This window comes from Engystomops pustulosus, chromosome 4, assembly GCF_040894005.1.
Source record: "Engystomops pustulosus chromosome 4, aEngPut4.maternal, whole genome shotgun sequence".
NCBI classification, from domain to species: domain Eukaryota; kingdom Metazoa; phylum Chordata; class Amphibia; order Anura; family Leptodactylidae; genus Engystomops; species Engystomops pustulosus.
The window spans coordinates 141,353,768-141,404,495 of record NC_092414.1 but is presented as its reverse complement, the minus strand read 5'-3'; the positions used below and the strand labels follow the sequence as shown (position 1 = coordinate 141,404,495).

At 40.9% G+C, this 50,728-nt stretch overlaps 2 protein-coding genes across 5 annotated transcripts; one reads left to right on the top strand and one right to left on the bottom strand.

The window, feature by feature from the left end:
• The first annotated feature begins 9,934 nt into the window (after window positions 1-9,934).
• Window positions 9,935-20,435, top strand: ADPGK (ADP dependent glucokinase). Of its 2 annotated transcripts, none has more exons than XM_072147811.1 (7): window positions 9,935-10,788; window positions 12,453-12,678; window positions 13,561-13,623; window positions 15,570-15,690; window positions 15,773-15,969; window positions 17,162-17,260; window positions 17,838-20,435. In XM_072147811.1, the coding sequence occupies exons 1-7, from the start codon at window positions 10,562-10,564 to the stop codon at window positions 18,378-18,380; spliced, it is 1,476 nt and encodes a 491-aa protein (XP_072003912.1). In that variant the 5' UTR covers window positions 9,935-10,561; the 3' UTR covers window positions 18,381-20,435. The 2 variants fall into 2 exon arrangements, with proteins under 2 accessions (XP_072003912.1, XP_072003913.1); XM_072147812.1 differs by having other exon boundaries at window positions 9,936-10,788; window positions 17,841-20,435.
• Window positions 20,436-20,702: 267 nt separating this feature from the next.
• BBS4 (Bardet-Biedl syndrome 4) lies at window positions 20,703-44,957 on the bottom strand. 3 transcript variants are annotated; one of them, XM_072147809.1, is made up of 17 exons: window positions 44,829-44,957; window positions 39,995-40,040; window positions 38,659-38,738; window positions 38,393-38,456; window positions 38,181-38,292; window positions 36,863-36,935; window positions 35,692-35,745; window positions 30,369-30,496; window positions 28,754-28,808; window positions 28,175-28,243; window positions 27,830-27,982; window positions 26,843-27,014; window positions 26,674-26,743; window positions 26,434-26,572; window positions 24,579-24,786; window positions 24,418-24,505; window positions 20,703-20,784 (listed from the first exon to the last, which is right to left on the bottom strand). In XM_072147809.1, exons 1-17 carry the CDS (start codon window positions 44,931-44,933, stop codon window positions 20,739-20,741), a joined length of 1,662 nt encoding a protein of 553 aa, XP_072003910.1. In that variant the 5' UTR covers window positions 44,934-44,957; the 3' UTR covers window positions 20,703-20,738. The 3 variants fall into 3 exon arrangements, with proteins under 3 accessions (XP_072003910.1, XP_072003911.1, XP_072003909.1); XM_072147810.1 differs by lacking the exon at window positions 44,829-44,957 and adding an exon at window positions 41,135-41,277; XM_072147808.1 differs by lacking the exon at window positions 44,829-44,957 and adding an exon at window positions 41,011-41,149.
• Between the last annotated feature and the right edge of the window lie 5,771 nt (window positions 44,958-50,728).

Below are 50,728 nucleotides of genomic sequence, written 5' to 3'. Positions count from 1 at the left end.
AATATGGCTGAAAAAGTTTACATGTGTCAGGATGCATTTGGAGAGCCATAGTGGTACCAAAACAGAGGAAAGCCCCAACATGAGACACCATTTTGGAAAGTACACCCCTTGGAGAGTTTAGCAACGTGTAATTTGTGTATTTTCCCCAATAGGTGTTTGATTCAATTAAGCCCCAAAAGGGAAAAAAGGTGAAAATTTTCTCAAAAAAGTCACTTTTACCCCAAATTTTTGTAAGCCACAAGGGATAAAAGATGAAACAACCCCATAAATGTGTAAAACTATTTCTCCTAAGCACAGAACTGCACCACTTTTGCATATAAAGTGTTGTATGGGTGCACAGTAGGGCTCAGAAGGGAAAGTGGGGCTTTGGCCTTTTAGAAGCCAGATTTGACAATCATCCTTTACATGTGTCAGGATGCATTTGGAGAGCCCTAGTGGTACCAAAACAGAGGGGAACCCCAACAAGTGTCACCATTTTGGAAAGTGCACCCTTTGGAGAATTTAGCAAGGTGTAATATGTGTATTTTCCCCTACAGGTGTTTGCTTCAATTAGGTCCCTAAAAGGAAAAAGGTGAACATTTTCCCAAAAAAGTCACTTTTACGGCTAATTTTTGTATCCCATAAGGCATTAAAGATGAAACAACCCCAAAAAATGTGTACTAGCATTTCTCCCGAGTATAAAATTGCCCCACACATGCAAATAAAATGTTGTATGGGTACGCAGTGAAGCTCAGAAGGGAAAGAGGGGCGTTGGCCTTTTAGAAGCCAAATTTGACATACATCCTTTACATGTGTCAGGATGCATTTAGAGAGCCGTAGTGGTACCAAAACAGAGCGGAACCCCAACAAGTATCACCATTTTGGAAAGCACACCCCTTAGAGAATTTAGCAAGGTGTAATATGTGTATTTGTCCGTAAAGGTGTTTGATTTAATTAGGACTTAAATAGATAAAAGGTGAACATTTTCTTATAAAGGTCATTTTACTCCTAATTTTATATAGCCACAAGGGATAAAAAAATGTAATAACCCCTCAAAATGTGTAAACCTATTTCTCTCGAGTGTAGAAGTACCCCACATGTGTATATAAAATGTTGTATGGGCGCACAGTAAAAGGAAAGGGGAATATTTGCCTTTTAGAAGCCAAATTTGACAGAAATGTTTGACATGCATTTGGAGAACCCTAGTGGTATAAAACAGATAAGAATCCGAAAAGTGAATGATCCAATTAGGCCCGAATCATTAAAAAGGTGAAAATTTTCCTATAAATGTCACTTTACCCCTAATTTATGTAAGCCACAAGGGATAATATATTAAATAACCCCAAAAAAGGTGTAAAACTATTTCTCCCGAGTGTAGAAGTACCCCACATGTGCATATAAAATGCTTTATGGGCGCACAGTAGAGGAAAAGAGGGATGTTTGTCTTTTAGAGGCCAAATTTGTAAGAAATCCTTCACATGTGTCAGGATACATTTGGAGAGCCGTAGTGGTACCAAAACAGAGGAAAACCCGAAAAGTGACCGTAATTGTTGAATGTACACCCCTTGGGGAATATAGCAATGTGTAATATGTGGTGTAGTGTAATACACGTGGTGAAATGAGCATTTTGAACATATAGGTGGTTTCCAAATATGATGTGCAATGGAGTCCAAGATGGAAATTGCAATTATTTCTGGAAAGTTCAGTGCCCGTTATGTGGCGCCCCTTATGAAATAATGGAGGGGTATAGGGAGCAACGGGACATAACAGTTGTTACAATTATTCATTTTACCGAAATTAATTCACAATAGGTTGGGCATGAATTGTGAATGTCTAGTGTATAAGGAGGTAGAATATACCAGGGGACCAACTAAACTTTTGTCACTCTGGTGTTGTCGCAGGTCTCTTAGTACATAGTGTCCATCCTAACTTCTCTTTTGGAACAGACTCTTTATTGAGTCCTACCATTAGAAGCAGCAGAATTCACCGGGAAAATGCTGTCCTGGCAAAACACAGGAACATCTAAACCAGAGGTACTGGGGCCCCGTCCTTCTTGTCCCAATATTAGTTTCCTAATATCTTCCTCTTGAAAACGGAGAAATGATACAGCAGGACCTGCACATTGGAACAGCTCGTAAGAGTTGTACACCATAATCTGTACAATGTGCATGGCCAGCACTTTTGTACCAAATCTTCGTTTTAGTAGGGAAATTATCGCCAAGTGTTGCTTTTATTCACCCTAGCGATGCCCATTGTGACGAATATTGCTGCTTTTGGCTGGACCAAATCGACCAGCCAATAGCGGCAAACATGGACAGAGGGGGGCAACAAAACCCCTCTGGACCGCAAGGCAAAATTGGTGGCTGTCAGGAACAGCCGCCACCCTGCCCCGATCACCGTGTCTATAGACATGGTGACCGGTATTACTGACGTCATAAGTAAATTCGCTGCTATCGGCTCGTCTGAATTGATGAGCCAGTAGCAGCGATAATAAACTGGGGGTGTGTGGGGGGGACGTAACCCTTCTGGTCCATGGGGCAGGATGGATGGCTGTCAGGAACAACCACCGTCTTACCCCGATCAGTGAACAGCCGCCGTCTTACCCTGACCGGTGTTGGAAAGTCACTACCCGCCGCACCGTTCTATAACAACGCTCGTTGGGAATAGGCTATACAATCTTTATTTATTTTTTAAACAATTTAGACAAATAAGGGCTTATTTTTTGCGAGACGAGATGCACTGTAAAAAAAACCTTAATTTTAGTGGGTTTTTAGCTTATTGAAGAAATTTTATTAACTTTTTACGTGTGGAGGAAAATAAAATCATCAATTCTTGTTTTGGATTTTTAGCATTTTTTTGGGGGGTTGTTCACTGTAGCATAACAATAATATATTATCTTTATTCTACGGATCACTACGATTACGGTGATACCTCATTTATATAGTTTTATTTATATTTGTCCAATTTTATTGAAGGAAAACTAGAATAGAAAAAATTGCATTTGTTTTATCATTGCAATTTTTATAGCGGCATAACTATAGTATTTTTTGGTTTACGGAGCTGGTTGTAAGCTTATTTTTTGCGTGACAAGTTGCTCTTTTTATTGGTATCATTTTGGTGCTTGTAACTTTTTCGGATCACTTTTTAGAACATTTTTTGTAAAGCAATTTGATAAAAAGTTTTAATTTTTGGCAAGTTTTTGGTTTTTTTTTTTTACCACGTTCACCAAGCAGGTCCAATTATGATTAGGATTTATTGTACAGATTGTTACGGACGCGGCGATACCAAATAAGTGGGGTTTTTTCGTGATTTAGTGTTTTTTATACTTTATTACTTGTGTAAAGGGAAATGTGGTGTTTGGGGGGACTTTCACTTTCTTTTATTATTTATTTTTATTGTAAAAAACCTTTATTTATTTATTTTTACTTTTTTTACATTTACTGACATCTTAGCTTGAACAAGTGATCTTCTGATCACTTGTTCAAGCTTTTTTACAGGTGGGAGGGAGGGACCCGGCACCGAGAGGAGGATCGCGCAGCCCCGGGCACCGGCAGTCCCGGGGCTGCGATCGGAGGAGCGGACCCCCCCGGTAAGCGCCGCGGGGGGGGGTCCGATTCACATTTAAATAACTTTAAATGCCTCTAACACACCGCGGTCAGCGCGACCGCGGCGTGTTAGGGGTTAACACCCGCGATCAGAGAAATCTCCGATCGCGGGTGTTAGAGGCGGGTGTCAGCTATAACATATAGCCGACACCCGCAGCTTCTGGCCCCGGCTCCGTTCAGGAGCCGGGGCCAGAAGCTTGACGTAATAGTACTGCATTTTGCGGGAACGCACCTCCCGCGATGCAGTACTATTACGTCAAATGTCGGGAAGGGGTTAAATGAGGTATCACCGCAATCTTGGTGAACCTGAAAATAAAGATAAAATATTGTTATGTTATGGAGAGACGGAAATAAAAAAGTGCTAAAAATCCAAAATATAAATTGATGATTTTGTTTGTGTCCCCTTTGAAATAGTTTATAAAATCTCCTGAATAACCTATAGACCCCAAAATGAAGTATATATTTGGTATACATTGTATCTTACCCTGCAAATAATAAGCCTTCATATGTTTGCATGACCAAAAAATTAAATTAATAAACATTTACAGCCTGTACAACGTGACAATACAAATCTGCTTCCATTCTATGCTCGGCCTTGCGCCCATATAGCAGTTTACTATAACATATGGGTTATGGGTACACTTGAAAAATTGGGCATCAAACTTTGCAGAGCATTTCATCCAATTTGAATTTATTTTTAAAACGAAACGCTAAATTTCACAACTAAGATGAAGTACAATGTGTCACGAGAAGGCTATCTCAAAACACCTGTATATGTTAAAACGTTCCGAAGTTATAACCAATTATCGTGACACATGTCAGATTCTAAAAATCAAGTCAGGTCATTAACCGGAAAAATGGCTGATATGTCCTGTGACTGTATCCCAGGCCCTCTGCTTTGCAGGCCTTTGCCTGAAGGGCAATGAAATACCTTGTGAAGCCTGAAGGCTCAGTGTGGCCAGATTGCTTTCAGTGCTGTTTTTTCGTCTGTAGCTGCTTTCATGCACCTCGTGGCAATAATGCTCACTATAGCCTGCCTCAGGCACACTTATGTGATGCTTGCGGGTCTTAGTCCTCTGGAGGTTCTGATCACCTCCTCATATCTAGGTTGCATTCCACTCACCAGCTTTGTCACCCTGTTGTCAGTATAATTGATGGTTTGGAGCTGTTTGGTGCAGGTGTAAGGATAAGCACCTACCTGGGCTGTATACCATTGCTCATGCTGGTCCTTGTCCTGGATGAGCCTGTATTGCTGTCTTGTCTTGCAAGGGTTAATAATAATTAATCAGGCACTGTACACATATCAACTCTGCATGTGGAGAAGCATTATACTTTACTAATATTTGGCTACTTATGCAGGTTCTGAGCTATCTGATGATTGTGAGCAGGGCCGGCGCCAGAACTGGGCAAACCTGGTGGGGCCCAATAGCTGCTGGGGGCCCACATAAGGCTTTACATAAGGAATCCATGGAGGTGAAGGGGGTTTATATAAAGTAACAATGAGGGGGCTGTTTGGGGTGATAAATTAGGGAACATTTTAGGTAATAGGAGACTGTTTTAGTTTCTGAATAGTTAATGATGCCTCGTGAGTTCACTGCAAAGGGGTCTATTGAGGCTCTGTCGCCCAGTGGCCTACTGAAACCTGGAGCCAACCCTAATTGTGAGCATCAGGCTGTATGCCATCTGCAGATCTACATTCACCAATTGCAGTGATCATCATTGTGCAACCTCACAACAAGCCTCAGCAGCTTAACAACTTCTGAGACAAGGTAAGCTAAAACCTCAGATGTAACATCTACCTGCTGAATGCTCAGATGTAACATTTACCTCCGCAATGCTTTGATGTTATTTCTACCTGCTGAATGCTCAGATGTAATATCCACCTGCCAAATGCTCAGGTGGTAATATCTGCCTACTGAATGCTCTGATGTAATATCTACCTGGTGAATGCCCAGATTTACATAATTGATGTAAAGCTAGATGACAAGTCAGTAACCTATAAAACACTGCATCTGTGAGGTACATTTACATCAAGTATATGTGTATAATCTACAGGTGGACTGAGCATATGTCTAGTCTATTTTCTGTATTATTATGACTATAAAAATTGTAGGCTCTTCAAAGTACCTTTTGCTTTGATTACTGCTTTTCACACTCTTGGCATTTTCTTGATGAACTTCAAAAGGTAGTTACCTGAAATGGTCTTAAAGGAATTCCCACAGATGCTTAGCACTTGTTGGCCCTTTTGCCTTCATTCTGCGATCCAGCTCACCCCAAACCATTGTGATTAGGTTCAGGTTTGGTGACAGTTGAGGCCAGGTGATCTGGCATAGCATCCCCCCCCCCCCCCACGGGGTGACAAAGTCCTGTTGAACGAAACACGTGTCGGGGAGGTGCTGGGCGGCGTCTCCCTCTATGTGCCTTATTACACCGTACTATTTTGGTATATTCTGTTACTTTACATCCTGTGTGTGCTCTATATGTTTATTTATTTGTTTGTTATTGTGACCGCCTGTGATGTACTGCACTTTTGGCTGTGCACCTATATATAACTACCCTGGTTGTTTTTATGTTCTATTTCTAAAATAACTTCAATAAATGTAGTATTTTTAGTACTATATTGCTCAATTTTTTCTTTATTGGTACTGTAGGCGCTGAAATTGTTGGTTAATATGCATTCAATGTAAGCCACAATATCCTCTCCCAGACGTTTTAAAGCCTAAAAGCTAGCCTGGGTGGTGACAAGTATAGCCCTTAGACAGCAAGGACTATCTTTTGGAGGAAGAGGCAAAAAAAATACACATAAACCCACAAGAGAGAATATAGGCTAGGTCTGGTGTGTTATCTACTTAAAATAGAAAGTATGTCATGTATTCAGAAGATTGTGTCAGAAGGGTCCTCATCATTATTGGATTATAAAGGAAGAAGTCTATTATTCAAATAAGAGAATGTCAAGAAGATGAGGGTTTATTAGGAGGCTCTGATAATCCTTTCATGTCTTACTCCTCAGATGAAGATAATGCAGACAGGCTGGTATTTCTGGCAGTGGACACTGAACAATTACTAAAAATGGTTAAAGCTAATGTTCATTTAGAAGACAGGAAGACACACATCTGTTTGTGGCAGAGAGGACAAAAAATATCTCAGCTCTAATAAAGAATGGAAAAAGACAGAGAAGAAGTGTTTTATTCCTAGTGCAAGTGATGGTGAAGAAACTGAATTCTGGAAAATATCTCCTAAAATAGATATTTCTATCTCCAAGGTGTCCCATAAAAGACAAATAAGCTGATAACTTTTTTTTTAAATCAAGTAATTTTTTTTTTGAAGGTTTTTCCAGTTTACAAACATATAAACATCCAACCCATCAGAAAGCTGATAACGTTGGTCATGGGAATTCTATACTGCAGCATTCAAGCCCAATGTAGAAACTTTTTATGTCACTAAATCACCCCATGTTGGGCTAAAAAGTTGGAGGATAGTATATAGGTGAAGACCCTGGGAGAAGGATTACTATCATCTGTGGTTAAAATGCAAAAATTACATTTTGTCTATAATACTACTGGGGAAGGAAGGTTGTGTATGATACTACTTGGTGAGAGGGTACCTGTGTATAATACTACTGGGGGAGGGGGGCTGTGTATAATACTACTAGGGGAGGGCTGCTGTGTATAATACTACTAGGGGAGGGGGGCTGTGTATAATACTACTAGGGGAGGGGGGCTGTGTATAATACTACTAGGGGAGGGGGGCTGTGTATAATACTACTAGGGGAGGGGGGGCTGTGTATAATACTACTAGGTGGGCTGTGTATAATACTACTGGGGGAGGGGGGCTGTGTATAATACTACTGAAGGAGGGGGGCTGTGTATAATACTACTAGGGGAGGGCTGCTGTGTATAATACTACTAGGGGAGGGGGCTGTGTATAATACTACTAGGTGGGCTGTGTATAATACTACTAGGGGAGGGGGGCTGTGTATAATACTACTAGGGGAGGAGGGCTGTGTATAATACTACTAGGGGAGGGGGGCTGTGTATAATACTACTGGGGGAGGGGGGCTGTGTATAATACTACTGAAGGAGGGGGGCTGTGTATAATACTACTAGGGGAGGGCTGCTGTGTATAATACTACTAGGGGAGGGGGGCTGTGTATAATACTACTAGGGGATGGATGCCGTGTATAATACTACAGGGGGAGATGACAGATGTGTATAATACTATTGGGGGAGGGGAGGATGTGTATACTACTGCTAGGGGAAGGAGGGATGTGCATAATATTACTGGGGGAGGGGGGACATGTGTATAATACTACTGCTGGAGGGGGGGCCTGTGTATAATACTACAGGGGGAGGGGCGCTGTATATACAGTTGTAGGATAGTATATAGGTGAAGACCCTGGGGTAAGGGTTACTATCATCTGTGGTTAAAGTGCAAACATTACATTTTGTGTATGATACTTCTTGGGGAGAGGAGACCTGTGTATAATACTACTGGGGAGGGGGGACCTGTGTATAATACCACTGGAGGAAGAAGGGCTGTGTATAATACTACTGGGGGAGGCTGTATATAATACTACTGAGGGAGGGGGACTGTGTATAATGCTGGAGGAGGGCTTTGTATAATACTACTGAAGGAGGGTCTGTGTATAATACTATTGGGGGAGGGAGAATGTGTACACTACAACTGGGGGAGGGGAGGATGTGTACACTACAACTTAGGGAGCAAAAAAGCCAGAATCGGCTCTGTCTGTACCAATGGGAAATAGAAAGAGCATGCTCTATCTTTTCCCATGTTTACGGCCAGGCACCATTTTTTGCTATGGAGAGGGGAAGGGGAAGCAGTGCTCATCCTTCAACCTCTCGAACCAAACGTGTGCCACGCCAGGAATACCACACGTTTATGTAAAAGTAGCCTTACACAAACTTCACTACTAAGTTCAGTCCGTTTTCTATGGATTTCAATAGGATTGGACCTGACAATAAAACGTCTAGGAATCTTCAGTGCGCAAAATAAACAGGAAGTGGGGAAAAAACACTGGCCCCCATTTATTAAAGTGTTTGTACCAGTTTTCTGGCATAGTTGGCACATGGTATTTATGTAGTGTTTACGCCAGTATTATTTTTGCGAAACAATACTCTGCATCTAGAGGGGCGTTCCAATGCATATTCAAACTGGCCGCCACATTTAAGTTGGCAAGTCCAACAAATTTGTGGCCTATGCCCGTTAAACTGAGTGTACCAGCATGCACGATCGGCAGGTGCAGGATGCGCCAGATTAATAAAGACCGTATGCTGGTGCACCTAGCATTAATCTGGTGCAGCCTGCACATTACTAATAGTAAATCTTGGCCACTGTGAGTTGCGTTCATTAACAACTATCAGGACGTCCTAATAATAAAAGAATTAATGACAGTCCTGAAAAACACATTGGGGCACATTTACTTAGGACCTTGCGCCAATTTTCTAGCAGACTTTGCACATTGTTTTATAAGAAAATTACTTGCACATGTACTTAAGAAGTGTCTGCAACAAATATTTGTTGCACACAACCCTGTTGTGTCGCAGCTGCGCTATTCTTCACACAACACAAATTTTGTCATTGAAATGGGTGTCCCGGTAAAGAGTTGAACCTTGCGAACTAAAGCAGCACTACCCCATTCTTAGCAGTGATAAATCGCTAACTTTTTTTGGGAACCCTCCCATACAGCTAGAAGACCTGCCGTGCAGTACAGTAGGTCCAAGCTCACAGCGGTCCGGCATATTCATGCAGGGGTGGTTTGAGGAGGCGGTGCATGAAGCCTGGCAGTCACCACTGGCCTATGGTGTGGGGATGGGCGGTCCAAGCACCTCGGACCGGCCCCTCATGAATACACTGTAAGGACTCTTTCAAATGGCCATATGGGTGGTGTATATATGTCGGATATACAACCCCTTTAGGCCACCAATGGGCTTGCGGCGTGTGGTCCGGCATTCCTATTGTACTCTGCCGCAATTCCTGCTAACTTTATCAGAGGGTTCTGATAACGCTAGCAGTTAATCACTACTAAACATGGGGTAGCTAGGAGCCTGTTTTATGGGTGACAGGCCCTCCTTAAAGGTTCTGTCAGAGAAGTGCAGGGAGCGCCAGATTCATGAAGAACGTGGCCTGCACACTACGCAGGTAAACTGCACTGTTTTTAATAAATGTGCCCAATCGTGCGCAGGTGACCTAAAGAGATTTTTCCGTTACATCTTCATTATCTTCTTATTCGGGGAAGGCCCCTGGCGGTAACATACAGCAGTGCACCCAGTAAAGGAATGTGGCAGAGCTTCTCGTATAAGAGGCCGCGCTGTGATTTCCGGCTGTCTCAGCCGGCCGCTACCACGTTTCTATTATTGCTGTGGAGTCTCCGGGGAAATGGCGCCTGGCGTCTACACAGCGGCCTAGTGTTCCTCATTCTCCTGGACTAAAAGGTGCTCTGTGATTCGTGTACAGCTGGTGACGTGGACAGAGGAGCTGCGTGTCAGGCCTCGTTTCCATGTGTAATGAAAATCAAACCCCTCAGGTGACCTTCTGGAGTTATTGATTGGAGGACGAGAGCGACCTCTCTCTTTCCGTGGGGTGTACGCACTTCTCTATTCACAGTCACAAGTTACGCAGCTGGCGCAGTTGTGAAGTGTAGAGCAGGACCGGCGGTGGTCGGAAGTAGAATTGTGCCGCCTGTGCAGCCTGGAGGATCCGTCATCTCTTCATTCATTCATTCTGCTTCCCTTCGCTGCCTGTCCCTTGGACTTTGCGGATGGGTTATATTCATATGGGCGCTACAGGGAGATTGTAGTAAGAAAAAGGATGTGCGGTACCGCTCCGTCTGTATGAGGTGCTAAGACTTGATGAGCACAGAGTCATTTGTCAGCCTGTGTCGCTCTCTGCTGCTGTACAGTTACAGGACACCTCCGTCTCATTCATTACATACGGCATTTACTTGATACTGGATCATCATGTGGGCCAGAACCATATGTGTGGGCCTGCTGGCCTTTACTGTGGGACTGATCCATCATCTCCAGCCTGACATCCCTGAGGCTGCCCTGGAATACCTCTCCTCCTCCCTGCAGAGCCTGTCATCCAGGCAGACCACTGCAGGACCATCACTGGAAGAAGCCCTGGCCACTGCATGGGACCAGCTGATCACAGCCCCCAGCAGACACTGGGGGAAGGTGGCAGTAGGGTGAGCATGGAACCTGCACTGACTACTACTCTCTGTATTAGGGAGCCTATCACTAATGCTGTGTAATCTCCAGGCAGAAGGATACGGCTGGGGGCATTTTTCAAACTTTTTTTCTTTCTTTTTTGCGACTTTTGTTGCCGTTTTGCAAAGTTGGCCATGTTTGCTATATAAAATATATTTTTTCTGTATTTTTTAATACAAAAACTCTTTTGCGGTGTCTGTACTGTGCTTTGTGGGGTATGGGGGAGCGCTTAAAATGGGTCTCCTGGTGAAAGGTTCCCTTTAAAAATTTGCACAAAAACACTCCAGCTTACTCCTGGCATCTTACATGGCAAACAATGTAAAGCATCACTTCCAGGGCAGTTTTTTTGGGTTGTAACTAAAAGGTTATTAAAATATTCACTAATAGGCTACTACAAAGCCTTTTTTTGGCTTTCCTAAATAATTTTCTAGTTGCTACTTGGGTGCTAGCACTATCTGATGATTCTTTGCTTGACTCAAGGTTTGTGTATTGAGCCTGTTGTTTTAATTTTCTTGCTCATTGCATTTTGGAGACTTCTTTGCGACATTTTACAGTAGCTTGAGACATTTTTGCGACATTTGACAAAATGATGCAAAAAAAAAAAGGAATAGAATCTAATACCAGATATATGGTTGGGGAAAAACACATGCACAGGTGCAAATAAGCACCCGAAAAAAGTAAACTATAATAAATGTCCCCCATAGTGTTTTTCCTTGAAAAGATACAGCATACCTTTCTTTATACCTCTGCTCTTTCTAGGCTTATAGACAGTTATCATTCATGTGGGAGATCAGTAATGCATATATAAGTATCTATATAATTTCAATCAAAGGCCAAAAAATAACCATAACATATGTATTAATCTGCCCTCCTCCTTACTGCCGATCAGGCAACCTTTACAGCATGGAGCTATATTATGTGAATAAAGTGAGGCTTGAGTGAGAGAACCAATGCATCTAGAAATATGCTGCGGGCAACTGAGCTTTTAAAGGACATCTAACATCCGGCTGAAAGACTGTATTCAAATGAGCCTGAGGATCTCCAGTAACCATTAACACCTATGGAGCTTGGAGCCCCTCAGGCTCAATTGCATACAGTCCTTCATCCTTGTGGTAGATGCCCTTTAAGCTGATGAAGATTGCTATTACCTAGTTACTATAAGTGTGACTTCTGGAGTGCCCTCACTTACACCATAAAGGGAACCTGTCCCAAATCGCCCCATATTATTTTAGTACAAACCTGAAATAAATGGTGATTTTCAACTCCCATTAAAAAAAACTATAACCTTTTCCCTCTCACTGAGAAGAGCCTGTATCCTGCACAACTATGAATAGCCATGGGGCTGTTGGGCCTAGTACAAAATCCAGCACTATGTATTGTTAGTACTTGGCACTGACATGGAATTTAATTACCAAGCCATTGGCAACTTCCTTCTGTTGTGAACACAAAAGGAACAATCTAGAAATATTGTGAAAGTAATGTTGGGGAACTAAGAGGTCAGCACCACAACTGATCTGACCATACCGCTTCCACAACCTCATTTAAACTTGGCACAAAAATAAAGGATAAGGCTGCCAATATCCCCTGTAACTGGTACTGCAAACATTAAATATGGCAATTTCTATATTTTATGTGTATACAGAGTGAATGCATGTGTGGATGTGGTGGTCTCCGGGGTAAGCCTGCTGCAAGCCCTTGGACTGAAGCCCCAATCTGGAGGAGATCACGTGGTACTCTCCTCACAAGAGGAGCTGGCTGCTACGTTCCTGCACTACATGCAGCGAGGAGCAGCAGCAGAGCGTTTCTATAGCGATGCAGAGAGCTTTCAGCACATCTCCAGGACTGCCGCACAGAACCCAGGTGCCAAGGTAAGCCCCATGGACCAGATCTACATGATTCTTGTTAGATGCTTTTTTTGATGGTAGTTTGGGTAAAAATATCCAATAAGGTTGTGGTATACTGAAACTCCTGTATTAAATCACCTTTCCGCACCCCACTCCTGTGCTTAATTCTCAATGATAATGGGGTCAGTTATATCCACAAAATATAGCATAAATACCCCTTTAAAGGACATCTACCACTAGGATCAAGAATTGTAAACCAAGCACACTTACATACTGGTGCATCCTCTGGCAGGAACTTCAATTAGTTAAGCATCTTATTCTGTGGTTTAAAAAAAAAAAAAAAAGGCCTTTCAAGTTGTGCAAATGAGCCTGAGGGGCTCTGGTGTTAATGGAGCCTTGAGCCCCTCAGGCTCATTTGCATCATTTTAAAGCCCTTTTGTTTTCTTAAAAACAAGGGCATAGGAAGCTTAAAGAATAGTGGATCCTGCCAGAAGGGCACATATACAAGTATGTCATTGTGCTTGGTTTACAATCCTTCATCCTGGTGGTAGATTAATACAGTGTATTATATTTGTGTAGGGCTGCACCTGGTGTAAATACATGGCACTGGAATTTTTCTATTAGCTTCACCCTTTTCACTAACAATCAGTGGCGTTTATTTTGGCACCCAATGCGTTAAATAGGCCTTCTGCTTGGAGGTTCATGCTGCCAGGATGTCTGTTTCCATCCTGAAACATGGACCTAACTGTAGAGAGATTTCTAAGTATATCGGGTATAATCTGACATACAAAAGACATTAATGATGAACCTTCCTGTTGTCTGTGCAGAAAGTATACATTCCATCATGAAACACATCTGTTTATCTATTACATTCTAAAATGATTAGTCTTTTTGTCTCTTCCTTAGCACTTTGTTGGGGGAAATGCTGCTCTTATGGCACAGAGATTAGCCAGTCACCCAGATATTGAGGTAAGCTATAACTATCTTTACTAATTTGTAGGATTAAGTGTCTTATTTTAAAATACACCTATTGGGGGATATCATGGCATAAAGGGGGGAATAATCATAATTACTGGTAGTTTGTACACCATAAAACTGGAATGCAAACCCTGATAAATTCCCCCATTTTTTATAAATCAATGATCAATGCAAAGATTATAATTCCCTCCAATTGCATATTAAAGGAACCTGTCACCAGTAATGTCGTTTATAGATGGTGACAGGTTCCAATAGCCTATGCACAGGTGCCAGAGGGTCCATCACCCCAGCACAGTGTTTCAAAACAGGACTCAAAACCTCCCCCTGCCGTCCCTGGCCACCCAGGATGTGCTGTGATCAGTGCTGTTTTGAAGCTACACATCCTTAGCAGCCTGGGACTACTGGAGGAGCAAGGAGGTGGAGACAAGGCTACGTTATTATTGGAGCTCCTGCTCTGGGACCCGATGTTCTCCCTGTTCAGGAGACCCTGGAAGGAAGCTACAATGATAATTTGAATGTCTCCTCTTTCTTTCAACTGTATTGGTGTCCTCGGGATACCAATACAATTTAGCCGGTTAAGGACCGGGCCCTTTCCTGTTTTTTCATGTCCATTTTTCACTCCCCACCTTCAAAAATCTATTACTTTTTTATTTTTACACATACAGAGCTGTGTGATGGCTTGTTTTCTGCGTAACAAATTGCAAAAAACGAATTTGCGCCATTTTCTTGTGGGCTTGGATATTACGTCTTTCACTGAGCGCCCCAAATGACATGTCTACTTTATTCCTTGGGTCGGTACGATTAAGGGGATACCAAATTTGTATAGGTTTTATAATGTTTTCATACATTTACAAAAATTAAAACCTCCTGTACAAAAATTATTTTTTTGATTTTGCCATCTTCTGGCGCTAATAACTTTTTTATACTTTGGAGTATGGAGCTGTGGGTAGTGTCATTTTTTGCAACATTTGATAATATTTTCAATGATATAATTTTTAGGACAGTACGACCTTTTGATCACTTTTTATAGATTTTTTTTATAATTTTTAAAATGGCAAAAAAGTGCCATTTTCTACTTTGGACGCTATTTTCCGTTACGGGGTTAAACATGTTGAAAAACCGTTAATATATTTTGATCTGGCATTTTCGGACATGTCGATACCTAATGTGTTTATGATTTTTACTGTTTATTTATGTCAGTTCTAGGGAAAGGGGGGGATTTGAATTTTTAGGTTTTTTTAATAAAATTTTTTACTATTTTTCGGACTTCCTCGGGTACTTTAACCTTAGGTTGTCTGATCGATCCTATCATATACTGCCATACTACAGTATGGCAGTATATGGGGATTTTCCTCCTCATTCATTACAATGTGCTATCAGCTATGAAGGGGTTCAAACTAAATAGCCTCGGGTCTTCGGAAGACCTGAGTCTACCATGGAGACGGATCGCCGCTCCACGATGACGTCACGGGGAGCGACGAGCCTAGGCAAGTTGGCAGCACCCATGCACCGCTATCTTTTTGAGGCTGCTAGCAATATGCAGCAAAGACTTACCGGCTATGGAGAGGGCTCAGCCCTCTCCATGCAGTGGGACCCGACCGCCGCCGTGAATACACAGCAGGCGGTCGCAAACCAGTTAAAGCTGTGACAAAACAGGTAGCAACATGTTACTGCTTAAATTGCCATGTTGGCACTTTGCATTTAAATAAGTGGGTTTGGTTGTAGTTTGGGCACTGTATCAGCTCCTTCCCTACTACCTGTCATGTGCATTGAGCAGGCAGGGGAGGGAGGGAAATGGTGTAAAAGGAAAAGGAGACACAGGCTACATCAGTGTTCAGTCATGCCCAGCACACACGTAGAGAGACACTTTGTGATAGGGCCATAAAATCATATACAAAGGTTCCTATAGATGGAGCTCTTATTATCGTTTACCACAGGTTCTTCTTTGTGGCCCAGTAGGCCCTAAACTTCATGAACTGCTAGATGATCGGATACTGGTACCACCAGCCTCATTACAAGAACAGGATGAATACCATCTAATCTTGGAGTACAAAGCTGGTAAAGAATGTGGATACTTGTAATTATTGTTTGTGTAAATGTTGGTACCAGTTTTCACTGAAATACTATTGTCATCTTTAAGGAGAGCAGTGGGGCTCAGGTCACGCTCCAGCTGCCAGTCGCTTCATTTTTTCTCATGACTTGTCCAATGGTGCCATGACATCATTAGAGGTTTTACTTTCAAGCCTGGAGGACTTCCAGCCACAATTATTGGTTCTTTCTGGATTGCATATGATGGAGGGATTAAGTCAGGAGAAAAGAGCCAGTCGTTTAAATGAGGTAAGAAAATCACTTTCATGTGTTTTTTTCCCCTAAATTTCCACCCAGGGCTTAGAGGGGATAGTGACCTGGAAATTATTAAGTTTTACTGTAATTTATGAACTAATGAAACTTTGGATCACGCAAGGCTTTCTGTCTTCTACTTGGAGACTTTTTCAGGCAGGTCATTTTTATCTGGCAAATTCGGCTATTTGTTGATCAGCCTTGCCAGACCAAAGCTGTAATGGTCAGTTCAGCTTTTCTAGGTTCAGGCAGTCAAGTCCAACTAATAAGAGGGCGGTTCAATAAGTACTTGTGTTTGACGACAGAGGGCGTTCCTGAGTTGGTGTTATCATCATCGTGTGCTGTCATCTATCAAACGACGGCAAAACAAATTACGAACTGAATGATTGGTTAGTTTGGATTTGGCAGCCATTTGAGTAAGACGTGTTCCGTGATTTTCGCTAAAATGGAAAAAGAGCAGTATCGTTCAGTAATTCGCTTTTTGTTTTTGGATGGGAAAAAATGTGAGGAGATAAAAGAAAAGTTGGATGCTGTTTGTGGGGACACTTCATCATCTATGACCACAATTTGGATATTAGTTCAACAAATTTAAATGTGGGCAAACATCCGTTTTTGCACATTGTGCACCAGTTGTGATACTCCCCTGCCAATGCACAACATGCCCCCCCTTTCCCCAATATACAAGCCAAGTATAGTGCGATTTCTGGCACACTGCCAGGAATTGGAACTTATACCCCTGTGCCACCCTCATGCCAAGTGGGTCAGGGTGTTGACGCCCTGGCTTGGCATAGAATTCTGCTATTAACTGCGCCAGGACAAGGCATAGAATTAATTTGTCAGGAATTGTGACTTTTTAATGGGTTGCACGTCAGAAAACAGGTTTACAAGGCATGTTAATTTCCTCCCAGTGCATTTTTTTTGTCAATTCCAACACAAACAGTTACTGTGCGCTCAATACACTATGACCGGGTGTAATAGACCTCAAAGGAGGGCCATGAGCTGTCTGCAGTTTGTGTCTGATAGTTCCCCTGGTCATTTGCGTGAGGTCTAATGGTTCTGTAAAAATGATTGCTTTTTGAAAGCTGGAAAAAGATAAACGCATAAATAATACATTTTTTGGCAGAAAGTTGTTAAATTATGTTGTATTTCTGCTAGACTTACAATTTTTTTATTTGGCTACATCCTTTAGGCTGCTGTTGCTTTATCAGATGTTCCTACAGATATACTTATTCATTTGGAGTTGGCAAGCATGACAGATGGAGACTTGATGAGAGGAATCATTTACCAGGTAACCACTAATCTTTGAGAAGCTGAAGTATGTTTAAAGGGATTGTCCAGTTTAAGCTAATAAATGTTCTTGTTTCTAATATACTTTCTGTATTAATTCTATGCAGTTTTGTATATCTCTGCTTGCTTTCATTCTCTATAGGAAGCTTCATTATTTACTTCCTGTGGATTCCTGTCACACCAGTGCATGACTCATTAGTACAGACAGTAATCACCGGGCCATGGACAGTGAGCGCTGCTCACCCCTCCCCTCTCCATAGCTAATAACAGCACAGCCGTTCCTACGGCCAAAGATGGAGCTCAACGTACCGCTCATATATATGTTCCCCACAATGGCAGTTAGAATAGGGCCTTAGACTGTGTAATCCTCCGCACCATTTTGGACAAATCTACTCATGCCCAAATATCTTATTCTTACAGCACATGCACAATACTTGCTCGGTGTCAGATGGGTTTTGATTCATGTCAAAGTATGATCTTTCTCTTTGCATAGATATTTAACACTGAGAATGAACTGTAACGAACAGGGTTGTCATCTTTTTATAATGAGCTCATTTTCTTTGTGTTCTGTTGGTCAGCAGGTTTTCCCTCTGATAAGTTCTCTTGGACTCAATGAACAAGAACTTCTCTTTCTGACACAGTCAGCAAATGGTCCTCATTCTTCCCTATCTGCCTGGTCTGGAGTTCCAGATGTGGGAATAGTAAGCGATATCTTGTTTTGGATTCTTCAGGGTACTGGTAGTGAAGGCTCTCGTCTTACCAGAGTCCATTTTCACACACTGGCATATCATATCATCGCTACGATTGACGGCTTTTGGGGAAACCAGGTCGCTGCAGTAGCTGCAGGCGCTCGAGTTGCTGGAGCTCAGGCATGTGCCAGTCCAACCATTGACCCATCACGGGTAATGCTTAAAAGTCCATTGGAATTTTCTACATCGCAAATGGAGACTAGTTCTACTGCTAGGATCACTGCTAAGGAACCAGTAGCGGTGTGGAGTAAAGGAGGAGTGACCTTCCATTTTACACCTGTTCTGGTCTGCAAGGATCCAACTAGAACAGTAGGCCTGGGAGATGCCATATCAGCAGAGGGGTTGTTGTTTTCCGAGTCTAAAGCACAGTAAGGAAATGGCTCTTTATTACAAGAACACATGTGACATCTGCTGCTGTGCTGAACACCTTGGTGCTGCCTGATCTTGTTGGGGACAGATTTATCTCTGATCTCCTTAAATTAGGGTCCGGAAATCCAAATCCCTGATATGCTAGTTAAGATACTAGCAAATGTTACAAATTGATTAATATGTAATTTATTCTATTACTCTATCATTTTCCATTCCAAGCCTTAAAGGACATCTACCACCACATTTAGGGGTGGTAGACTGTCCCCAAATGCATGCTCGTTACCTCAAGGGTGATGGGGGAGTCCTGCTGCCCCGTTTCAGGACGTCTGCTAATCCGAAATATAGACTTTATACATTTATGCAAATTAGCCGCAGCTTCTCTCCGCTAGCGAGCACCTCCTCTCCGCTAGCGAGCACCTCCTCTCCGCTAGCGAGCACCTCCTCTCCGCTAGCGAGCACCTCCTGGCTCAGTTGGAAAATAATTTATGCACACCTTCTCATTGCTATTTGCCCCAGGCAGGCCGACCCCAACCACTGCAGACAGCCGGTGACGACACCAGGCTGTCTGCTAATCTCATGTGAGCATTACACCCTGCACAGCCGCACTGATTACCCTAAGGTAACAAAGATGCATTTGGTGACAGTCTACCACCCCTAAATGTGGTGGCAGATGTCCATTTAAAGAAGAATTTCACCCAAAATGTGAAATCTCCATCCTCTAGTAAATTAGAAGTTAGGACTATAGCCAAAATTTGGTAGTTATAATACAGAGGCATTTTTCTTCATTTTTATTTTATGGCTTTTTTTTACTTAAAAAATGCAGGATCAGATGGTGTCATAGGAAATTGTGATGCTTTCTTTATTTCAGATTTTTGATGTTCTGTTTTTGGCTATTGCAGCTGTAAAAGCAACTTTATGGGGGACATGTGTCACTCCTATTGTGAAACTGAACAGGCAACACATCACATGTATCACAGAGGGGTAAAACTTAAGATACATTGCAATGATTAAGTAGACCAACTACAGGAAACTTGAAAAAGTGGCAGCCGAAAAACTATGATACATGTGCCCCTATGAAAATTTTAATAGTCAACAGAATTCAGCTAAAAAGGGATGCTACCAGCTCTCCCAACTGTTATAATCTGCTGGCATCCTGTCATGGAGAAATGTTCTGTGATTTCTATTACCATACATTTATCACTTCTTTCCATTGTGGTGTTTATTAGATATTCCCATTTCAATCTGTAATGAGGTGGTCGGTGCACCCAGGACATACCCAGTGCACAGCTATTCCTCTCTGTAGGGAAAAGGATTTGTATGAGAAATATAGGGCTTCATTAAGAGGTGAGGGAAGTGCTACAGGTGGTAATAGCTGTGCTGAGGACACGACTTTGGTGTACTAACTGCCTCATTAGCATATGGATACAATTGGGAAATTCTCTGCTTAATGAACAGAAAAAAAGAAATATTTGACATGGCAATGCATTTCAGTGCAATATGCAGCCAACAGATTACAACACTTACAGCAATATTCCTTTTAATAGCACCTTCAAGGGTCTTGGTATAGAATGTCTACCCTAGAATGTGGCCATTTGTTGGATTAGCAGTTTTTAGGTGGTTTTGTATTTATAAAACAGTCAAACATGTTCTAATGTAGTATAATCTAAATGTCTTCCTTTTTATTCATCAGATTTTCAGCACAGGATATTATCCTTCTTCTTACTAAACAAACAAGTACATAGTATAAAAGCAGTGATAATTCAGCTAACATGTCACTTCCATTGGTGTACAATGTCCATGTGGTACCACACTCTAGGTGTATCTCGCAGGTCGTATAGAACAAGGCAGAGCAGCTTAGTCTTTACAGTCCTCTCTGGAACATTAAATGTGATAAGGAAATGATGATTCAATCTTTGCTGGGTATTCTACACTCCACTTTTTCTTCCTGGCTTTACTTGCATCTATCTCTGAAATTCGGGTGATGTTTTCTTGGGACCAAATATATTTATGCCTTTTCTTATTGTGTTGACCCTTTTTTTTTTAAATGTGGCCCAGGACACGGTAACTTACTTAGATGTCCTGTTTTGTACCTCCTTGTATTTTTGCAGGGATAACTTTTAGTTAACCCTTGGACTTTGCTGTTACAGTTTTATACCAAACCCATTTGAGATTTTATTTATTGCAGTTTTTTGCTGGCAAATACACAAGTGTAATAGAATAGCTTACAATTAGGGGATGTTTTCAGTGTATATGCAGTATAAAGGTCATGTGTAAGTAGAAGCACTGATAACTTTCCTCACCTGTTTGTTACAATAAATTGTCCGCTTACTTTTCTCCCCTTTATTGCTTGTTTTCTTTGTCTTACAGAGAATGCCTAATTTTGTAACAGTACTTTGTAACTTTTTGCCTTTTTAAAAAAAAAAAATTAAAAAATTATGTAATAAAAACGTTTTTTTGTTACCAAATTCTCTTTGGCAATTTTTTATATTAACCATGATGTGTTAATCTCAGGTTCTCGTAATCTTGGTAACATTTATATATCGATTTGAATGTACATAAAAGATCACTGTAGGAAGAGAAGGGATAATATTTCAATAGAGGCTGCAGTTGAGCATCATAACCTTATCTCTCAAGGAAACAAATATTTTGTATTTTATCCTTTTAGATTCTTGTGGACTTCTTCTTTATTGCATTCCCAGCATTTACTTATTGACAGGAGCTTTATCTTTCATCATATACTCCTCCATCTCTTATATTTTACATCTGCTCTTGCTGTGAATCTCAGTAGTTGTTATGGCTAATAGTAAGCACTTAATCTACACATAATAATCAAAGTTAAATGGCAGAAGCGTGCTTCACAAATAATTACAGCAGAGCTTATACATCAGCAGAAATTATTCAATAACCAGTTAAATTATAATACAGTTTGCTTATGAAATTAGTATTTCTGCAAAGTTACTATTGCCTAATAATAAAGTACTGTTGAGGAAAGTATGTAGGCAAGCAGAGAAGATGACTTGTTGACCTAGGCCCTAGAAACTGCTATATAACTGTACCTTTGGAAACGGCACAAAAAAAAAAAAAAGATTCAGCTGGGAATTGCACTCACAGGAGGTTTCAGAGGATGCAGCAAGTAAACAAAGAAAGCCCCACAGGTACCTAGATCGGAAAATGTTCTCTTCCACGGGAAGGTTATACATACTGCCTTTAAAATTTAGTTCTGAACTACACCACCAACCTGTCATGCATTTGTAGCTAAACTTGGGGAAGGGTGATAAAATAATGCTGTACATATTTATAACATATTTTAGTAAAAATGTATTAAGTTTTACCACTCATTAAAAAAAAATTTAATCAGAAAAATAACAAGAAAAGCATTTAAAAAATAATTGTCATTTATCGGTTAATTTTGTAAAGAAAAAAAATACTATCCTACCAAGTTAGTTTCATATGTCATAAAAAAAGTAAAAATTGTTTTGATGTGTTCAGCATTTACAAAGATATTGTCATTTAAAGAAGCGCATAACAGAACTGCAAAAATTGACCTGGACCCGAAGGGGTTAAGCTTTATTTTAGTGTATGTCACACACAGTGCATTTATTGCCTATTACTGTAAGTCTATATGACATCTGTCATCTCAAAAACTAAAGCTCATCCCACAAAAGCTTAGGTATTCAACCAAAGTTTCAGAGAAAAATATCTTTCTGTTATCATCATTAATTTTAGGTCAACATCCTATACTAAACATTTTGGTAATATATCTCATTCATATATATATATATACACACAGGCAGTCCCTGGGTTACATAAAAGATAGGTTCCATAGGTTTGTTCTTAAGTTGAACTTGTATGCAAGTCGAAACTGTATATTTTATGTAGATCCAGACATTTTTTTTTGCCCCAGTGACAATTGTAGTTTCTGGCTGTAATTGGACCAAGGATTAACAATAAAGCTCCATTAGACACCTTACAGCTGATCATTACAGTTTGGGGACTAAAGTAAAGCATCCAGAGAGCTTCACCAAAGGTCACAGTGGCAGAGGGGTCTGTCTTTACCTAGGGGTCGTCTGCAAGTCAGGTTTCCTTAAAGGACACCTGTCATCAGGTCTCTGCCACTTGTCCTGTCACCTCTACCTGTTGGAGCAGCTCACAAGGATCCCATCCCAGCCTTCATCTAGTTATTTCATACATTATTCATTGTAAAATCACATATTTTTTATCATGTAAATGAGGCTGGTCACATGGTCAGAGGCAGTGATGTCACCCCTGTTACCCCTCCCCTCTCCTGCTCATGTCTGTGTGTAATGTATAGTAAAGCATTGCTGGTATCTGTGCTGCATCTGCTGACATCCTGCTGCATCCTCCTAATATACAGGTGAGAGACACAGACATCAGCTACACATGAATCTGACATGTTCTGCTGTAACATGGCTGCCTGGAGCTGTTGTATCTCTCCTATATATATACACACACAGGCTGCAGGGGGCGTGGCCACCAGCACCAGGAAGCACATCATTATACAGCCTCACATCATTATACAGGCTGTCAGTCATGCACTGGGGGTGTGGCTGTGCCTCCCACTCATGAATAGAGTGGACAGCTTGAATATGCTAATGCTTCATTGGACATTTCACAGGTCATTTGCATACAGCTTTAGGACCTCATTGCTTAGGTTTACAGGCATGTAGAGGGACAATAAAGGGATAGAGGCAATGCTCTCTAATGGCAGTTTATGAAAATATATTTAGTTTAGGGGGGTTATTTTGCATGACGGGTTCTCTTTAAGAAGGGGACCGCCTATATACAGAATAAAAGGCCAACTGTAATCATAATCAGGGGGGTTTTATGATCAGTGGGAATTCCAGTGGTAGGACCGTGTTCTGTGGATAGGGGATAACTAGCCATATAACTAGAAAATAATGCTTCATGCTTTTCCGAAATAATTAAAAAGCGGAGAGCAGAGTGTGTTAAAGCACAGATGTAGAAAAATTGTACCAATGTTCATGGTTTATTTTTACCATTTTATAAAAACAAGAATTTATATACATCATCTACATATCAGCTTTTACAAATATACTATAGTCATGACAGAATGGAATTGGGCATAAAGCTAAAAATTTCATTTCCATTCTAGGCTAAACAACTGACAATATTATGAAAACCTTACAATAACTTTACAGTACTCAAAATTCATATTTGATGTAATTCCATACAATATATAAATGTGAAGTATTCATATTTAACTTATGATTTAAGAGGCAATCATTTCTAAGTCAACTTACACATTTAGAGCATTGCATCAACATGGAACTAGATCCATACAGCTAACAAAACAATCTATGAAGAACACAGACATCAGCCGGGGTTCTCTGGCTGGCAAGCTTTTATGTAATTAAGGATAACTAACTTTGGACTGTCATGCCATTAAGTAACTTACATCTCCTATTAAAGGGGTCCTTGAACTAAAAAGTTTTTATTAGCATACCTCTAGTCACAAGGGGTCCTGCTGTTAGTACCCCTGGCAGGATGAAACTGCATATGTACTATTACTATGTATCCACTGGAGCCAACGGGTCGCAAAATAGTACATGGTTGTGCTTGGTCCTATAGAGCAGTGGTCTTCAACCCACAGGTATCAGTATATTACTATTTTCATGGAGACTGGCGCAAGTGGGAGGTTATCGGATGAGACCGGAGCAACAGCTGACTGCTGAAATGGTGGAGTGGAGGTGCCTGGCTGTTGGATGACTAATCCTCATTCCTCTTAATGCCTTGTGCTCCACATGTGGACCAGGAATCACATGCAGCCCGGTGGTTGGGAACAATGCTCTCTGTAATGAGGGTTCTGAAACAGAACCATTATTTTCTAATAGGGAATATGGACAGGAGACCCTGTTACTGATACAACCTTTCTCAGATGTAGTGTAAACAGAGTTAACCTTGTGCCTGTGAAGATGTATCCTTCTTAGTGAGGTAAACTGCTTCATATTTTTTTTTTTTATCATTACACTAAGGGAAAAATGTGAGCTAGATGGGTCACCTTCTGTATTCTGGAGTGGAACCAGCATTTGAAGAATCCTCAGGTTCCAGTGGTAGGGATGGTGGTTTTGAAACTTGAGCAGTGGACCCTAAAATAAATTATGGATTGTAATAATTTTCAACTAAGTAGTTCAATTTTTAAAATATGTTTTTAAGTCTTACCTGCAGGCAGAGCAGGAGCCTTACTGTATCCTGCTGCAGAAGACATTGCCCTTCCTAGAGCTTGATTTGAGCCCAATGGTGTCTGCTCTGTGCTAGGACCTTTGACTGCTGCACGTTGCTTTGCCTTCTGATCTTTTGTCTGCTTTGTCCAAACCAGACTTTCCCCAACTTGCAGAGCAGCTCCTAATTTTTGTGCCATGTCAACCATCTGGAGAAAAAATGGCAATCGGGCTTTAGACACCACTAAAATATTAGCAAAATAAAATATATAAAATATTCCTTCTACTCATTAAACCAGATCTCTGGCCTAATGAAAGATAAGAAGCATGTTAACACGCAATTACTTCTCAGAAAAGTATGTATGGCAGTTCTGGAAGATTAACGTTGGTAGATCTCCCCAGTATGTCTAATTCCCATCAAAACAACACATGTCAAGCCTTTCTTTTTTTAATCCTTTGAAACATGAAAATCACTCCTGATCAAAACAGTTTCTAATTCTGTCCATTTTAATGTTTTAGAAAAAAAAACAAGTTTTCAGTAAGTCAGTCCGCAAAATGTTTTTCTTCCAAAACTTGTTAGATGTTATTGAAAATGTACACTCACCGGCCACTTTATTAGGTACACCTGTCCAACTGCTCGTTAACACTTAATTTCTAATCAGCCAATCACATGGCGGCAACTCAGTGCATTTAGGCATGTAGACATGGTCAAGACAATCTCCTGCAGTTCAAACCGAGCATCAGTATGGGGAAGAAAGGTGATTTGAGTGCCTTTGAACGTGGCATGGTTCTTGGTGCCAGAAGGGCTGGTCTGAGTATTTCAGAAACTGCTGATCTACTGGGATTTTCACGCACAACCATCTCTAGGGTTTACAGAGAATGGTCCGAAAAAGAAAAAACATCTAGTGAGCGGAACTTCTGTGGGCGGAAATGCCTTGTTGATGCCAGAGGTCAGAGGAGAATGGGCAGACTGGTTCGAGCTGATAGAAAGGCAACAGTGACTCAAATCGCCACCCGTTACAACCAAGATAGGCAGAAGAGCATCTCTGAACACACAGTACGTCGAACTTTGAGGTAGATGGGCTACAGCAGCAGAAGACCACACCGGGTGCCACTCCTTTCAGCTAAGAACAGGAAACTGAGGCTACAATTTGCACAAGCTCATCGAAATTGGACAGTAGAAGATTGGAAAAACGTTGCCTGGTCTGATGAGTCTCGATTTCTGCTACGACATTCGGATGGTAGGGTCAGAATTTGGCGTCAACAACATGAAAGCATGGATCCATCCTGCCTTGTATCAACGGTTCAGGCTGGTGGTGGTGGTGTCATGGTGTGGGGAATATTTTCTTGGCACTCTTTGGGCCCCTTGGTACCAATTGAGCATCGTTGCAACGCCACAGCCTACCTGAGTATTGTTGCTGACCATGTCCATCCCTTTATGACCACAATGTACCCAACATCTGATGGCTACTTTCAGCAGGATAATGCGCCATGTCATAAACCTGGAATCATCTCAGACTGGTTTCTTGAACATGACAATGAGTTCACTGTACTCAAATGGCCTCCACAGTCACCAGATCTCAATCCAATAGAGCATCTTTGGGATGTGGTGGAACGGGAGATTCGCATCATGGATGTGCAGCCGACAAATCTGCGGCAACAGTGTGATGCCATCATGTCAATATGGACCAAAATCTCTGAGGAATGCTTCCAGCACCTTGTTGAATCTATGCCACGAAGAATTGAGGCAGTTCTGAAGGCAAAAGGGGGTCCAACCCGTTACTAGCATGGTGTACCTAATAAAGTGGCCGGTGAGTGTATGTTGCTGTATGTTTCTGCTTTGTAACTTTTCGCACCTCTGGGTCAAATTCAGTTGAAGACTCTCTAAGAACAGCGACTTTGCGCTCCAGCTCCTGGTACTGAGCCAAAGCCCCCTTTTTATCACCCTGGTTATATAACAGAATAGCAAAGTTCAAATTCACAAGGGGATCTGTCCTGTGGGGGAGAGAAAGTGGACATATGAAAATATATTAAAAAACGATATTCAGGTAAGGTATAAGTAATAAATAATGGAAAGCAACATCATGTTCACGCACTGGTCCAGACTGGCTGCCTGTTGGTACGAGCTCTTAGCATTCTCTGTATCTTCCAAATACGTAAGTGCCACTTAATAAAGAAAAAACACAGCAAGAATTAGCTGCAACAGAACGTCAGTGATATCTAGTGAGCGTGAACAGCTGTGATGCCAAGTTCTTTATACATCACCTGCCAAAAGCATGTAAAGTGTTGCGTTTCCATGGTGTAGGGAGATGGCTGCACTCAGAAAATGGAAGGCTGAAGCATACTGCTGCATACTGAGGTGAACAAGCCCAAGATTGTACAACACTCGCCAGTCAAATGGGGAAAGGTAAAGAGCGCGCTTCAGACAACTGATGGCCTGCATAGGAATGCATACATAATTCAGATATAGAATTACCGGTATATGTCATTTATTTTACAACATAGGGCAGTGATGGCGAACCTTTTAGAGATTGAGTGCCCAAACTGCAACCCAAAACCCCCATTATTTATCGTGAGGTGCCAACCAAAAATTAAAGCTGTAACTTATTGCTCCCTGTTCAACAACTCTCAATCAGATTGGCCTCCTGAGGACAGCAACACAGTAGAAAGATGGAAAATTTCCATCATTTTAGCTTCTTTCCAGTGTCCCTCTGTACACAGAGAATCGTGGGGCCAGCAGGAGGTCCTCCAAAAATAATTCAACCTCTTCCTACAGACCCAAGTAGCGAAGTATCAAAATATGACTGAAAGCAGCATCTATTAAGTTGCTTGGAACTGCAGGAAGATTCTTTGAGTCCTATCTGGTGTCCTGGGGCGATGGCCTGGTGCCCACAAAAAGGGCTCCGAGTACCGCCCTGGCACCCGTGCCATAGGTTCGCCACCACTGACATAGGGGTTTCATTGTGACATGTATTGTTTATTTTTCTAAATTTAACCAAAATGCAGAAAACAGATTTCAGCTTTTAGACAATTTTCACAAAACAGTATATTGGCCACACCATCAATGTTTATAAGCCAAAACCAGTACTCTCATAGAGGAAAAACTGTGTAAGTATTTTATCCTGCATTTTGCTTAAAAACACAGATGCAAAATACTGTGATGTGAAATACCTTGACCTCAGGGTGATCAAGACTACTTGTAGCCTTTATACTGAACACAAAGGAGAATAAATAATACATCTCCATGCTTACCGCTACATATTTCTTCTTCCCATAAAAGCACATTCCAATGTTATTCCATAGTGGGGAACTCTCTGGAACACTAGAGGCGGCAACTCGATACTTACTGAGGGCAACATCATAATCCCCATGTGACTGCATCATACAGCCAGCCGCTAGTATTCCCTTCAAAATAAAGTAGAGCTGTCAGACATTTTACATTGGGTTTAGCTTTTCTTTGACAGTTTTAGAACTTCTACTACTACCCTTCTAATTCATCGACTGTAAAATGGTAATGGAGTAGCCAAACATGTAATGTATAGTTATCATGGGGCCACTATAGATACATTACACACTTTTATATGCAAGATCTTTTACCTTATAATTGCTGGGATCATATGTGAGGGCATTCCCAAGGTACTCAAAGGCCTTCTGAAACAGACCGTTCTGTGGTGAAATGTAAAGAGCAAGTATCTCAGAAATATATTACAACACAGGGTCAGGAAGACTGATACATAATACAAGGTCCCATGCGGTGAAAACAGAGTTATAGCAGATAATAAATAAAAATGTTATGAAAAAATTAAATATAACACCATAACATGGTCTATTTTGCATGCATATTAAAACTGTGCATTCACACACATGTATGGGGGACGTATATACGGCCGATATACATCCCCCATACATCGCTATGCGCTCACAGCCCTGCACAGGAGCGGTAGGGGGCAGCACACGTGCGGCACCGTACCGCTCCGTAGAAAGATAGGACATGTATACTCCTATGTAGAGGGCCGAGGGTGAGCTGCGCTCATCCCCTGCTCCTCTCCGCAGCGCCGATGTATGCCCGCCGCACTATGGTACGGCGGGCATACATCCTGTGCATGTAGCCTATGACAGAACCTGGAAGCAGGAAGGTGGCAGAATGTAAATCAGCATTAAGAATGGGTTCATTACCTGTAAATACACAAGTCCTAATGTGGTGAGCAACTCTGTACTCTCTGGAGACAACCTTAAAAATATTTTAAAATGAAATTATTTATTCAGTTTTATTTAAATTAAAGTACGGTAAGTGAAAGCACAATAGAAGAGATTTATCAGAAATGGCTGAGATCAAAACAGTTTTAGCTGCTCATGGCAACTAATCAGTGCTCAGATTTCATTTAAAAAAAACTGCTTTGGGAAAATGAAAGCTAAGCTCCGATTGGCTGCTATGAACAACTAGAATAGTTTTGCTCTCAGGACACCTGATAAATCTCACAAATGTTTTAGAAATATCACCGACCTACCATTCCCACAGGTCCTCTGATAACCACCGCTGCACTTCTGTTGTGGATCCACATGCTGTCTGTAGGTGGGACATCACTGGGCCAATTACAGACCTCAAACTGTCACAAACCCAGCTCAGCAGTGAAGTTATGTTTGTAGGGAAGTTACTGCTGAAGATTGGGACTTGTCCAGCAGTAATCTACCTTCAGATGTCTCACAGCTCCACAATAGAATCAGTGAAGCAGTCACACTGGTTACCGGAGGATTGGAGAGGGAACCAGTAGATGAGCAATGTTTCTTTTATTTAAATTTTAAAAATAATTGAATTCCTTTTTGTATTTAAAGGGACAGTGTCACCAAAATGATCTATCTTTTAACCAAGGTTTTTCTGATAAACATAGTATTTGTTTATTTTATTTTTTTACAATATTTTCTTCTTCTATTCTTTACTCTATCCTGCAATTTTCACTCTGTTCCATAGGCTGATCCTTAATGCTTCTATAGGTATTTCTATTGATTGTTCACCTCATTTACATCACATATAGAATTTCAATAGCTGTACAGTAGGAACTACCATCATTACATTCACCACTGACAATAGATGATGTCACAGCTTATTTGCATCTCCTACCTGCACAGAGCATGCTAAGAAAATTCAGGGTTATTGCATCAAGAGAAAAAAAAAACATACATTTTCTTGAAAAAGGAAATCTACCCTTAAAATCAAGCATGATAAACCAGTGGAACCTACTCGTAGATCCAGGCACTGTGACTGTAGTAATCTTATATTTCTTATCAATAGCCTCCTCCTTTCTAAAACCAACCTAAACATTATGCTATTTAGCCAGATGGGCTCTAGGGTGGTCTTACCAGAGCCCCTCGATTTTGTAGCTAACACTGTGTAAGGAGCACTTCCCCCTCTCACTGGGTGCTACAACTTCCTCTGCTGCAGAGGAGGCAGAGCCAATGAAGCAACTTAAATATATTGATTTTAGAAGGAAGGAGGCCATGGATAACCGGTATAAAAAGATTACCACAGTCACTGTACCTGGATCTATGAGTAAGTGCCCCTTGTTTATCATGCTTGATTTTAATGGTAGATTTCCTTCAAGCAGCAATGTTTCCAGATGGACAACCCCTATAAACTCAAAAGATGCCAAATTAACATTCTGATATACCTTGTGCATTAATATCCCAGCCTTTCAAATATCATCATAAGTAACCATGTGAACTTTTGGGAAAGATATTAGTTCAGAAATCAATTCAGCCTGGAAAATGGATTTCGGGAGCAGCAAATACTCACTGCAGTGCCTGTAAATAGGTCTGGATAGCACCCTCTGTGTCTCCCTCCATAAGATGGATTTTTCCCAAAGTCATGGTGCTGAGCTCTTGTCTGTGAAGTTGAAGAGCAAGATTCAGTTGCTCTTTACTCTTCAGAGAAAACAGAAATATGATAATTAATACATTTACAAAGCAAATTTGAAAAAAACCTTAAAAGTGATTGTCCACCAACACCAACATTATTGTACTGCATTTTTTAAATGTATTTATTTTTGCAATTCTTGAAAAAAAATTTAAACAAGTACAATAAACAAAACCAAAGAACCAGATTGTCTGTTACATACTTTCTTCCCCACAATGCAGAAGTATCAAATAACATCAATGGTAACAATCAGAGTCTTACTGCGTTCCAATATTAATTAAGGGATATTGCACAAAAAATGACAGCAAATAATGCAGCCAGACGTCTTGTTACAACACAAATAACTATCGACACATAGACAATCAGTCACACACGCACACACACACATACAAGCACACTCAGTCTCCTTCATTATGGATAGAGGATGGCAGTCACACACCATCTGGACCAAATGCGATCAAACTTCTGGGGACACTTCCTGTTGACATACAGGAACCGGTAGTGGGGAATGACACTGTTAATAAGTAGGGGGCTCCTGGTCCATCATCACCACTTTTCGGGCGTAGTAGAAGACAAACCTAAAGACAATTTTGTCATAATGGCCATTGACAACTTCATTTATGATGCCGAGGAGACACACAGAGGGAGACAGTAAGCGTGGGAAGTCAAAATGTAGATTTAGGAACTCCAGCACTTCGGACCAGAAGACATGAACCCTAGGGCAGGACCAGACACAGTGCAGGAAAGATCCGACTTCAGCCTGACAGCGAAAGCAAAGATCATTGGGCATTGCTCCCATGCGGAATAGTCTAGCAGGGGTGAAGTACACCCGATGGAGGAATTTAGATTGGATCAGGAAGTCCCTCGCACTCACTACAGATGTGAAGTAGGACAGTTCGACCTCCCTCCAGTCATCATCTGACAGGTCAGGGATATCCTGTCTCCAGCGTTCACGGGCTCTATCAAACGGTATGGACCTTTGCTCTTGTAGGAGAGCATAGCACTGAGTGAGTGGCTTAGGGAGGTCCAGGGTACTCATCAGAGTCTCCAGTTTGGAGAATTTCACTGTCAGGCTAAAGGAGCCGAATTGGGCTTTGAATGCGTGTCGCAGTTGCGTGTAGTGGAAGCCGGCCGTATCGGGTACAGTATGTCTCTCCCTTATCTCGTTAAAGCTGAGTAATTCTGCGTCCGGGGATAAGAGCTGACCTACAAATTTCACCCCCACTGCCCCCCACATTGTCCAGCCCGGGAGGGAGAGGAAGTGAGAAAGCCACGGATTGAGCCACAATGGAGTCCTAGGCGAGAGAGGGGGAGAGCTGCTCTGCTCTACCAGGGATTGTGCCCTACGCCAGCACACCGCTACCATACGTAGGGGGAGTGGGGTATCAGATGGGGACTTATATCTGTACAGCAGGTTTGTAAGGGCCTCGTAGGAACCTACCAGGGCTCCAGCAAGTGCAGTAGCTGCATTACCCATGTCTATATTTATCCACCACTGGGCATATACTAGCTGGGAAGCCAGATAATAAAGATACAGATCTGGGGCAGCCAGTCCCCCTCTAGACTTAGGAGCTTGAAGCAGTGCTAGACTGAAGCGCGGGGCGCCACCCTGCCAGTAGAAGGACCTGAGGATGCCGTCTATGCGTTTAAACAGGCTCTTAGGAAGCAGTATAGGACAAGCATGGAAAAGGTATACAAATTTTGGGAGGAAGATCATTTTGAATATGTTAATACGCCCGTACAAGGACAAGGGGAGAGTGGACCAGGCTTTTAGGTGCTATTCAGTTGCAGTTATCAGGGGTGTAATGTTTAATTCCGTATATGCCTGAACCTTACATGACACCTGGACTCCTAGATATTTAAAAGTGGACACCACCTGGACTGGGACGGGGAGGGAGTGTACCCCTACATCTGATAAGGGAAAGAGGACCGATTTATCCCAGTAGACCCGAGAACCCCCCATAGTGTTCTATCAGGGACAGAAGGGATTCCAGAGAGGGGCCCACATTCCCAAGGTATACAAGTGTATCATCAGCATAGAGAGATACCTTTTTAATGATAGAACCTCTAGTAATGCCCTTAATGCCATCGGAATGACGGATCGCCACAGCGAGGGGCTCAATGGCAAGTGCGAAGAGGAGGGGAGATAGTGGGCAACCCTGTCTAGTGCCCCTGGCCATAGGGAGAGTGGGTGAGATATTAAGATTGGTCCTTACCCTAGCCTTAGGGTCGTTATACAATAACCTAACAAGTGCTGTGAAGCGAGGGCCATACCCAGCCTGGGCAAGAGGGTCCACAAATAGGGCCACTCCACAGAATCAAACACCTTGCAATTATCTAAGGATAATATAAACCCAGGGTCTGAAGACCTTTCTGCCTCTGCTATGTTCAGGTGTAGTCTTTGTTTATGTCAGTTCCCCTCCCAGGCATAAAGCCTGTCTGGTCTGGGTGAACCAAGGATAATATTACTTTGTTAAGCCTTGTTGCCAGAATCTTTGCTAGTATTTTAACGTCCGAGTTTAGGAGGGAAATTGGACGGTATGAGTCGGGAAGTAGCGGGTCCTTACCAGGCTTGGGAAGAACTACAATAAGGGCCTCTCGCATGGAATCAGAGAGGGAACCGCTGTCAAGCGCATCGGAGTACAGGCTAAGGAGATGGGTCACAGTCTCACAGTTATCCCTATACCACTCACCTCCCAGCCCGTCAAGTCCAGGTGTCTTACCGGGGGGCAATGATTGGATGGCCAGTTCCACCTCCTCCGCCGAGAGCGGGGCATCAAGCTCCGATGACTGTGCCGGTGTGAGCCTCCAAAGTGGAAGACTGTCAAAGAATCTGGAAATCTCGACGGAAGAGGCGGACAATCTGGAGCTGTAGAGAGAAGAGTAGAATTTGTGAAAAACCATGTTAATGGCCCAGGGTTCTGTGAGGCTCCGTTACCGTCAATGATAGAGGGGACGGAAGCACAGGGACGTTCAGCCCGCGAAAGGTACGCAAGCAGCTTCCCATTTTTATCTCCAAATTCAAAGATGGACGCTTCCCTGGCTAGAAGGCGCTTGCTGGTGCGCTCCTTCACTACAGCTAGGTGATTTCTCTGCGCCTGAGCCCAAGTCTTTTTTCTCCCCGGAGTAGGCTTCTCTAGATATTCTTTTTCTGCAGTCACCAGTGCAGCGGTCAGCCTTTCCTTCTGCGCATGGCCAGCTACCCCCGACATAAATGCTCCCCTCACCGAGGACTTGTATGAGTCCCAGACTAGAAGGGGATCAGGATGGGTTGAGTGCACATCCCAAAACTCGCTGTGCGCTGCCCTTAACAGTACTCTGAACCGCTGGGGATAGGAGCCAGGCCGGGTGCAAGCGCCATAAGCGGGAGTCGCTGGGGGGGGGGGCTATAAGAAGGCCAATGAGCAAGGCAGAATGGTCTGATGCACTGCGCGGGCAGTAGGATACTTGATCGTCGTGCGGTAACATATCTGGGGAGACAAAGGCCAGATCAATCCGAGATAAGTGCCATATGTGGCGCACAGGCCAAGTTGACCAAAAGAAATAGCACATCAGTCATGGGGTACAATTCACGAGGCGCGAGTCCCAATGTAAACCAATATTAGACAACTGAAACAGTGATTTGGGACCCCTAGAGATCTATTCAGGACAGAGTCCATGCATTGTCAGAGCACATCAGATAAAAGGATATAAGTCCAGTCACTCAGGAGGTGCGGGCCTTCCAGCAGGAGCCCGAGTGGCTGCATCAGCCCAGTGAAGGGCTTCGGTCTGACCGTCCACAATTCGGAGCTTGGAAGGGCCATGGAGTATTTATACCCCTTGTCACGGAGCCAGGCATGGACCTCGGTGAATTGTGCTCGCTATTTCCTGACCAATGCAGAAAAATTAGGGTAGAAGGACACTCTGCTGTTAGCATAATGAATTTCTCCCTTGGTACGGACCACCCTGAGGATAGAGTCCCTGTCCCTAAAGTGCAGCAGCCGGGCCAGGAAGGGTCTTGGATTGCCCCCTGGGGGACCAGAGCGGGATGGCACTCGATGGGCAGTTTCCACTGTGAAGAACGGGGAGAAGGTATCTGCAGGTAGCATATTTTTGAGCCAATTTTCAAAAAAGGATACAGGGTCAGACCCCTCCACTTTTTTGGGGAGGCCAACCACTCGGACGTTGTTCCATTGCAGGCGATTTTCAAGGTCATCAGCTCTGTTGATGGACGCAGACATTTGGCGCTGAAGCTCTCTGATCTGTGTCGGCATAGGCCTCTGGACATCCTCCACCTCAGATATTCTGCGTTCAGTTTCGGTAATTCGCTCTTTGGCTTTGTGGACATCATGCCGTAATAGAACAAAGTCCTGTCACAGCTCATCCACCTTGGTGACAAGTTTGGACTGACACCGAATTATGGCCGCCAGCACCTCTGCATATTTGTGGTCCAGCTCAGTGGCCGGGTCAGGCGGGTCGGTGCCATCCTCGTAGTTTACAAGCTGTTGTGGGCTCTGGGAACCTTCAAAGAGGGAGGGAGAGCAGTTTGGGGACCCCTAAGGAAAGCAGGGTTGTGTGCGGGAGAATTTCCCCAACTTTTTGGCAGCGTTCGACTGTATCTGCGCAAGAACGGCCTGGGATGTGGAGCATTCCTGCGCGTCCAGGGGTTCCAGGGACTGGAATAGAGGATCTTCATGGACGGATTCATCATCCGATGGAGGAGCACCAAGGGAAGGATCAATGCTTGATGTTGGCATGTTTGCATGCCTGGATAGTTTAGGGCAGTGGTGGCGAACCTATGGCACTGCCGCCAGAGGCGGCACTCGGAGCCCTCTCTGTGGGCACCCGGGCCATCGCCCCAGCATGAAGTTCACCAGACAGGATTCCAAGAATCTTTCTATATAATCTTCCTACAATGATAGATGAATTTGCCCTCCTACTTTCAACTACGTTGGTGTCTTTAGGAGGCTGAATGATTGAAAGTTGTCAAAGAACAAGGAGAAATAAATTACTGTTTAAATTGCTGTGCTGGCACTTTAAAAAGCGGCTTTTGGTTGAAGTTTGGGCACTCGGGCTCTAAAAGGTTTAGGGTGTTTAAACCACCTGACATGTACCCTTTAAGTTAAGTTATTTACTCTTTTACTGTTTTAACATAAGCTACACTGATTGTTGGTCTAGATTCTATACAGGACAGAGTAGCATATATAATTTTTGCACATCCTACCTTGCTGAGGTCTTTCAGATACAGGTAACAAACACCTAAATTGTGACAAATTTCCTAAAAAATAAAATGCAATACATTAGTAAATAAAAATGAAAAAAAATATATATGTAACTTTCTAGTTATGAGTCAGAAACACACTATAAACCTTGTTTAGCCTTCTACACCAAATCTAAGTGATGACACAGTGTAAGCAGCAGAGCCATGTTTCCAGCCATGATGAAATGCATAGCTGCTATGTGGAATACCTCTATATGCTGACCAATTTAGTGTGATGACAAAATAAAGAAGAAGATTTATTTTAAATTGCTGGATTCTACGAATTTTCTTCATGTTTTCACATAGGACTACAGTATAACCAGCAGAGCTGTGTGCGCACACCTGACTACAGTGTATGAAGCAATGCTGCACAATATTGCTGCACCAATAATTCCATGTATTTTCTGCAGGAATGAGGCAGCATATGCTTATGCCAGCTATTTATTTCTTAAACATTGACAACAACTTGAAATCAGTGTCTCCTCTACAAAAGTGGGAATGTATACGATACCAAAATGAAGGCCACATCAGCAGGATGGATGTTTTAATCGCCAATCTCTAAACAAAACATCACATCATCTAGCAATGCATCACATATGCTTCCAAACAGGAAAGATGCAGTATGTCTGAGACTTGGCAAACCCCATAGGTTATGCAAACCTAGGTTTGCATAACCTATGGTGTAAAATGCAGGACAGAAGAATACAACAACCACTTTGCCAATAATCAATCAATAATGGTGCTACCACATCTGCAACTAAAAACAAGGTTTTCTGTATGTATGCAAGCTCTGTAAGAAGTTGTCAACTGTTGGTACCATTGAGAATTTAATTCACAAATGTACCAGATTGGCAGTAATCTGTTATTTATTTTCATCTTTTGACGGAAACAAACTTTTGATCAGTGACACCAACATGCTGCTCAGGGCAACAATACACCTACTGACAGGCCTGGAATATTATTTGCCATAGAGAAATTCTACCCCTTCTGTATAGAGCACTGCATGATGCTACCTACTATACACATGTAATCAACCACTCTAGAGGCATCATATAGTAAAGCATAGTCATAACTACAAATATTTAGCAAACAGTCCAAGTGGAATCAATAAAGTACAAAGAAAACTACATCCTACCCAGTCTTTATTATTGAGTCTGGCTGCCTCATTGTAAACCTCAACCGCTGCTCTGTGCTTCCCCAGCAAAAACCTGAAAAAAAGAAACCCATCAAACTTTATTTATAGAAAATGTTCACTATTTAATAAATGTTTATAATGTTTAATATCAGTATAATAAAAAATACAACTTTGTGAAAGTGTTTTGAAATAGCTATCAGTGAATGGATATATTCTGGACTAGATACTAAAGTGTGTCGCTGATACACACTTTGTTCTCCTTACAGCTAATGTATGGATTTCATTGTATCAGGGCCACACAAGATAATAAAACAGTCGTTCCAAAAGAACGAGAATGAATACATCATATTATCATTGATTTTCATTTAAGCGTTAAATCTTTAAACTCATGCACATTTAGTAACACTGTATGTGAAGCTTCCTCAGATCATATGCCCATAAGCTGTGGGAGGGTGATCCTTGGTTCTAAAGACATCAAAACCTTATAAAAGATTTATAAAAGAGCAAATGCCTACAAATAACAATGTTAAAAAATGAACTATCCCTTAACAAGGCCTGTTTGGGCCTTAAACCCATCAAAATCCATCATGATAAACCCGGGACACTTATTCATAGATCCGGGCACAGTGACTGTGGTAATCTCCTTATATTTGTTATCCACAGTCTTCTTCCTTCTAAAAGGAAGGAAGTCTAATAAGCTTGAGGGGCTACTCTAGCCCCTCTGTGATCTAGCTTTACAGGCTGTAACACTGTCTCATCCTCACACTGTTTCCCTAGCACTTGTGCAGTGTACATTTCCTAATACCACAGTCACGGTGCCCGGATATATAAGTACGTTTTTCTGGTTTATCATGATGGATTTTGATGTTAGATTTCCTTCAAAGACAGTGCACTTTTCCACTCTCAACTTCTGTTCACATTTTTTTCAAGCTTTAGGATTTCATTGATTTCTTTTAAACAGATCAGCTTTCTTGCATTTGCATCATGTCATTTCTTTTGCCTCCCAAAAATGCTGTGCTTTCAGGCAAATAAATGGATAGCTTACAGAGATCAGTGGAGATTAAGTTTTTTTTTCCATCATTCACTTTCGTGGCATTCAGGATACAAAGTGATAGCTTCAGTTTGCATCATCCAAAAATGGATTAGCAAAACAACTTAAAAAGCTAGAAAACGGTCAAGCAAAAAACCTTCAGTTGGAAGTTGATAAGTAAAATCCCAAAGTTGGAAATGTGAACAGCCTGATGAAAATATTGAAGCTGGTCCAGCAGATGAGTGTTACAAACCATCAAGTAAAGTCATTAAATTTCTGGAATCTTACAGGGATCGAGCTACTTGTTTCAGGTTATCTGGACTGGTTGGATTCAAGATTGCACACGTTTGAAAAAGCTCAAGGGACTCCTGGATTTTTCCCTCCAATCTTAGGATCAATGCTAGAAAGAAAAAAATTACAGTTGTTACTTTAATAACACGATTACTAAAGGTGACTGTTAATTAAGAAGGGATGCTGATTACATATGTGTTCCTACTTACCTTGCACATACACTGCATATTCACACACACCCTCTGTAGCCTGGAGCTGTTCCTTAATCAATGTCTGGAAACATACGTAAGAATATCATGGTATCGCTGGTTTACAAGACAAATGATAACTCACCAACCTACATACATTTTACAGTCATACAAGTCTGTGTTCACACCACCGCACGATGACAGTTATTATCATAATTCGTTATAATTATTTTGACAGACACCCCTTCAACCCAAGGTTCTCCATGATTTAATCTATTACAACTTACTTTGCACGCCTCATAATCTTTACGAACATAGTGCAGGTGAATGAGCCAGTTGCGTCTTTCCAGGATAGGTAGGTCTGGAGCTGAAACCCATTTATAACAGTTAAACAAATTACGGATTTAAAGGAATTCTCTATTTTGCACAACATAATTACATACAAATTTCCACAGCTAAATAACTAGAAATATAAAATATGATAAAATACTCATTATGATGTATTGTTACATTTATATATAATGTCTCTCTTCTTTCCTTGGTTAAATGAAGATTTTATATTACTTATAAAAATTTTTTAGCTAGGCTGACAATTTATTCTCCGCTGTAATTGAAAATCTTCGGCATCTAATCTATTGGTTTGTACAAATGTAAGCACTTCCTGCTGCAGCCCTTTTCCGATTTAGCGTATTCTATTTTTACTAATAACTTTTTTTTCTGTTCACAGTTAATTGTACTTCTTAAAGAAAATAAACCATCAAAATCAAGCATGATAATCCAGGGACACTTTCCTCATAGATCCAGGCACTGTGACTGTGGTAATCTTCTTTTGATTGTTATCCATGGCACCCTTCTAAAATTAACTTTTAAGTTATGATAATGAGCCACATGGGCTCTGGGGAATGTTTTTCAGAGCCCCTCAGTGATGTATTTTCACACCTTGTTACAATGAGCAGAACATGTTTCCCCTCCCCCAAACTTCCTGCTGCTGCTAGATTACAGGGACAGAAGGAGGAGGGAGAGAGCAGGGGAGGGTGAGACATGTTCTGCTCATTCTAACAGCCTGTGAACCTGCAGCACTGAGGGGTTCTGGAAACAAAGATTACCACAGTCACAGTGCCTGGATTTATGAGTAAGTGTCCATGGTTTATACATCCTTAAATATGATGGTAGATTTCCTTTAAGGCCGCAACTGTGTATTACAATGCAGTATACAGGCAGTCCCCGAGTTACGTACAAGATAGGTTCCTGTAGGTTTGTTCTTAAGTTTAATTTGTATGTAAGTTGGAACTATATACTTTATAATTATAGCTCCACAAAAAATTTTTTGGTCTCTGTGTCAATTGGATTTTAAAAATGTTGGATTGTCATAAGAACCAGGATTAACAATAGAGCTTAATTGTAGACGCCTTTGATAACTGTTATAGTTGTTTATTGTACAGTAAATGTTAAAGTACAGTAAATTACCAACATCCAGAGGTGCGTTTAACTATGGGTCGTCTGTAAGTCAGGTGTTTTGCTGTATTGTAAGCTATAGGTTACCATTCATAATGTATATTCTCAGAATCGAAAATTTACTGTAGACTATATTATGTGACAGAACAAAACATAGAACAGCCTCACCTTTTTTAATACGAGGTTTTCTCAAGGTTGTAGGCTCAGTTGGTACCTATAAAGCAACAAACTAAGTCAGATGAAATTGAAAGCACTTATTCAATGAATATGAATAAAGTTGTTGACATTGTGCTGTTCTTTTAGGGCCGCATTCACAAGTTGCTTTTCACACGCAATGGTTTGGTGAGAACGCATATGCACTTCCACTGAAACACATGCATTGTGGAATGAGTACTAGGCGTTTTGAATTCTAGAAGACATGCATTTCAGTAGAAACATATGTGCATCCTGGCCAAGCCCTCCCAAATGCGACTGAAACACGTGTGACTGTAACCTAACATGATGGTATAATATAACAGTATGACATTATCCAATTTGTGCAGATAGAACCAGACTATGTAGAGACACACCCTTTTGACACACAAATACCCAGCTGTCACCTTTCTTTTATAAATAAGGGTATATTTGGCCTGTTTTACCGAAATCGGAGGATTCTGACAACTGGATAAGATCAACAACCTGGAAGGAGGGGGGAGGGAATACAATTTGTGAATTAAACCACTTATGTTCCTTGTATAACTCCTTTAAGACTCTGCACATGAAATGTTGCTCTGCTCTCTTTGCCCTTGTAAACATCCTTTATACTGGCTGTATACTGGCAGTCCACTTGTTTCTGTAATTTTCCTTTTCCAATAAGAATTACAGAGGAGGACACAATAAATAGTTTTAAAACATTGTCTGGGACTTATAATCAATAACCTTCTGTTAGTAGAGGACATTCCTTGGAGAACAGTAGGGGTCAGAAACAGCCATTAATCCGACATTGATGTGATACCTATAGTAATAATATCACACTGCCATCTGGAAATCCATTACCTCTGATCACTGGGTGATACCTGGAGAATCTATGTCTATGGCCGCACATATAGATCTGTTACTAATCTCTTTCCTCAGCTCTGCTAGTAGTAATACCCAGCCTAATCCTCCTGCATTGTCCTCCTCACACCCGAGTATGTTGTCCTCACCAACATTGTCACCAGCCATGACACAAATGTCAGCAGATACAAGGCCAGGTAGAGCCTGGCACATCGTAACAACCGGCCAGTCATTGCCACCCGTCTCACACTATGATCCACAGCCATATATTACCGCTGCCACTGCGTCCTCCGCCATCACTTGACAGGATAAAGTAGCGGCTTAGTCTCCAAGACAACAAAACTTGTGTCACTTCCGGTGATCGCACCCTTTCTTCTGTCCTCCGGCAACAAGACTTGCCAATAATAGTTCCGGACTTGGCTTCACACTAGTCTCTTCCATTGTGGCTTCTGCATATATGGGTATACCACTAGTCACTGGATGCGTGAAAATACTACTGGATGATGTATAATATCTATACTGCAAAAATGTTACAAGAGCAATAAAAGTATAAGTGTGTATACTACTATTCAGTGGATGCGTGTCAAGGTAACTGTATGATGTATAATCTATAAATAATGCCGATGTGTTACATGAGCAATAAAAGTATAAGTGTGTATACTACTATTCAATGGATGTTACTGTAGGATGTATAATCTATAAATAATGCAGATATGTTACATGAACAATAAAAGAATCAGGAGAGCAATGTAAATGTGCTGCCCAGGGAAAGAAGGTTGGAGTAGAACAAAACATTGCATCCATTTGCTTGTACTCCTTGCCACTGTGATAATAGTGTGATGAGGGGGATGAGACCGGGTTGAAATGCCTGCTAATGACCCAACTAACACCTCAAAAACCACACAGGAATGGTAAAGAAGGATTTCATCTGACCTGTAGGCAGAGCCGATTTAGGTTGGTGGGTGCTCCCACCAAAATATGGTGGAGGCCCCCATTGAACAGCCCAGACATAGACTCCTGGGGGGTAATTATCAGGGTTTCTGCGCCACACCAGTGCTTATTGCTAGCTCTTGCAATTATTTTCTCCTTTCCGCCACCTCTGCACCAGGGGGGCACCAACCCCCACTTCCAAATGTGGTGAAATTGGCGACTTTCAGTGTGCGCACCAAATGATATATCTACTTTATTCTTTGCTTGGTATCACAAGTGATTCCTAATTTATATAGGTTGTATTGTGTTTTAATACCTTTTTAAAAATTAAAAAAATGTGCATGAAAAAAAAAATGTTTGTCCATCTTCTGAAGCTAATAACTTTTTCATACTTTGGTGCATGGAGCTGTGTAAGGTTTCATTTTTTGCAAGATTATCTGACGTTTTCATTGTACTATTTTTTTTTTTTTAGATTCTCTAGGGTACTTTAACCCTAGATGGTCTGAGCGTTCCTACCATATACAGGCGGTCCCCTTCCGAAGACCCGTGGCTGTCTGGATTTAACCCATTCATTACTATGTACTAATTGCAAATTGAAAAGTGTGAGGATGAAAATTCTGATATACTGCCATGCTGTAGTATGGCATTTTATCAGTCAACCTATCGTTAAAGTACCCTAGGGAGTCTGAAAAATAGTAAAAGTAAAAATAATTTTAAAAAAAACCCTAAAAATTCAAATCACCCCCTTTCCCTAGAACTGATATAAATATAAATAAACAGTAAAACTGATAAACACATCAGGTATCGCCGCATCCCAAAATGCCCAATCTATCAAAATATAATAACGATTTTTCACTGCGTTTAACCCTGTAACGGAAAATAGCACCCAAATTTGAAAATGGCACTTTTTTGCCATTTTGAAGAATATTAGAAAATTCAATAAAAAGTGATCAGAAGTTCGTACAGCCCTAAAAATGCTAGCATTGAAAACTTCATCAGAAGTCGCAAAAAAATGACACCACCCACAGCTTTTACACCAAAATATGAAAAAGTTATTAGCGCCAGAAGATGAAAACATAAAACCTATAGAAATTTGGTATCCCCGTAATCGCAAAGACATGTTATTTGTGGCGTTTTTTCACCAATTTCACATCACACAAAAGTTAGAGTTTTTTGATTGTGGGAAGTGAAAAATAGAAATGAAAAAAAAGGCCAGGTCTTTAAAAGGTTAAGTTGCCTGGGACTGCGGGTCTGAGTGTCCACAGAAAGGGCTGAGTGCCGCCTCTGGCATTCGTGCCATAGGTTCGCCACCAATGATCTAGGGTGTTTTATATTATAACATTTCCCTATAGAAGTATTTCTATCATGGTATCCCAATGTTCATTTATAGTGTTTTTTTCTACTGATTTTATAGAGCATATGGACGTTTATGAAAAGAAGAGATGTCTCATGCTCTCCATTGGCTATTATTTAAAGATAGGGTGAAGAGAATGAGAGCTATTTCATTGGCTTATAAGGTATTTAATACTTCCTTAAGTCTAAAACAAAAAAAAACCCTCATATCATCAGGTGGGAGCAAAATTTAAACATGAATATTGATATTGAAAGGTGGGTCTTAACATAAAGTGCCTAGAACCCAACCTAGAGCCCACATCCCTCCCTATGAATCTTACAAGAGAGAAATTAAGCCACATGTATTTTAGAGAAGCAGCAAGCTAGCCCAGGCTCAGGCACAGATGCACATCCAGCTCATAAGTTAATCTTGAGTTTACCTAGTCTCCCTGCTATGTCATTTTGAAGATATCATATCATACAAGTAAAAGGAGAAACTATTTAGTCAACAGTCTCACTTTGATAAATGGGTTGGTTTTGTTTCTAGATTTTATAAAAAAAACTGTTCTGTCATGGTATCCTTACAGTACTGCACTTTGATACTTTCTATGCGAATATAACTCCTTTTGCCAGTATACAGCGCTTAGCTGCCAATAAGTACATATGAAAGCCAGAGGAAAAGAGAAATCTAAAATATCACAATGAAGAAGCAGCAAACTAGGGTCCATTGGTAGGCTTATCCTCCGTTTATCTTGTTCCCGAGCAATGACTTGCTTCCAAAATCTATGAGTATCTATACAGGTCCATATGCCGTAGAATAAGTCAGTTACAGGTTGCTTACATTTTGGGCATGTCGTTATTATCGGAGGCACATTTGGATGTGGGGTTATATTGAAACCATATATGACTTTATGTAAAAACCTGAAGTGACCATCCAACCATTTCTGACTATTCACTATCCAAATGATCTTAAACGTTGAGAGACTGAGAGAAAGGTCCTATCCCGAAAATATACCATGAGATATTTCACATCCGTCATAAATTCAGCAATCCATTTCTGAGAAATATCTTGTTTACTGAAAAGTTACACATTTAATTTTTTGTTTATTCTGGAAATAAATGTAAAAAATCTCGCAGTACATGTTAGGATGCCAAGTTTTTTCTATGCATGAATGAGGAGTGGTATCTACTTCCGCAGCAGGTCTGCCAGTAGGAGAAATACAGTGGGTATAGAACGTATTCAGACCCCTTTAAATTTTTCACTCTTTGTTTCATTGCAGCCAATTGGATAGATCAAAAACGTTCCCTTTTTTGTTCATTAATGTACACTCTGCACCCCATTTTGACAGAAAAAGAAACTGGAAATGTTGATTTTTTTCCCCCCTAATTTATTAAACAAGAAAAACTAAAATATTACATGGTCATAAGTAATCAGGCCCTTTGTTCAGTATTGCGTAGAAGCAGCTTTAGAGCTAGTACAGCCATGAGTCTTGTTGGAAATGAACACATTCATCTTTCCTTCAATTGCAACCAGTCGTCCTGTCCCTGCAGTTTTTAACTGTTTAACTGTTGTAATTGTATTTGGCAGGTGATGAGCAGTGCCTGGTTTTCTCCACACATATTGCTTAGAATCAACACCATAAAGTTCAATCTTTGTCTCATCAGACCAGAGAATCTTATTTCTCAGGGTCATGTGTTTTTTTACCTCTCTCCCAAAGGCTCTTCCCCCAGAATTGCTTAGTTTGGCTGGATGGCCAGGTCGAGTTCTGGTTGTCCCAAACTTTTTCCATTTAAGGATAATGGAGGCCATTCTTAGGAATCTTGAGTGCTACAGAAATTCTTTTGTAACCTTGGTTAAATGCACTGACATGAGCTGTGAGGTCATATAAGGACAGGTGTGCGTCTTTCCTAATCAGGTCCCATGTGTTTAATTAAACACAGCTGGATTTGAATGAAGGAGTAGAACCTTCTCAAGGAGGATCAGAAGGAAATGGACTGCATGTGAGTTAAATATGTGAGTGTCACAGCAAAGGGTCTGAATACTTTTGACCATGTGATATTTCAGTTTTTCTGGGGGAGCAAAGTGTATATTAATGAACAAAAAAAGAGCTTTTTTGATCTTACAAATTGGCTGCAATGAAACAGTGAAAAATTTAAAGGGGTCTGAATACTTTGTGTACCCATTGTAATCTACAATATTGACTACCAACTTTTAACCACACTTATAGAGGACCTGCCTGTGTCGATTTGGGACACTAAACCGCTTTTCCATTATCTCCTAAACGCTGCATTAAAGTTTCTGTGCATGGGCAAGGGATCGTAGCTCCTGTCTTAGGAAATTGAGGTGTTTGACATGAAGCGATCAGCAGCGAATTAGAAACAACCCAGTGTGAGGTAAGTTGAGGAACTTAACCATCAAGAGGACGACACATATATGAATGAGTCCTTCTGTAGGATGAACAATATTTTCCAATCAGGAGTTAATCTACCCTGACAGTTAATTCCTCAAAACCACTGTGACATCATAGTAGGAAGTGTTAAAGGTTTCTGTTACGCACACTCGACGTGCATTGCAGCTCTGATAGGGCAGTTTTCTGGCAAAAATGACAAAAGGGAGGAGGGGGAGATGGTGCTGGGTTTAGATGGAATAGATGGAGAACGAGTGTTATATATTCCACATAAGGGAGGGATGTGTAGTGACATTATGAATCAGTCTAGTTGAAAAGAGAAGCCAAGCAGTTGAAAGATTAAATTGCAGGAGATCAATATAGTGTAGTATTTGTGGTACAGTTAGTTGGACAGTGACATAACAGTAAGAAGGTATTATGTACAGTTATTACACTGTATTACAAGTATTTAGCTAAAGAAAGATGCACTATATGCTGATACTCTATTAGTTGTTTTTGTGACATCAAACACTACTGAACAGCTTCCCTGTGTCTAAAGAAATTCTATGATAAAAAGAAAACCAAAACATTCTACTCAATAATATTCATGTGTATATACACCAATGACTTTTTGTTGCTTGATGATATTAGATACATCCCAATAAAAGTTACATTTTATTCTTGACAAATGATAAATATGTAATATGTATATTATATATGTATATGATGATAAATATCTAATGCGGATTTCAGTAAAACCCAGGTCATTCAGTGGGTAGTATGAACTCTCTTTGTATCAAAACCAGAAGTGGGTTTAACGACCAGTCCCATTCGTTTTTAATTTTTCACTCTGCATCCTCAAATCTATACGTTTTTTTATTTTTCCATGTAAAAAAGTGTGCGAGGGCTTGTTTTCTGCATAACAAATTGCAATTCATAGTGACAGTATTTAAAATTCCATGCAGTGTACTGGGACGCATGAAAAATATTCTAAATGTAGTGAAATTCGTGAAAAAACGCTTTTGCGCCATTTTCTTTTGGGCTTGGATTTGCGCCTCAAATGACATGTCTCTTATTGTTTGGTTCGGTACGATCACTGAGATACCATATGTGTATAGGTTTTTTAATGTTTTCATACATTTACAATAATTAAAACCTGTACAAAAAAAAATAAATGTCTTCATTTTGCCATGTTCTGGTGCAAATAACCTTTTCATACTTCAGTGTTCGGAGCTGTGGGTGGTGTAATTTTTTGCTACTTTCGAGGTCGCTTTCAATGCTATTATTTTGAGGACTGTATGGCCTCTGCTTCTGATCATCTTTATAAAAATGTTTATATTTTGCAAAATGGCAAAAAAGTGGCATTTTCCACTTTGGCCGCTATTTTCCGATAAGGGGTTAAACGCTGGGAATAACCGGTATTATATTTTGATAGATTGGACATTTTGGGACAGTGCCATATCTAACATGATTTATTACTTTTATTGTTTATTTATATCAGTATCATATAGTCATTTTTCCAAATCGTCTATTACCATGTGCAAATCGCACATTGCAATAAATGTGTTACAACGAGACAGCCTGAGGTCTTTGGCTGTCACAGTAACAGATTTCCACTCCCCTTACTACATCCTGACGATGCCCAACAACTAACACTGTCATCCGTGCCGGCAACAATCACAGGTGTTAATCCTTTCCATGTCGGCACCCATCTTAGCTGTGATCATCACTGCCCACGACGTCATCGTGGAGCGACGATCAGTTACCATGATATCCTGGGGTCTTTATAAGACCCTTGGACTTTGGTCATTTGTCAAAATCCCTATATATTTCTATACTGTAGTATAGCAGTATATGGTAGGATCGATTAGAAAACCTAGGGTTAAATTACTCTAGGGAATCTAAAAAAAAATAGTAAAAAAATATATAAAAATGTTTTAAAAAACCCTTTTTCTGTGGACTAATAAAAATAAACAAAAATCATAAACATGTTACGTATTGTCGCGTCCCAATCAATATTTAAAAATGGTTATTCCCATTGGTAATGAAAAATAGGGCCAAATGTCTGAAACGCCTTTTTTGTACAAAAGATTTTAATTTTTTAAATCCACTAAAACCTATATACATTTGATAGTACTGACCCAAAGAATTAAGGGGTGGTGTCAATTTAACTCCAGCTTCCCAGTATATGCCAAGGAATACTGTCACTAGGAAGTACAAAGAAAACCTTTATACAGCTCTGTATGGGGAAAAATAAAAACGTAAAAAAAAAATTGAAAATGGGGAGTGAAAAAGAAACAAAAAAGAGCCAGGTCCTTAAACCTCTAAGGGGTTAAAATAACACGTAAAAAAATGTTAAGTGTCTTCATGAAAGGATTAATCTTGCAATTATTGATAAATAAATTGCCAAAGCACTCAAAGCCTTTCGGCAGTATTAGCAAACTAGGGATATTGGCACTTTGGCGTGGAGTGGGTGTTTTTATTTCCACTTGAGATTATTTGGGTACTGGAACACTCCCTTTAAACTGTTGCCACTTGACCAGGTACAATATATTATCTAGGTCAGTGATGGCGAACCTTTCAGAGACCGAGTGCCCAAACTACAACCAAAATCCACTTATTTACCATGAAGTGCCAACATGGCATTTCAAGCAGTAACTTATTGCTCCCTGTTCAACATCATTCAATTGTATTGGCTTTCCTAAGGCCACCAATACAGTTGAAAGATGGTGGGCAAATAAGTTCAGACCATCATTTTAGCTTCTCTCCAGGAAGAATGGTGGGTCCAGCAGGAGGACCTCCAAAGACAATGCAGTTTTGTCAACACCTTCTCACTTTTCCCGCAGTTTCAAAGAGCCAATGAATTGTCGCTTTAAAATAGCGCTGTGTGCTGCATCCCTTAATTTGCTTGAGACTGCAGGAAGATTTGGTGGATTTTGTCCTGTTTGGTGAAATTGGGGCGATGGCTTGAGTGCCCACAGAGAAGGCTCAGAGTGCCACCTCTGGCACCCATGCCATAGGTTCGCCACCACTGATCTAGTGGATAGATTTGTTGAAATGTTAATTCACTGGTTAGATAACAAAATGTTATCTACCTTGACGGGGTTACAATATTGGCAGTGAAGAATACTTATCTTTTTTGTGTGTAAACTTTGAGAATATAGAATAAAAGTAAGGTTCCCTTTATGCAATCAGCACCTCACCTTCAATAAGGAATCTACAGCTGCCCATCTGCTGTGCTCCATGGTATGAGATAAGAAAGAGATAAAATTTGTTCATTATTGGTACATTAAATATATCTTCACATTTGGAATAGTTCCCCTGCTTTCCAGTTCACTGCTTGAAATATTAAATACCATCACTAGGAAGTACAATTTGTTTGTACAAAGTTTCAGCGTTCAAAACCTATACATTAAAAGGGAGTCTACTAGCCCCAATTCTTCTCACAAATAAAGTAAGTATTGATAAAGGTATTCTATGAGCTTTCCAGACAGAAGTTATTTTTGAGAAAATTATTTTTTTTTGTTTACCAATTAGCTTCTGGTTTTACCAGGGGTGTGGCCATACTGCAGGTTCATTCATTTTTTCCTTTTTAAACTGTATTTCTAGAGGAGAGGTCAGTTATTGTATAAAGGGCATTGCTGGGGGTACTGGAGCAAATCGAAAGCAAGATAACATGGGCCTTAGCAGGTGAGGGCCGGCTGCACTTAGAATTTCATTTGCATAAATAAAAAATACATTTTCTCATAAGTAACAGATGCCAGGAAGACAGCAAGTGTTCAATAGGAAAACTTATAGTGACATGGTTTACTTCTTTAGTTATTAGTAAAATTCCATAAACTCAGGATTAAGAGGCTTGAAAGAGTCTGGTTTGTTGGATGGTCAGTAAGATCCAAAAAACAGAACAATACCAAAATGAATTGTCCACATGACTTTTCTTTCAATCATAGGTGTTGCACTTTTTTCACTTAAATTCATTCTAGTCTTAGAGAAAGAATTGCTAAATTGTATGTAGCTGTTTGTATTGGCAGCAGCTAAAAGTTTACAAACACTTTATTGCAAATGTTGGACAAGCAGCATGAGTAACATAAAATACTCAATTTGTTTTTCCCTCAAATATATTTAAAATCCTATAAACTTTTTCCTACTTAATTTACTGTGAATCCTCCTGATATGCAGATTATAACCCGTCAAAAGAATTCTATAAAAAAACTTCAATATACATTCTATGAAAAAATCCACTTTGTTGACATTTTAAAAGTAAATGTTATTTTCAGTCTCTTGAAAGCAATTACAATATTGTTTTAAATTGATACATTATAAAAACCAGAAGAATATTGATTGTCCCTATACTTATACAGTTCACCATAAAACTACCATAAAAGTTTTTATTCTCTGACTCATTAGAAAGCTTTGGGATGCAAATTGTATTGTCTGTATTTGGGAGTTATATTCTCACTTCTTGTCTTCATGTGTGTCAGGTGCCAACTCACAGTCTTGTGTGGACTGAAAAGGAGTCCTGCCACTCAAATTCAATACCACTGGGCTGTTGGAAATTGATGAGAAATGATTTCTCACTGAAGCCATTTTGGCCTATGGTCACATACAGATTGTTTGTTTTTTTCCTCTTCCTGGCTTTAGTGATTTGTCACTCATGCCTTGCTGAACCAATTTTTTTAATGGCCTTTTCATACTTAAGTTTTTCTTCACTGGTCAGTGGAAAAAAAACCTAAAGTGTGAAAAAGCCCATTGAAAAAAAACTGGTTCAGTAAGGCATGAGAGACAAATCACTAAAGCCAGGAAGAGAAAACCAATCTGTGTGTGTCCGTAAACCAAAAGGACTTCAGTGAAAAAAAACCAAATGTAAATCCACCCATTGTGATAATGCCAGAGACCGCCAAGATTTATGCCTAGTTATTTCCAGTACTGGCTCGACTAACTACTTCATTCAGTTAAGACAGGAATTTTTGTGAACTACCGGGATTCCAGCCACCAGACCCCCACATATTGTCTCCTATACATAGGGTATAATAATCAAACTTGAGGAATATTTGCTGCACCCCTTCTTTCATCCATTGGAATTTGCTTTGCAGGTTTCGTGCACAGATTGTAGATGAAACGTAGTTAACATTTTGTTCAGTGAGGACCTGACGGATCATAAGACCACCAATAGAGCAGTAACGCAAATATTTTTCTTGAGAATGTGTGGCCAAACAAT

Coding starts and splice junctions, on each gene's coding strand:
- ADPGK (XM_072147811.1), top strand. CDS start 10,562: ATGTGGGCCAGAACCATATGTGTGGGCCTGCTGGCCTTTACTGTGGGA. Junction 10,789..12,452: donor TGGGGGAAGGTGGCAGTAGG/GTGAGCATGGAA, acceptor ATGTGTATACAG/AGTGAATGCATGTGTGGATG. Junction 13,624..15,569: donor CCAGTCACCCAGATATTGAG/GTAAGCTATAAC, acceptor CGTTTACCACAG/GTTCTTCTTTGTGGCCCAGT.
- BBS4 (XM_072147808.1), bottom strand. CDS start 41,127: ATGGCTGTGGATCATAGTGTGAGACGGGTGGCAATGACTGGCCGGTTG. Junction 26,744..26,842: donor ACTTTACATGCTTTTGGCAG/GTGATGTATAAA, acceptor TTCTTTATTAAG/TGGCACTTACGTATTTGGAA. Junction 26,573..26,673: donor CAGGCAGCCAGTCTGGACCA/GTGCGTGAACAT, acceptor TCTCCCCCACAG/GACAGATCCCCTTGTGAATT.